At 43.8% G+C, this 53,563-nt stretch overlaps 5 protein-coding genes across 12 annotated transcripts; 4 read left to right on the top strand and 1 right to left on the bottom strand.

The window, feature by feature from the left end:
- Positions 1–1,085: 1,085 nt before the first annotated feature.
- Positions 1,086–18,265, top strand: LOC125988876 (protein-tyrosine kinase 2-beta). 3 transcript variants are annotated; one of them, XM_049754597.2, is made up of 33 exons: positions 1,086–1,270; positions 1,537–1,658; positions 2,537–2,715; positions 2,799–2,886; positions 3,056–3,135; positions 3,225–3,287; positions 3,799–3,853; positions 3,931–4,071; positions 4,516–4,587; positions 4,682–4,783; positions 6,327–6,447; positions 6,538–6,568; positions 6,830–6,855; positions 6,951–6,998; positions 7,078–7,172; positions 7,258–7,339; positions 7,420–7,520; positions 8,503–8,618; positions 8,691–8,791; positions 8,870–8,959; positions 13,198–13,402; positions 14,464–14,554; positions 14,639–14,683; positions 14,922–15,041; positions 15,141–15,173; positions 15,694–15,738; positions 16,508–16,627; positions 16,713–16,745; positions 17,259–17,283; positions 17,362–17,402; positions 17,503–17,637; positions 17,728–17,808; positions 17,934–18,265. In XM_049754597.2, the coding sequence occupies exons 1-33, from the start codon at positions 1,267–1,269 to the stop codon at positions 18,165–18,167; spliced, it is 2,925 nt and encodes a 974-aa protein (XP_049610554.1). In that variant the 5' UTR covers positions 1,086–1,266; the 3' UTR covers positions 18,168–18,265. The 3 variants fall into 3 exon arrangements, with proteins under 3 accessions (XP_049610554.1, XP_049610551.1, XP_049610553.1); XM_049754594.2 differs by having other exon boundaries at positions 1,343–1,658; XM_049754596.2 differs by lacking the exon at positions 15,694–15,738 and having other exon boundaries at positions 1,343–1,658.
- A 3,063-nt stretch (positions 18,266–21,328) lies between these two features.
- LOC125988947 (inosine-uridine preferring nucleoside hydrolase) lies at positions 21,329–24,000 on the top strand. 2 transcript variants are annotated; one of them, XM_049754843.1, is made up of 8 exons: positions 21,380–21,540; positions 22,061–22,241; positions 22,318–22,497; positions 22,569–22,680; positions 22,769–22,905; positions 22,977–23,054; positions 23,599–23,715; positions 23,780–24,000. In XM_049754843.1, exons 2-8 carry the CDS (start codon positions 22,062–22,064, stop codon positions 23,930–23,932), a joined length of 957 nt encoding a protein of 318 aa, XP_049610800.1. In that variant the 5' UTR covers positions 21,380–21,540; position 22,061; the 3' UTR covers positions 23,933–24,000. The 2 variants fall into 2 exon arrangements, with proteins under 2 accessions (XP_049610801.1, XP_049610800.1); XM_049754844.1 differs by lacking the exon at positions 23,599–23,715 and having other exon boundaries at positions 21,329–21,540.
- A 3,007-nt stretch (positions 24,001–27,007) lies between these two features.
- Positions 27,008–32,038, top strand: LOC125988800 (uncharacterized). Of its 4 annotated transcripts, XR_011085916.1 has the most exons (5): positions 27,008–27,144; positions 27,601–27,782; positions 27,863–28,042; positions 31,005–31,075; positions 31,156–31,233. XR_011085916.1 is itself a non-coding variant. In XM_068649120.1 (4 exons), exons 1-4 carry the CDS (start codon positions 27,072–27,074, stop codon positions 31,002–31,004), a joined length of 501 nt encoding a protein of 166 aa, XP_068505221.1. In that variant the 5' UTR covers positions 27,008–27,071; the 3' UTR covers positions 31,005–31,075. The 4 variants fall into 4 exon arrangements, 3 of the variants coding, with proteins under 3 accessions (XP_068505221.1, XP_068505220.1, XP_049610411.2); XM_068649120.1 differs by lacking the exon at positions 31,156–31,233 and having other exon boundaries at positions 30,939–31,075; XM_068649119.1 differs by lacking the exons at positions 31,005–31,075; positions 31,156–31,233 and adding an exon at positions 28,584–29,489.
- A 1,631-nt stretch (positions 32,039–33,669) lies between these two features.
- On the bottom strand, positions 33,670–37,752 carry unc50 (unc-50 homolog (C. elegans)). 2 transcript variants are annotated; one of them, XM_049754858.1, is made up of 6 exons: positions 37,596–37,752; positions 36,502–36,806; positions 36,332–36,422; positions 36,114–36,253; positions 35,740–35,847; positions 33,670–34,164 (listed from the first exon to the last, which is right to left on the bottom strand). In XM_049754858.1, the coding sequence occupies exons 2-6, from the start codon at positions 36,800–36,802 to the stop codon at positions 34,028–34,030; spliced, it is 777 nt and encodes a 258-aa protein (XP_049610815.1). In that variant the 5' UTR covers positions 36,803–36,806; positions 37,596–37,752; the 3' UTR covers positions 33,670–34,027. The 2 variants fall into 2 exon arrangements, with proteins under 2 accessions (XP_049610815.1, XP_049610816.1); XM_049754859.1 differs by having other exon boundaries at positions 36,332–36,452; positions 36,535–36,806.
- A 165-nt stretch (positions 37,753–37,917) lies between these two features.
- On the top strand, positions 37,918–43,728 carry ndufs1 (NADH:ubiquinone oxidoreductase core subunit S1). The gene is made up of 19 exons (XM_049754658.1): positions 37,918–38,052; positions 38,762–38,838; positions 38,923–39,014; positions 39,190–39,297; positions 39,377–39,453; positions 39,550–39,631; positions 39,707–39,837; positions 39,918–40,103; positions 40,163–40,297; positions 40,370–40,484; positions 40,653–40,798; positions 40,877–41,005; positions 41,842–41,971; positions 42,057–42,217; positions 42,278–42,432; positions 42,509–42,684; positions 42,761–42,895; positions 43,280–43,352; positions 43,441–43,728. The coding sequence occupies exons 2-19, from the start codon at positions 38,766–38,768 to the stop codon at positions 43,530–43,532; spliced, it is 2,196 nt and encodes a 731-aa protein (XP_049610615.1). The 5' UTR covers positions 37,918–38,052; positions 38,762–38,765; the 3' UTR covers positions 43,533–43,728.
- Positions 43,729–53,563: the final 9,835 nt, after the last annotated feature.

Below are 53,563 nucleotides of genomic sequence, written 5' to 3'. Positions count from 1 at the left end.
CTACTCTATCTTAACACTGATCACAGACTACAAAGACATGAGAGACATGACAATAAGAAATTAACAATTTTATGAAAGTTGAATGAATTTTTATGAGGTGTATTAAGTTTGTTTTATTGTTGTTATTGTTGTATGAATAACAAGGGTGGTATTGGTGTTTGTGACTGCAGTCAACAGGCCAGGTTGCATCATGTCAGATTTTTAATCCAAATCAAATCATTCTCCATTTTATCTTTTTTATTTCAACTTCAGACGCAACAAATTACTTTATAATCACAAAATAATGATCCATAGTCTGTTTGATTCATGATTCATAGTCTTCAGCGGGCCACTTATGATTGATTTTATGACACAATGCTTCGGGCCAGTTTAAATTTAGACGCGGGCCACATTTGGCCCGCAGGTCAGAATTTGGTCCATATATAAGGCGCACCGGACTATAAGGCGCACTGTCGGCTTTTGAGAAAATTTGAGGTTTTTAAGTGCGCCTTATAGTCCGGAAAATACGGTACTCTTCAAGATGACTGATGGCCTCTGGAAGGTGCTCTGTCACAATCTGATACTCATTTGGGTGATATGCATATTTTCTTCTCCTCAATGAATATAGTGTTTCTTCACTTCTCAATAGGCGCTGCTGTTTTAATGCTGTAATTTTACCAATAGATGGTGCTGTTGAACCGTAATAGCTACGCAATGAGGACACGCAGTCTCTTCCTACAAAAGGGCCTTCCTTACAGGCCAGGACAGTCATCTTGGGGAGACCCCGCCAGGAAGATGGCAACCAACCCCAGGGACTGAGTGAGACCCACCAGCCTCGGCAAATTAGTAAAAGCCGTAGCCCTGCAAAACGCAGTTATTTTGTCAGAAGACAGACACTACAATTCCAAGAGTGCCTACTTGGGCACTATTACTGATATTAGCTGTATTAAAGTTTATCAGTAATCTTAAAACCATGAGTTTGATGCATCTTTTTATGAAAACTAGCAGCACAAGAAGTAAATTGTGGGCAATACAGCAATTCATCAATTCTGTCAGTTGTTCGGTCAATGGCTCTTCAACTTCCTTGTTTCTCTGTAAATGTTGCTTCCTCTTTCGCTTATTGGCATGAATGTTTTTCAGGAAGAGGCTTCAAAAAGACTTGGGTAACAGTTAACACTGACAAATTAGACAGAAAATAATTCTCCTATAACGGACTGTGTGGAACGGAGCGGCCGATTTAAGTCAGTTTGGTTTCAGCTTAGAAAGATTGTGTGAGACTTGCACAAGATGGGTGAGTACAAGAGCGAAAGTAATCTACTTGCTCAACTGCATCAACTTCTTATGATTTCCTATCTCTTTGCAGCACTGGTGTCTTCATTCATGGATGTTTAACAAAACTGTGCTATTTGTGGCCAGAGCTGTCGATGTAGTGTAGCTACACGCTGTCTGCTTGAGTTCATTTGCATGCACATGAAATGTCGGGAGACACCAGCACCTTGTCTTGGAGGAGCATGTCTCCCACGGGCCAATCTAAGACCCTGGACATGTCCCCCACAGCAATTACCTGCGGGAGCAGCATCTTTCCGGTGAAGATTATCAAAGTGTGTTTCCTCAGCAACAGTTTCAACCTCGGCAAGAACTTCAAACTGGTTCGGTGCGACGAAGGAATGACAGTCAGGGTATTTTACAACTATTTATGCTAACTAACTAATACTACTGTAGTTTTGTTCTGTGTTGTGGGGTGGTGGGCACACGTCAAAAAGAAGCAAGCTAAGAGAAGAGTCACACGCAGAACCTTCTTGCTCTGTGGTACCAACACTGACCACTTTTCTGCAGCGTATTGCTAATATTGACGTTTATATACAATACTTGGCAAAAAACAAACCTACATGTGATAATAATACTGCTCAAGATAATGGAAGCAAGTACCTGCTAGCATGATAAACTAGTGGTTAGTATTTCTATCTCACTGGTTCCAGGATTCCTCCCGCAGTCCAAAAAGATGCAACTTGGCTTATTGAAACCTTTAAGCTTTCCACAGATGTTGAAACACAATGACAGTGAACCACAATATTCAATATACCATATTTTCCGCACTATAAGGCGCATCGGATTATAAGGCGCACATTCAATGAATGGCCGATTTTAAAACTTTGTCCATATATAAGATATACATTTGCCCCGCGGGCCGGACTTTGGACACGCCTGTTGTAGTGGCTCAATATTGCTCCATATATAAGGCACACCTGATTATAAGGCGCACTGTCGGCTTTTGAAAAAAATGAGGTTTTTAGGCGTGCCTTATAATGCGGAAAATACGGTACTTTAACGCCAAATGGTAAAACAACAAAAACAATAAACCTTTTTGCCACTAAGTTTATCTCACATGAACTTGAAAGAAAGAAAAGTTTTTTAGCTATATTACTAAAAATATTAAACAGCAATTTGAAAAGAGCCATCGATGCGTGTTTGCACTTGTTTTTTTTAGTTTGTTTTTAACCCTTTATTTAAAAAAGAATCAAGTGACGAGTTGAGAAAACGCCATCTTCTGTCATAGGATGTCATCAACATTGTGCTGTCTAGTGGCCGCTTGGGTCCTGGCATAATACACACCCAGTGTTACGGTCTCCTTCTCAAGCACCTCAAGTCATCTGAGATACACTGGTTGCACCCGGACCTGACCATGACTGAACTCACACAGCGTTATGAACAGCAGCACCTGGAGGCCGAGTGGAGGTTTATATGCCTTGTTGATTGTGGTGGAGCACATTTGTTTCAAATGAAACAAGGCAACGTTTCTGTGAATGTTACATTTTCAGATATGACTTAAGGATCAGATGCATTCCATCAGACTTCTTGGCAAAATTCCAAGAGGACAGAACCACCATGCTCTACTTTTACCAGCAGGTCAGTATATATATATATATATATATATATATATATATATATATATATATATATATATATATATATATATATATATATATATATATTTTTTTTTTTTTTTAAAACCTTGAACTGATTAAAAAAAATTGTACAATGCTTTTAAAGTACCTAAGCATGAGTGTGTTTAAAGGTACGCAGTGACTATATGCAGAAGTTTGCCTCTAAAGTCAGTGATGGGATGGCTCTTCAGCTTGGTTGCCTGGAGATTAGGTAGTGCATACTTCCAAGTACACACACCTCTATCAGTTTTGTTTTACATGATTAAAGAATCCCTGTCTGCACTCTTATTGTGTTGGCAGGAGATTCTGCAAAGACATGAATCCAAATGGACTGGAGAAAAAATCCAACTTTGAGCTGCTAGAGTAAGTCAGTGCCCTGTGATTTGTGTATAATCTCTGACAATCTGGACGATTAACAAACACACTTATGGATCAATTTCAGAGAGGGTCTGATATTCTGGAATTGAGACCATTTCTCTTCTAACCTCACACAAACATTTTTGCTGCCGTGCACTGTCAACTGCCTGTAACAATAAGTTTAATATTGTCTGTCCAGTCTGAATCTTGGACTCAAATGTTTAAGAATAAAAGCCATCATTTAGAGCACAGTGGGCAAATATTTGTGCTCTAGGGCCACATTTGATTTTTAAAGTGGACCGTTAGGATAATTTGGAGATAGGGATAGTTGCATATATATGTATACCACAAATATCTTGTCATATAGCGTATTCAATTAAATATATCTTTGCAAATCATTGTTTTCTGTTTTCATATTTGCCACAACATCCTACCTTCAATGTATTTAGTATTTGCAGGCCATTCGTGACCAACAAGTTTCGGGGTAATTTTTCATGATCGGACTTTTCTCCTTTAGGAAAGATGTGGGACTTGACTTGTTCTTTCCAAAAGAGCTTATCAACAGTATGAAGGTAGAGATGCATCTCTCATACATCCATAACCCTAACCCGCAACCCAATGCTAATTTGTGATTTTTGACACTTGTCAGCCAAAGCAGCTGCGTCGCATGATCCGGCAGACATTTCAAGGCTACGGCACTCTGGACCAGGAACAGTGCATGGTCAAATTCTTCAGCACGCTGGCTCAGTGTTACAGCTATACACAGGAGAGGTTTGCCTGTCAGCTGGTGGTAAGTCAATGCGGAATGGAAGTGAGAAAGTATGCAACCTTCCATGGGGTATATTGTGACATCATTTACCCACCACATTAGGTACACCTTTATCAGTTCTATCAAACATTCAGAAACATGCACAAATCAGCCTTACATATCATTATTATTGTTAATGCAATTGTGTTTGTGCACATTGCTTCACATCCTTTCTGTGTTCCCTTTGTGCTGGCAATATTTTTTTTGTGAAGGATTCTGTAATCAGATTTTGGTGTATGAAGTGTACCTTATGATGTGGCTGTTGAGCGTCACATTAAAACCTTCTATTAATTCTTTTAGCTGATGTTATGAAACAACTTAAACCACTGACCCCAGTTTTGCAAGTTCTGGTCTGTCGCTCATGATCCCGTTTATCATAGCATGTGCAAGTTAGATTGTTGTATGTGACTGTGTGCTTCCCTAAAGCATGGTTGGCATGTAACAATAGACCTGGTCATTGGATCTGAAGGTATCAGTCAGCAAACTGACAATTCAACAGTAAGTTCAATCTCTTTCAGTAAAACAATTTCCTGTTTTGTTCATCCATCTTGATAAAAAAAAAAAAAAAAAAAAACGTTTTTTTTTCCCCCAGCCTGTCCGCCTGGCCACATTCTCTCAGGTGAGCAGTATCTCATTCTCCGCAGAGAGCCATGGCCGAGCTCTGCTCACTGTGCACATAGAGGGCACCAAGCAGGTAACTTTCCTATGAAAGTCTGGATGCTAAGTAATAGTGTGATATTTGCCTAAAACAACAGTTGAGTGGTGGGAAATAATGAAATCCAAATGCTTTGTACCTTTACTTAAGTAGATTTTTCTTGTATTACACTACTGTTTGGAGTCACTTAGAAATGTCTTTATTTTAAAAAAAAATCGCTATTTTCTCAATGAAGACAACATTAAATTAATCAGGAATACACTCTATACATTGTTAATGTGGTAGATGACAAATCTAGCTGCAAACGTCTGTTTTTTCATACAATATCTACATTTCCAGCAACCATCTCTCCAGTGTTCTAATGGTCCATTGTGTTTGCTAATTGCGTTGGAAGGTTAATATAGGATTAGAAAACCCTTGTGCAATTATGTTAGTCTTCATGGGGAATACTAAATTGTCTGGGTGACCCCTAACCTTTGAACGGTAGTGTATTTATTTTTCTGACATTTTAGCTTTTCCTCCTTACTTTTGAAAACAGAAACTATGTCTGTGCTTCCTAGTCCTTTGTTAAAATAGGCTATTACTTCAACTTCTGTGGATGACATTTTAAAAACGATATAAAAGTAAAGTCAACCACTTTTGAGGTCAGGCATGAAAGAGGGTATTACCCCGCCGACGCCCAAAGGATCATATAACAGCTCCAGCATGTCAAGACATAAGTGACGAAAAGCCGTTCATGAGCTGGGCAGATGGATGGATGGCAGCGGTTGGATAGCAATGACTTTGAAACAGGGAATGTTTTAATCTGAAAACTGAAAGTATTGTGTTCCCCCCCCCCCCCATTATTTATTTATTTATTTGTTTGTTTGTTTGTTTGTTTGTTTGTTTGTTTGTTTGTTTGTTTGTTTGTAAGATAATGTCCAGATTTTTGCTTTTCTGTTCACATTTGTAAATCCATGGGAACTTATTGTTTTGATAGCATAAGTCAAGCCAAAGCTAGGCATGGCTTTTCTCTTTTCTTTATGTCTGTATGAGCAATCGAGCGCTATTAAGTTATTGAAAAAGATAAAGTCATTTGTATGCATATTTTTGTTGATGTGCCAAGTTCCTTCCTTCCACCTGTCCATCCATCCATCCATCCATCCATCCATCCATCCATCCATCCATCCATCCATCCATCCATCCATCCATCCATCCATCCATCCATCCATCCATCCATCCATCCATCCATCCATCCATCCATCCATCCATCCATCCATCCACCACTTATGGTCGCGGGGGCAGCAGTTTCAACAGAGAGTTGTGTTAAGTTATCAAATAATAATTGAGAGTAAAATTATTTTTTTACATCTTACTTTTGAACTTATGTACATTTCAGAGTTTGTACTTGTAAAATTTATTTCAGTTCTGGAGTTTGAGTTTATTTTTTAGCCTTCTTTTGTGTCTGCACCTTTTTAAAATGCTTTTCATCTTGCTTTTCATTTTTCAACACACTGTGAGCGTTGCAGGACTTGACAGGCACGCAGCCAAAGTGCTTTGGCCTCCAAGTGTTAAGCACTAAATATCCTGTTCCACCCCACAGCCTCTGTCAGTGAGTACGGAGTCAATGGCTGTAGCAGAAAACATGGCCAACCTAATTGATGGCTTTTGTCAGATCGAGTGCTCTCCCCCTCAGGGTTCGCTCATTAGCAGGCCTAGAAAAGGTACACATTTGAAATAGTGGCCAAAAATGAAGAAGTCATTCAAAAGCATGTGGCACATTTGATAAACTCATTTACCATTTATTCTTGCAGTGAGATCGAAACTGCCTGACATTCCAAAACAGTGAGTTAAACCTTTTTCAGCTGTTGTAAAATAAAGGTGCATTGTATTGAGAAAGACTGTTACTTTTACTTTTCTGGCTGATATTTTAAATTGATACAGTATATAACATCAGTTTAATTAAATTAATTACACCCTATTTTTTTTGGGTGGGGGCTCATTTTAATTACAAGCAAATGCATAAGAAAAAACACTTACTAGCTGAATTTTCAGTGGTATTTATTTGATATCTCATCCTAATAAATGCTTTTCAATCTCCTTTAGTATTGATTCGAATGGACCCAATAGAGGTTTGATACTAAACTTGAACACTTGCAATAAATGTGTATGCATACGCAGTAAACATACACAAGCACACTTTGACATTTCTGTCTTCTGTCTACAGGTTCAGACATTTATGTTGAGATTCCTGAGAATACAACAGACCCATGTGGTGAGTCAGGTTCCCCCAAATAATACCAGAAAATAAGAATGTGGGCCAATCATTAAAAAAAACATATTTGTACATTCAGAGAAGCATAGGATCTCCCGAGCTGATGTAAATGTAGGTCAGATCCTGGGTGAGGGTTTCTTTGGAGAAGTTCATGATGGTGTGTATAAAAGCAAGGTAAGTTGAGCCGTGCTGAATGACGACACTGCATAGCCTGCGTTTTGCAATCAATTCATTGCGTTTACTGTGTCTGTGTTTAAAGACAGGCGAGATGATCCAAGTAGCAATCAAAACCTGTAAGGACTGCTCAGCAGATGTGAAGGAAAAGTTTCTCAGTGAAGCTGGTTCGCTTGTTCACATTCCCAGATACATACAAACAAATAAATCACATACATAAATGCCTGAATTGTTTATTAAATTGCAGGGCTGATGAAAAATTTGGACCACCCCCACATTGTGTGCCTGATTGGAGTAATTAATATTGATCCAGTCTGGATTGTGATGGAACTCTGTCAATATGGAGAGGTGAGCATGCATGTTTAGACCTTGATGTTGGGTTTCCTCACAAATCGCATGGAAGATTTATTGATTATGGTCATGGCATGTAATGGGCACGTTATAGTATATTTCCCGATCATACCATGAGGACAAACTTGTGAATTCAAAACATTCATTGTGGAAAACATTGTAGGACAGGGCAAATATGCACAGCAACTGTTCTGTTGTGTGTATTTAGTACGAGACAGTATCAACTCCAGCTTGAGTGTGAGACTACATCAAGGAAAGGCTCTAAGGCTCTTCTTGTGTTCTTTTTGTGCTTCAGTAATGGACAGATTGACTAATGAGGATAAGTATACACTGGAATCTTTGGACACAAAGTTCAAGAAGCCAGAATGAGAAGTTTTGAACATCTGCAGTGGCTATAATAGTAGAAAAATTCTGGAAATGGAGTCGTTAGATTGAACCAAAGAGGAAGACCAAAGAGGAGCTTCATGAATGGGGTCTTGCAAATGGGTAGAGTTTGAGCAGAAGATTCGGAGGATGGGGAGGAATGGAATAAAATGATTTTCTGTGGCAAACGCTAAATAGCGTTAAGATGAAAGGGAAAGAAGAGGGTAGATGGATAATTTTCAGAATAAAGTGGACACACTGCACATGACTCTCAAAGACAGCCATGGTAATGAACCATTATCTGGTTTAAAGCAATAGTTTTCAGATTGTGTTACGTAAAACTCAGCGTAATGATCTCTAATCAATTTTTTTGTGGAAAGAAATTTGCCTAATCCAGAAACAATGTCCTGAAAAAGTATCAAAGCCTCACCTTTGAGGCTTCTCACTATTATACACTGGTGTGCATGGCTTGAATTTGAAATTGTATTTGTCCCACCTGAGTACTGGGGGATGCTCTATTCTCTATGAGGTGGGCCACCTATCTGCAGAACTCTACCCAATAAACTAAGAACAAATCTTAGTTTAATTTCATGTTTGTCTGTGTTTATGATGTCAGCTGGGGAAATACCTGAAGGAGCAGAAATATATCTTGACAACTGAAACATTAATCCTATACTGTCTGCAAATCTGCAAAGCATTGTGTTATCTTGAGGGCCTCAACATGGTGCACAGGTACGTGCAGATGACCTTTTCCCCTCTGTGTGGCCTGTTAAATTTATTGTGCATTCCACCATGCTTATGTAGAGATATAGCAGTGAGAAACATCCTTGTGGCATCTTCTGACTGTGTCAAGCTCGGTGACTTTGGTCTGTCTCGCTACATCGATGACCAAGAGTACTACAAAGGTACACACATATTCACAAGCGTAAATGTTTAGTCTGCCATTCTTCCATCGTTTGAAATTTCTCTCCTTTATTTCACAGCATCTGTTTCGCGAATGCCAATCAAGTGGATGGCGCCAGAATCCATCAATTTTCGTCGGTTCACCATTGCCAGTGATGTCTGGATGTTTGGTTAGAGACCCCCTCATGCAACTTTTATTGATAAACACAAATGTTTAAAATACATTATTTAGATATCTAATTCTGTGTTGTAGATGAAATAGTATACGTCGAACATTTGGTTTACCATTACTATGACCAAAATGATCAGTGTTGCATTATCACGACCCTAATAAGGATAAGCGATTAAGAGGATGAATGAATGAATGAATGAATGAATGAATGAATGAATGAATGAATGAATGAATGAATGAATGAATGAATGAATGAATGAATGAATGAATGAATGAATGTTGTTCTATTCTGAAATAGTATGTCACCAGCAACTCTGCACATTGCACGTTAGCAACCAAACCGAATTTTCATGCTTGCAAAATCCCCTTCCTGAGTCCATTGTAGTGGATGAGTTTGTGAGTCCCAAGCCAAAGAAGGACTCCTATTACTGGTCACTTGGGCATGGAAGAAGTTCTTCAAGGTCATGTACTAGAATGACTTGAAGAAATTCTGGTCTGTCAATCACCTAAATTCCACTGACATGCTTTCCCATGGAGAGAGCTCTGAGTTACGAGCCGTACAGATCAGCCAAAATATTTCCAGATATGATCTGTCCGGAATCGGGTTACAGAGCCATATCAGAATCTGAATAATCTTTATTGTGCATGCCAAACAGGGAATTTGACTCCGGTTGAGCTCACCCTCTGTACAACATTCAGGTAACTAACAACATTTAAGTGACGAGAGCAGAATGTTATTGCACAGTGATGACTCTGAGTCTCTATGAGTGGTGTGAGTTCATCAGAGCGACAGCCTGGGGGAAGAAGCTGTGTCTGTGTCTGCTGGTTTTGACGTACAGTGCTCCGTAACGCCATTAGTTGAACAGACTGTGTCCTGGGTGAGAAGGTTCTGCAGATGTTACTTGCACGTTTCCTGGTCCTGGACAGATACAAGTCTTGGATAGATGGGAGGTTGGTCCCAATTATCTTTTCCGCAGACCTGATTGTCCGTTGCAGTCTGTGCTTGTCATGTTTGGTAGCCGATCCAAACCAGACAGTGATGGAGTTGCAGAGGATAGACTGGATGATGGCAGTGTAGAAAGTCTTCAACAACTCCTGTGGCAGGTTGAACTTCCTGAGCTGTCTCAGAAAGTACAACCTCTGCTGGGCCTTCTTCCGGATGGAGTCTATGTGGCCGGTCCATTTTAGGTCCCGGGAGATTGTGGAGCCCAGGATCTTGAAGGTGTCTGTGGTGGGAATAGCATTACTGAGGATGGTGAAGGGTGAAAGTGGCGAAGGGTCTCTCCTGAAGTCCACTGTCATCTCCACGGTCTTGAGCGGGTTCAGCTCCAGGTGGTTTTGGCTGCACCAGTGGACTAGCTGCTCCACCTCCTGTCTATATGCAGTCTCGTCACCGTCCCGGATCAGTCCTATGAGAGTGGCGTCGTCTGCATACTTCTGGAGCTTCACAGGAGAGTTGCCTGAGGAGCAATCGATGGTGTAGAAAGAGAAGAGCAATAGGGAAAGTACACACCCCTGGGGGTTGCCAGTGCTGGTGGTCCAGGTGTCGGCCGGATGTGATGGTCCCCAGCCTCACCTGCTGTCTCCTGTTGGTCAGGAAGCTGGTGATCCACTGACAAGTGGAGGCAGGCACCGCGAGATGGGTGAGCTTCTGGTGGAGGATATTGGGAGCGATGGTGTTGAACGCCGAGCTGAAGTCCACAAACAGGATCCTGGCGTACTGTCTAGGTGTAGTGCAGTCCTATGTTGACAGCATCATCCACCGACCTGTTTGGCCAGTAGGCAAACTGCAGGGGGTCGAGCAGGGGGCTTGTGATGTCCTTCAGGTGGCTCAATACCAGCCTCTCAAAGGATTTCATGACCACAGATGTCAGGGCGACGGGTCTTAATCATTCAATCCTGTGATGGCGGGCTTCTTGGCCACCGGTACGATGGTGTAGCTTTTGAAGCACGAGGGCACCTCACGCAGGTTCAGGGAATGGTTGAAGATCCGTGTAAAGGTGGGTGCCAGCTGTTTAGCACAGACTTCCAGGCAGGAGGGGGACACGCTGTCTGGGCTTGGTGCCTTCCTGACCTTCTGTCTCCAAAACATCTGACACGCCAAAACTTGTTTGTTGTGTAGACTATACTGTATATCATGTATGACGTTGACAGTCATAATGGCCCTCCGAAGGAAACTACGATTACGATGCGGCCCGTGGCAAAAATGAGTTTGAGTTTATTTAGAGTAGCAACTTGTATGTCATACAAGTTGCTACTCTAAATAAACTATATATTAAATAACTATAACATAAATAACAATGTTTATTGAACCATCTGTGTCACTTCAAATCATTAAATCTCCTGACTCCGGAAGTCAGTGAATGGAACTCATTGTCAGTGAGGCTCTAATTATTCCACAGCCATAGTGCGCCCTCATGCGTTTTAAAGTGAAAATAACATGTGAAGTGATCAACTATACTAGTAAGTATGTAATGTGTTAATGATCAAGTAAAAATTTGTCGTTTGACATAAAATATACTTCCACACAAAATTCTAATGTCTGTAAAGTTTTTCATGCCAAACCATAAAGAACAAAAGGAACAGTACAGTAAGAGACATTACTGCTTATTTGCTCTGAGGTGTAAAAGAACTCTCAAACTTCAATGTGCCTATTTAATGCCATTGGGGCCTTCGGCTTTCCTGAGCAGTCACTGGAGTGTTTGCCACAGGATCCAGGAGCAACTGAATTGGTTCCGTTTACACAGCCGTAAAAACACGCCTGAGGAGCTTATGCATATTCGTTGTTCTTTTTAAAAGAAAGTACTTGGGAAACATGTTTGGCAACAGTTGTACCAGCTCAAGGAGCCAGGGATCAGTGTCATCAGTCCAGCAGGAAATGTGGAAATGTGATTTTGGCAACAGCGGTGCTGAACATCCCATTGTCTGAGTGGAATGTGTCCACCCTCATGCCTCTCACTGAAACTGTTACGTGTTATATCACAGCCAAATGCAGAATGAGCACAAGTCCCTTGCTTAACGCCCTTCAGCCATAGCTAGAATGGAGCTAGCTAACATGTGTTCCAGCCGGATGATAATCTTCAACCCGTGGCAGGTAGAAGTTGCAGCCATGTCCTTATGAACATTTTTCTCCAGAGACAGATGTGCTTCTAATCTCCTAATTAGATGAAAATCTGTACCGACGCTTTGAAACAATTATCATCGGGTGGAAACACGACCAATTCTTCAAACACCCAAAATGATGTACAGTATGCATTACAGCTTTTTGTTCAGCAAAAACAGATGGTACTGAAGACAAACAATACATCTTTGCAGGACCAGGAGCCGTGAAACATGCAAGCACTATGCATGGACCATCTGGACAATTTCCATAAGCATGACGTGCATCTCGGCTTCCCGAGAAAACCATCCAGGTTGCCTAGAGCAGCAAAGTTTTGATGTCACCCAAACATGGACGATTAGTTAATTTATCAAGACAGTCACAGTAATTTCATTTATTATATTTTTTTTGGTTTGCTCACGTTAATAAACTGTAGTAAGATATTTTTTTCAGAGAAAAGCCTAATGGCACTGTTGATGTACAATACAGGACCGTGGTGGCTGCTGAAGGCGGGAACCACCATTTTAGGGGCAGGAATAGAGAATGGAGCTGATCCACCTAGCAAGCCACATCATCCACTCACAATTGGGAAAATTGTGGCTCCACCAAGAATCGTGGCAGTGAAAAAGCACAAGTTGTTTTATCACCGAGTGCGAGTGCGGATGGTTGCTCGTCTCTGTGTGCCCTGCGATTGGCTGGCAACCAGTTCAGGGTGTCCCCCGCCTACTGCCCGATAATCATCATAGTGCAAAAAATATAATAAATGAAATTAAATGAGTGACCATCTTGATAAATTAACTAATCATCCATGTTTGAGTATTTACTGATGGAAGCTCTTAAGACCTGGGACAGGAAAAGAGTTAAATTCTATATTCTGTGTTACTGCTAGGAAAACGGAAATGCAATCTGAATAATTCAAAACAACGTAAACAAAAGTTTTAAAACCACGATCAGGTGAAGCATTGTTGAAACATGGGCCTCATCACATAGTGGGAAAAAAGCACTGTTTGAAATTACAGCCTTTTCCTGTCTAAAAGTCCCTGCAGTCCCTCGACACAAGTAAACTAGGATGTGTGTGTGTGTGTGCGTGTGTGTGTGTGCGTGTGTGCGTGTGTGCGTGTGTGTGTCCTGTTCAGGTGTGTGTGTGTGGGAGATCTTCTCCATGGGCCAACAACCATTCTTCTGGTTGGAAAATGGACAGGTGATCATCCAGCTGGAGTCCGGCACCCGACTTCCCAAGCCGTTGTCGTGCCCGCCCATTGTCTACTCTCTACTGACCAGCTGCTGGGCCTATGAGCCGTGCCTCCGTCCCAGCTTCAGCCAGCTCATGTGCTCCCTAAGGTACTAAGTTTCTTACTACAACTCACTGCTGGACATTATAACAAAAGCTGGAATTGCCTTTTGGCCCTCGCAGTATACAGGGTGGAATGAGAGCTGACTCACTGCATGAGACCGAAAAACAAGCTTACTCAAGCAGAACTAAATTTATGTTGTAAAAATGTGGATATAATCAGGGCCCATAGTACACATAAGTGGCACGCAGAAGCGCTGAAATATTGAGCTCCTATTCAAATTTGTCATTGCAAAGTCAAGTCAGCCAGCACAAGGGTGGCTTCAGAGGGCCAAATTCAAAATGAATGCTAAGTAAAGCTTTGATATCCATGTACAGTCCCATTTGTTGTGCTTTTATTTTATTTCATAGAGCGTGGGCTTCAACATGCATGCATGTCGAAGGTTTTTACATTCTATTGGTTGACCATGAGATTCTATACGCTGTCTCTTGAAGCTCATCCAGGATGTCAGTAGGTCAGAAAAGAAAATAAGCACTAAACAGCAACCTCAGACGTTTGAAATTGTTGAAAACTGTTTTTCCTTCAAATTATTGGAGGAGCTAGGATTTCTCCTTTGGGGGCAATTGGAGGAGGCCAATGACATTTTTACATATTCAAAAAATTCTTAAAAAAAAAACCTGATCAAGATTCAATATACGCTCCCTTCCGGACTTGGGTGAAAGTGTGGAAAACAACTTCAGGAAAATTATGAACTAGTTCAAGTTCAAGTTCAAGTTCAAGTTCAAGTTTACTTTATTGTCAAAAATCCTATGTAACAGGGTTACCACAGAAGTTTGAAATTGCGTTTGACCAGTCTCCAATGTGCAGATTAACTAAAAACATTTAAATAAGACATTGACATAAATCTCTTTCTTTCTCACACACACATACACACAACACACACACACACACAGCTACATAGTAAATATCAATTATCTGGTCTGGCACCAAGCATAATTTAGGGGCGACCAGTGCCCCAACGCCACCCCTCTAGTTCTGCCACTGTTGATATGACCTAAGGTGAATCGTACAAAAGATTTATTATCAAAACTCATTGTGCTTGGATGAAAGGGACATTCTCAAAATTGAAGAGGCAGGAACACTTCACTGCATCACTTCTAGCTCACCACTGGACTATGACCACTCTGAGCCTCCCCCAAAGGTGTTGTATCGACACGAGAAGGCACATTTACATCAATCAGTGCTTTAAACAACTAATAAATCATCTCATGTGATCTCTCATCAGCCGTCCAGAGTACGCCCCGACTGGTGCCATATCTCACATGTTCAGGTTTGCTCCACACGTGTCCATAAATTGCAGTGCATTGCTCACTCACACACACTGTTATGTGCAAACAGTATTGTGCATCGTGTTGCATTGTGTGTGTGTGTCTGTGTGTGTGTGTGTGTGTGCGGTGTGTGTGTGTGCGTGCGTTTGTGCGTGTGTGTGTGTGTGTGCATGTGTGTGTGTGTGTGTGTGTGTGTGTGTGTGTGTGTGCGTGTGTGTGTGTGTGCGTGCGTGTGTGCAGGGAACCTGGGATGTGCCATTTATGGAGAAAGAGCAAGAACAAATTGATGACACTCTACAAAGGCAAAAAAGAGTGATGGTCGCGGATAGACAGTGGCTAGAGCAGGAGGAGCAACAACTGGTGATGCACTCACACACACACACACACACACACACACGCACGCACACACATACATGTTCACACACACATATTCAAATGGATGTTATGTTTGTCTTGCAGGATCCTGCTGTGCGACAAGCCTCAAATGCAAAGGTGTAATATTTGTTTTGACTATCCATCCATCCATTTTCTATACCGCTTTGTCCCCACGGGGGTTGCGGGGCGTGCTGGAGCCTATTCCAGCGGTCATTGGGCAGTAGGCGGGGGACACCCTGAACAGGTTGCTAGCCAATTGAAGGGCACAGAGAGACAAACAACCAGCCGCACTTGCACTCACACCGAGGGGCAATTTGGAATGCTCAATTGGCCTACCATGCATGTTTTTGGAATGTGGGAGGAAACCGGAGTGCCCGGAGAAAACCCAGATGGGCACGGGGAGAACATGCAAACTCCACACAGGGAGGGTCGGAGGTGGAATCGAACCCGCAACCTCCTAACTTTGAGGCGGATGGCTCCTCCAAAATCATTTTTCTAAATAGTATCGTGCTCAACAGTTAAACCTGTTGAAATTCAAACACACCCTCTGTATTATTTTAATGAGTAAACAGTTCAAGCTGCTTTGCAAAACACACGTCAACCGCCTGATCAGATATCTCATGTGATCTCTCATCAGCCGTCCAGAGTACACCCCGACTGGTGCCATATCTCACATGTTCAGGTTTGCTCCGCACGTCTCCACAAATTGCAGTGTGTTGCTCACTCAAAGTCAAAGCCAAAGTCAAAGTCTGCTTTATTGTAAATTTCTTCACATGCCAAGACACACAAAGAGATCGAAATTACGTTCCCACTATCCCACGGTGACAAGACATAGTACACAATATACATACAAGTAAACAACACAAAAAATAAAAACAAGAAGGCACAAACAATAAATAAATAAGAGTGATGAATAAATAATAAATAAACAAATAACATAATAAATAAGAGGAGCAAAAATGGAGCAAGTGTGCATACAGCAGACAGTCAGAATATAGCGCAAAAGTACAGGACGCTACGCAGAAGGGGGGAGAGAGTTCAGGATCCTAACAGCCTGGATTATGAAGCTGTTGGTGAGTCTAGTGGTGCGGGAGCGCAGGCTCCTGTACCTCTTCCCAGAGGGCAGAAGAGCAAACAAAGAGTGAGCGGGGTGACACACATCACTCACAATCGTGGTCGCCTTGTGGGTGAGACAGAAGGTGTAAATGTCCTTCAGGGAGGGGAGTGAAGCACCAATAACACACTGTTATGCGCAAACAGTATTGTGCATCGTGTTGCATTGTATGTGTGTGTGTGTGTGTGTGCGTGCGTGCGTGCGTGTGTGTGTGTGTGTGTGTGTGCGTGCGTGCGTGCGTGTGTGTGCGTGTGTGCGTGCGTGTGTGTGTGTGTGTGTGTGTGTGTGTGCGTGCGCGCGCGTGTGTGTGTGTGTGTGTGTGTGTGTGTGTGTGCAGGGAACCTGGGATGTGCCATTTATGGAGAAAGAGCAAGAACAAATTGATGACATTCTACACAGGCAAAAAAGAGAGATGGTCGCGGATAGACAGTGGCTAGAGCAGGAGGAGCAACAACTGGTGATGCACTCACACGCACACACGCACGCACACACACACATGTTCACACACACATATTCAAATGGATGTTATGTTTGTCTTGCAGGATCCTGCTGCGCGACAAGCCTCAAATGCAAAGGTGTAATATTTGTTTTGACTATCCATCCATCCATCTTCTATACCGCTTTGTCCCCACGGGGGTCGCGAGCGTGCTGGAGTCTATTCCAGCGGTCATTGGGCAGTAGGCGGGGGACACCCTGAACAGGTTGCTAGCCAATCGCAGGGCACAGAGAGACAAACAACCAGCCGCACTTGCACTCACACCTAGGGGCAATTTGGAGTGCTCAATCGGCCTACCATGCATGTTTTTGGGATGTGGGAGAAAACCGGAGTGCTCGGAGAAAACCCACATGGGCACGTGGAGAACATGCAAACTCCACACAGGGAGGGTCGGAGGTGCAATCGAACCCGCAACCTCCTAACTGTGAGGCGCACGGCTCCTCCAAAATCGTTTTTCTAAATAGTATCGTGCTCAACAGTTAAACCTGTTGGAATTCAAGCGCACCCTCTGTATTATTTTAATGAGTAAACAGTTCAAGCTGCTTTTCAAAACACACAAGTCAAGCCTGATCAAATATTTTTTTATTTTCAGCTTCCAGTGAAAAATCCATCTGATAGTAAGTGTTCTTGCTGTTCACAAATGGTAATCGGGAGGTAGGTAGTATGTAAAATAAATAACGTGTGCTGTGTTCAAGGTTCTCCACCAACAACCCCGGCGTCTCCTGACGTCACATTGGTAAACCATAATCTCCTCTTTCAGTTGGCCCAATGATTGAATCGAATTTTTATTCTGATTGGATTATACAGTCAATTGCAACAGAAGATCTGTGTTTTAGTGTTGTCCCACAGCTGAATTGGACCGATCAGATGATCAGGTTTACTCAAGTGTCATGGCTCTAGTCAGACAAGTGGTGCAGCTGAAGAATGAGGTCAACATGCTGCCTGCCACAGAGTACCCCAACGCTGTCAGAGTAAGTGTGCACCTCCTTTGAGTCGCTTTACATTGACGTAACTTGGAAGCCCCCTTGGTATTTACCCCCTGCTCGTTCCGCACCATCCAGGCGGTTGGTGTCACTCTGCGAAGCCTCATCCAACACGTTGATGATGTCATGCCTTCCCTGGACGGCTCAGTTGCAAACGAGGTAGTGTGTCTCTTGGTTTCCCTTCTGTTCACAGTCAAACTGCTGAGAAATACATTTTTCAATGTAAAATGCCCACTTTTCTGTCTTGTCCTCATTTTTGTGCTCATTTTGTTGACCTTTCCCAGATCACAGGCACAAAGAAGCTGCTGAACAAGGATTTGGGGGAATTGATCAATAAAATGAGATTGGCCCAGCAGAACTCAGTGACAACGCTGAAACAGGAGTGCCAACGACAGATGCTGGCTGCCGCACACACGCTGGCACTGAACTCCAAGAACCTACTGGATGCAGTGGACCAGGCCCGTGCCAGGGCCAACCTGGTCAAGCAGAGACAGGATGAAAACAGATCAGGGGATTAAGGGGTGGTCCACTATTTTAGTCTCAACTATGAACGAATATGAATGAATTGTCTGAACTGAATTTTAATGTTTGATTAAAATTGGATATTGCCACAAAAGTTAGGTTTCGAAATCAATGTGCTCGCTGATTGTGACCTGAAACGGAACGGCACTCAGTTAGCCTCGAAAGCGTACTGTTGTCGGACAAAAGAAAAGGAGCAAGTCTTTGTGTTAAACGTTTGTACGGCATGCTCAGTCACCACCGTAAAACTGGCACAGAGACATGTTTGCAAAACACTTCCGTCCCTTCTCAGTCTGTCCTTTTCTTAGTAACTTTCTCCTTCCTCGTTCTTCGTCCACAAAATGAGCATCACTCTTAGTCATGCATACAGCAGAAACATTTCGTAGTAGGCAATGGAATTATTTTGCTTGTTTGTCTCCCTAGTGAAACCATACTTCAAAAGCAAAAGACTACATGTGCATTTAAACAGTTGCATCTGTGAGAGTCACTGATTATACTGTATAAGAGTCTTATGGCCTGGAGCTAGGCTTGGTACTACGACAGACTCCTAGTTTGTGAAAGGAGGTTCACACGGCGGCTGCAGAACGTACACCTATGGCCATATAAATAATGGGACTGCAATTTTCAAAGGCTGAATCTGTAGTCAGAGTCAAGCAGAATGTGTGAAATGTGAGTCAACAGAGTCAAGCAATGTGTGCTGCCAAAATAAGGTTGTATGGTAGGTGCACTTGCCAGGATGTAAACACATGACTAGAAACGCTCTCCATCCGGTTGGGATGAGAAGAGATTGCTGGCACAGCGGTTCCTGCTGCCGAGTCAGTACAAGGTTTAGATGTAGTCGCTGGGTTAGTATAGGATCCACGATTGATCACGGAGCTGGAACATAGACTTTGAGCTACCACACATACAGAACTGTCATCACCTTGATCAGCTTGGCATTGCAGGAGTTGAGGGACACCAGAAATAATTGTGGCAGATTGTGCAGTCACTGGAATGGTGAACTCAGTGGACCAGGCTTGCACCATAGGAGGTGAAAAGACAGGGGCAGATGAAGTGAGGAAAATGCAGCCGTGGGATGACACTAGAGAAACAGGTACACTGAACATTAAAAAAAAAAAGAATAAATAAATAAATAAATAAATAAATAAATAAATAAATAAATAAATAAATAAATAAATAAATAAGTGGGGGGAAGCAGCATCGCTACGTGGCTCCATTTCAAGCAACCTTGACAGCACCAAGCTAAGAAATTGTAACCCGTATTGGTTCGATGCAGAACATAACAGATAATGACCACATAAGGAACGATTCCGTATTGTACCAGACGATTGGCAACCCTACATGGAGCTCTCCTGATTGAGAAGTGGTCTTCAGCTACAAGGACCTTGGTGTCGGCCTTTCCGAGGAGCTCAAAAGTCAAAACATTTCATTTAATCAGATGCAGGGGTGCCAATTTTCCACTTTTTCCGTAGGCTGCGATGCGTGACACTGAGGGTGGGGGTGTCTTGGGGAGCTTTTACACTGTCTGGGCGTCTTGGCTCAGTAGTAGATTGTTGGCCTCTTAACTCAGGTTGTGGGGTTGATCCTCAACCCTGGTAACCATGTCGAAGTGTGAGCAAGACACTGAGCGATCCAGGGTGGACCTGAAAGTGCCTTGCATAGCAGCAACCTCCCATTGATGTATGAATGTGTGTGTATGTGGATGGGTGAATTGTGAAGCATTTTAAAGTGCTTTGGGCACCATGTGGTGTAGATAAAAGTGCTATATAAGTACAGGCCATGGCATAGTTTTACATGGCCTGTAGTTCTGTAGTGATACGAAGTCACAAATGCACACGTCCCAGGTAAGTAGCCTCCTTATAAGTTAGTCACAAGATCAATTTCATAGCCTGGCAAACTACACCCATTGAGTGGGTCCGGGGCACAAGCCTTTCATTGTAGTGGCCTCGGTTCAAAATAAATTCGTTTACTTGCTGTGTCGTAGCGTTTGTGAGCAATGTCACTCTTCTGTGTAGGAAATCCATCCAAGTTCAAAATGACGCACGGGAGAGGTGATAGTTGGTTTCATTCAGCATTAAACTCATTTTTCAATTACCAGAAACACATCATTAAATCCCCAGAAGCTGACGGCACTGGAAGCATTTATTTAAAAAGAAATATATTTTCTGATGTCTCTTCTACTCTTGTCTGATTGGTTCATTTCACTGTCCATTTGCTCAGGTTTGTCCCACCTCAGAAATGCATACTCACCATACTCAATTGCCAGGCTTCGAAGTTCAAGCAAGTCGATTCAAGCTATTACTTAGCTCGAAAAGGACTAAAATGTAATTTACTCTTATGACTAAATTTGCAGATGCGCCAGGGGACGTGTAATAAAAAACGCTCTCGGTCCCCTGAGTAGCGCAGTTTATTAAACTACAAACATGCTAAACAAGACTTGCTCTGGCATGAAAATTAAGATGTGCCTGTTTTTACCCCAACCGCAGTCTACTTTCTGTGATGATACATTGGGGGTGATGCAACTGGGTGTGTCGTAACACCCAGAGAAAGTGTGATACGGCACCAAATATGGTAGTACTACACTTGTGCGAACAGCATTATGAAGTCACACCCATTCTTGCACTAAGCGCACCTGCTTACAAAATAGGGCCAGAGAGTCCAAGTCAAAGTCAAGTACGACAAAAAGAAGATGAACAACAATCATTGTCATTAACTGGCAGGCATCGATGGTACTCAAGGGAGAACGTGTTTGCACACCTTCTACAAGCAGTCAGTGTTCAAGTGGGTTTGTAATCAAGATGCAGTATTTAAAATAGCATAATGTCCTTCTGTAATATTCCACATGGAAAATACATGCATCTAAGCATCACCACCCAAATAATCTGGAATGAACTTGATAACTCCCAAGGGGTTTAGTGTTGGGACACAGTGGTGGCTGAAGTACTGCAGCACTGCAAAAGAATGTAATCAATCCATCCATTCATTTTCTATCATATATGTCAGATTTAAGTTGCATATACTATAACCATTTATGAACAATTCAACATCCAAAAAGACTCTTGGTACACATTGTGTTTGCGTATCTTGTTTATATTCTTTGAATTTTGTTTATATTTGTTTTTATTTTCACTTTCATTCATTTTTTGTTTTGGAAGTTTTGGTCCTCCATAAAGAAGTACGACACGTTCTGAAACATTGGAGTTTTTGTAAGGAACCAAAATTAGACTCCTCCAGGAGTGGGCGGTGGCTGTTGCGTAAGAACCTCCCTCAAGTTAGATACTTAAAAAGAGGCTCTGCAGGTTTTGCCCCTCAGTGGGTCTTTCACATTAACAAGCAACAACTGCAGATCACCTTGCAACAACTTCTACCCAGGTGAGCATTCCCGTCATATGAATAAATCTTGATTTTTAGATTACATTGTGACTCTGTATTACGCACAACGGCAAAAAAGAGAGCTGGTTGCTGATAAACACTATCTACATCATTGTATAAAATTGTTTTTAGGTTGGTCTTAATAGCTCGGAGCGGGTGCATTCCAAGGTGGAAATGTCATCCAAACATGTGAGCTTTAAAAGTCAAAGGAATGCCTCCTTCAGTCAACTCTGTGGTGTGCCAAATGGATATTGGATAGACATATACAGCAAGATTTAACTTTTACAACATTTCCAGTATAGCATAATAATCTTTTTACAGCCACAGAGACAGATTTCCTCTGTTAAGGTTTCAGTTCTCTTTTTAATGACTTTCTTTGTTCCACTTATTTTTCCCCCACTGAGCTTGCACACTTAATACATGCATGCATGTTTTTTTTTCCCCAAACCTTGTCATAACTTGACAAGGTCAGATGTTCTGAAACTTAACTTTTATTAACAATAATTGTGTTTGTATGCAGGATGAAAAGGAAGATAATCCTTGATGTGGACACCGGGGTGGATGATGCTCAGGCCATCATGATGGCCTTGTCAGCGCCCGATGTGGAGATACTGGGAATCACCTGCTGCCATGGGAACACCCCCCTTGAGAGAGTCCTGAAGAACACTCTCCGGGTTCTGAAGGTGTGCAACAGGCTGGATGTAAGTATCTACATGTTTCATTCCTCATTGAACGACACACACGCATTTGAGCTTTGATCACCTATCGAATTTCAAGATCCCAGTGTACGCAGGCTGCTCACAGCCCCTCCTGTCTAACAAACAACATGCCAGCGATTACCATGGGAAGGATGGGCTGGGTGACGTGCCAGATCCAGATGCTCCAGGGTTGGAACTGGTGCAGAAGAAAAAAGGTGTCCAGGCCTTGATCAAAATGGTCAAGCAAAACCAGGGAGAGGTAAGACAGGCAAGTCTAGTTTACATGCCTGGGCGGGAGTCATAGCAGGACTTAACTACATTTTTCTGTAGGTGACCCTGGTGGCGACCGCACCTCTGACCAACCTTGCAGTCGCAGTGCAACTGGACCCTTCCCTTCCCAAGAAGCTGAAGGCTTTGCACATCATGGGAGGCAACATTGAGTGTACCAGTCTATTCTTTCCAGACATGCATTTTAATCAATCTCTTTTCCTCAGTGCTGTCTTGCATGACATGCTGTGTGATGTGTTCAGCCAGGGGTAACACCACAACATGCGGTGAGTTTAACTTTGTCGCCGACACGGAGGCTGCCTACATCGTGCTGGAACGCTACACTTGCCCCACCACCATCGCCTCCTGGGAGTTCACCTGCAGTAACAGCCTGCCATGGGTATGAAGTTAATTGTTAAATAGTTTTTTTTTTTCTTCTTTGACTTTTTTTGCCTTTTGTCTATCCCTCAGTCTTTTTGTGACCAGTGGCTTTCTGTGAAGACTGAGAAAGCCGCCTTCATGAAGAAGATTTCATCCCTTTCCATGACGGTAAGAGTCAGCCAGGGCTTCATGGTAGCATGTAACGTTTAAACTCGCAGGGGTGTCAAACTCATTTTTGTCGCGGGCATCATTGTAGCCATAGGTTCCTTCTTAGAGCCAATATGCTAGTTTTGAAATCAGAGACTAGTAAAAATTATTCAAATATTTTAAAAAGCTTGCTAGCAATATCTTTATTTTTTGAAGTGAAGACAATTTGTAGTTGATGTACAATTTGCCTTTGCGATGTGGTGGGCCGTATCTGGCCCCCGGGCCTTGAGTTTGATGCCCATGGTTCAAAGGGGCATAAAATATTACACAGACATGTAACATTATGACCCCTTTGAGGTGAAACAATTCAAGTTTACTCATCATCCGAGCCAAATTTGATTGCTGTGTTAATGCATTTTCTGAAGGCATTGATTCGATTGCAGATGGACAGTTGTCTTAAAAAGTTGCAATCGATTCGTTGCCCTGAGAATTAAATGATCTGGATGAATGAGAATGTTCACAAACATCAAAATGAAAGTCGTTATCACTCTTCATGTAATGGCAGAAAGCTCGGTCAGAGGAATACCAGAAGGAAATCACAGCAGGACAAGGGTTCAATGCTTGTGACACCTATGCCCTGGCCGCTGCTATCAATGACTCACTCATCACAGAGAGTGAGCAGGTAAATGACAGTTGTTTTTCATAACTTTGTAAAATGAAAACAAATCTACCTGGTCTCTCTTCAGGTCGCTGTGACTGTAGAGGTAGATGGGACCTGTACCCGAGGCATGATGGTGTTGGATTACATGGACCTGTTGAAGAAGAAACACAAAGTAACCATTATGAAGAAAGTTGACTTGGAGAAGTTCAAGCAGATGCTCATCAATGCACTAAAATAGGATGATTTGTAACAGCCAAGATTGGAACTTAACTCAATCAGTCAAATAATTTTTTTATTCAAAACAGATTGTTTGTTTGTTTTTTAACGTCTGTTCACATGCAATTTTTCGATCGGCTTAAGGACATTTTTCACATGTTTGTTCTTGGCTGTCCTTCTCCTGCTGTTTCCCTTTGTCTCCTCTGCTGGTTTATCTCCAGGGTCTCGCCACTTCCTGTAAATATTTTCCCTCTAGTGTTGGACTTATCAAACTCTTGCACACATCATCCACTCAACATCTTGCCAATTTTGTCATTTTGTACAGACTTATAAGGCCATGATTTTTTCTACCGGCTTATCAGGACATGAACTGTTCTACGGAATTATAAGGACATGAACTTGTGATCATGCTCTGGTTAGCAGTTTCATTAGCACTCAATCCATCAATGTTTCCTTGCTGTGTTTGTCTGTTTTCCATGCAAAACCTTTATTCCATCCATCCATCCATCCATCCATCCATCCATCCATCCATCCATCCATCCATCCATCCATCCATCCATCCATCCATCCATCCATCCATCCATCCATCCATCCATCCATCCATCCATCCATCCATCCATCCATCCATCCATCCATCCATCCATCCATCCATCCATTTTCTGTATCGCTTGTCCCCACGAGGGTCACGGCTGTGCTGGAGCCTATCTCAACTGTCATTGGGCAGTAGGCGGAACAGGTTGCCAGCCCATCGCAGGGCATACAGAGACGAACACCCATTCACACTTGCTCTCACACCTATGGGCAATTTGGAGTGCTCAATCGTTTGTTTTTGGGATGTGGGAGGAAACCGGAAGACCCAGAGAAAACCCACGCAGGCACGGGGAGAACACGCAGGTGGAAATGAACCCACACCATGCTTCCAACCACAGCTTTCATTGTTAGGCAAAACATCTTCCATTTTCAAATGAGCCAAGGCTAACGTCAAGTGTCAGGCAACATACGGGATAGGTTATTTACAACCTTTGTGACTTCTTCAGTGGAGAGGTTGTCCAGGTGAAGGTTGGGTTCTACTTGAAGCAGGCAGTCTATGGCTCCGTCATTGAGTGCAGCTGGGCGGTCAAGGACGCTGTTGAAATGTTCAGCTCGTCTCTCCAGTATCTGCTTCATCTCAATCAGCAGCTCAGTCCCATCTGCATTGAGGAGGGGCGAGGATCCAGAGGACTGAGGTTCATACAGCTCCATGCTTGCAGAAATTTTAGTGCATCAACTCTATAATAATTTTTTTACAGTACCTTCTGCAATGTGCTCAAGTACTAGTCATTGCTATTTGTGCATCATATGAACTTTTTTCAACATAACTATCAGATGTCCTACTGTGTGAGTCTACCAACAAACATTTTCGTTTGTACAGCAAAGGCAGGTTTTTTAGTAAACCAAGCATCTTAATTCTGAAAAATAGCCACTAAAATAATACTTGTGAGAAATTAGATCACCAATGGGCTTCAGGTCATATGTGAGAATATAATGACTATAATTAACTGTGAAAAGCTTAAAATAGCATGATTCAGCTCTTTAAAAGTGATTCTTTGGCTTTAGAATTTCATCCAGCCTCATTTCCGTCGTTAACAAAATTCTGTGTGGGTGTGGTTGGTATGTGAGCAAAACAGATGTGTGCTCATTCTTGGCTTGCCTTGTGTTTTTTCGCACTTGAGCTGGGCAGCATTTTTTACAGCCCCGTTTCGTTCAGTGGTAATGTCAGTTGTGGATGAAAAGAGAGGAGCTTTGGCATGGAACGCGGGTGTGTCCTGAGAACTGCGAGTCGGCGCTTGGAATTGAAGTGTCTCTAATGGGACAGGAGACCTGAGACTGAACTTTCTCAGTGTTTCTATTCATCAATAGACGCCACAGCTGATTGTTTCCTTTTCAATTTTAGCTTGTTACAGACCTTTGTGATGTCATGCACACTGTGATCATGACACCTCTGATCCATTGTTGAAAGGACACTGCTCTTTCATCATAACCACTTCAACTATCGAAATTGTATCAACTATTTCGGCAGACTATGCCGAAATAGTCGAATAATGTTTAATGCATAAATAAATGGCTTTAATTTTATGTGTTCTTTTCCATTGATATTTTTTATTTTGATACAGTACTTGTGAAAGATATTTAAATAAAGATATATTGAATTTTACTGTATTGGCTGCACACAAACAGCTGTGGAATGAGTGCCTGAGGAAAAGATCTCCTGTCATGCAAAGACAAAAATATGTGGCAGGTATGTATCGTGAAAGCGTCTTGTAACCATACAAGTCAAGCCCTGCAGAGGTGCTCCCATCAAACATGTCAGCATGTGTATTCCATTTTTCAAAGCATTTGCCTAATTAGAAGCACTGGGGTCTATCTGAGCTGACTCTGGGCAAGAAAGAGCGAGGTACACTAACCAACATTGCCACAGAGGATAATTTCTAATATCCTCTCAAATCCTCGGTTGATGCTCTGGAAGTGCAATAACTGATTGGCTCCAGATTGTGAATATTTTAGTTCAGTGAAAATGGTGAATGCAAGCCAGGCCTTGCATGCTGATGTGGCAGTCTGGCAGAGGCAATGGGCCTTTACTGAAAAGTCCCAAATCCAGCTGCTTGCTGCCTTCTCTGGTCAGAGGCAGCATAATAGCCACATGAGAACTCAGAAGAATCAAAGCTTTATGGCTTTGCAGCAAAACAGGGTGCCTCGCAGAACCACATGTTTAACAGATATGACATTACTCACTTTTTTTCTAACACCAGCAGAGCATCCAAAGAGAACATAGTGTTCAACTTAGAGTATATTGTTTTCGAACAAACAACATCCAGATAGGGGAGAAAACGGTGTGGTTTTGAGGAATGACAAACTGTACATGTGCTCAGTTACCTCTTCATTCCTATGCATCAGTGTTTTTATGGTGTGTTTATTCATATGACTTCAAAAGTTACATCCTAGCAATTCTGATGGGAAGACAAAAGGTAGAGTCTCAATTTATGTAACTTAAACTGTTTCAGGCATCATTTGTTGGGCCAAACATGTCTCGAATAACCAGCAGACATTGTTTACTAGTGGATGTTATGTAACCTCCCATTTTTCCACATGCTAACTCCACCCCATACTATATAAAAAGCAGCATGAAGCACAGGCAAGTGTTACTTCACTTCCTGACTGAAAGGTTGCATTATATTGAGAAACCTTGTCTGGCAGGTAAGTTGATTTTTCTAGAGCTCTTTCTAAAACCTATGGAGTGACTTCTTATCATTTTCTTTCTTGACTAATCACATTAGTCTAAATTATATTTTATTGAAATTCATTTGAAAAAAAAATCTGGTAAACTTGTTTTTCTTTTAAACTTATTGTGATTGAGCCGCATTGTGGTTGCTTCATAGTCTGCAGGACTCGTGAGGTTTTGAGATAAAAACTTGCACTAGGCTGTTTCCCGCCAACGCTTATAGATCTAAAGCAATTGTGAGATGGTGTAAAATTTCTGCCTGAAGATAAAGCAGAACTCTTGCTTTGGTAATCAACTAAACACAAATGGGACACAGAGAAGCCATAGCATAGATAAGCATCTCACCTGCATTAAAGCTCACTTAATTGGTGGATTTTTTTGACCTCACGGCCTCAGGTTGTTGCCACGTCTCCTCCCTCTACTGCCTCCAGATACGATGAAGAGGCTGATCCTTGATGTGGACACAGGGGTGGATGATGCTCAGGCCATCATGATGGCCCTGGCAGCCCCCCATGTGGAGATATTGGGGATCACCTGCACTCACGGCAACACTCCCCTACAGAACGCCCTGAAGAATACCCTTCGTGTCTTGAAAATGTGCAACAGGCTGGATGTGAGCATTTACTGTACTTGCATAAAAGCTAAATGGTTGCCTCTTTTTGGGGTCAAACTTTGGAACGTCATGCATCACAGATAAAGGTGTACCCCGGCTTTGACGAGCCCCTACTGGGCAACAAAATACATGCAGGAGACTTTCATGGGAAAGATGGGCTGGGTGATGCCCCTGATCCAGATGCTCCTGGCCTAGAACTGGTGCAGAAGACAAATGCCGTGGAGGCCATAATTTCCATTTCCAACCAAAATCCCGGGCAGGTGAGTAGATGAGAAATCACAAGGAATTCCCTCTGCGTCAGTGTTACATTTGCATGATGATGATGTTGATAAAGCTGTTGCTGATGATGATGATTATTATTACTATTTTAATTGTTTGACACTGTTCTGGATGGATGGATGGATGGATGGATGGATGGATGGATGGATGGATGGATGGATGGATGGATGGATGGATGGATGGATGGATGGATGGATGGATGGATGGATCGATCGATCGATCGATCGATGCTGAAGGCCCACGTGTGTTGCTGAAGTTCTAAAAATGAGGATGACCCAAAAGAAAAAGTCACTCAATTGCATACAAAACCATTTAAAAAGAATTATAGCTGACAGGGAGCTAGAGTCATTGTTAGTAATGTGCTTCAAAGTTGAGATATTCTTGTTTGAAATCTCAGCCCGGGTCTTCCAGTATGGAGTTAAATGTTCCCTCAATGCTTGTGTTTATTGTCGTATATTATAGTATATTATATTATATCCATCTATCAATTTTTTATACCACTTGTCCCCACGGGTGTCGCAGGCGTATGGAGCCTATCCCAGCGGTCACTGGGCAGTCGGCGGGGGAAACCCTGAACCGGTTGCCAGACGATCGCAGGGCACACAGAGACGAACATCCACACTCGCACTCACACCTAGGGTCAATTTGGAACACTCAATTGGCCTACCAAGCATGTTTTTGGGAAGTGGGAGGAAACCGGAGTGCCCGGAAAAACCCCATGCGGGCATGGGGAAAACATGCAAGCTCCACACAGGGAGGGTCGGAGGTAGAATCGAACCAGTAACCTCCTAACTGTGACGTGCTAACCAGTGCTCCACCGAGCCAGCGCTGCCCTATTATATTATGTTTAATTAAAATAGATTTTTAATTATTATTATTATCATTATTATTGTTATTATCATTATTATTAGGGTATTAGGGAACTTAGTTTAGTTTATTAGGGAAAGTACCGTATTTTTCGGACTATAAATCGCAGTTTATTTCATAGATTGGTCGGGGGTGCGACTTATATGTGAAATTATTAACACATTATAACTTGATCATTAACACATTATACTTACTTACTATAGTATAATTGATCACTTCACATCTTGTTTTCACTTTAAATCGCATGAAGGCGCACTAGGCTTGTAGAATAATTGGAACCGCCACTGACAATGAGAACGCAGCGTCAGCAGCAGCATTGCTTACGCAGAAGACGAAGATTTCAATGGATTTAATGATTTGGAGTGACACAGATGGTTTGATAAACGTGTTATTTATGTTATAGTTATTTGAATAACTGTGAATATGTTACGTTAGGCACGTTCTCAGTTCCTCGTTTGTGTTTATGTAATGTTAGCATACCGTATCGTTTAAGCCTGTTGTTGCCTATTCATGTCTGTTCTTGGTGTTGGATTTTGTCAAATAAAGTCACCCCCAATGCGACTTGTACTCCGGTGCGACTTATATACCGTATTTGCCGGTGTACAGGTCGACTCGGTGTATAAGTCGACCCCCTAAAATTCGACGGAAATTTACGATTTTATGATATATCCTTTGTATAAGTCGAGCTCAATTGTTGCATTATATTAAACTTCAAAATTCAATATGCGAAATTTATTGACGAAATGTGTTCAAATTCCGGGAGGCCGTGCGCATGCGGCTGTTTATAAGCACCGCGCAGGAGATCGCGGCCGGCGAGCTCGCGCACGCCGCCCGGCACCAACGGGAGGCCGGAAATAGCTCCAAGCCGAGCGGATCGGCACTTTATAAGCACCGCGCAGGAGATCGCGGCCGGCGAGCTCGCGCACGCCGCCCGGCACCAACGGGAGGTCGGAAATAGCTCCAAGCCGAGCGGATCGGCATTTTATAAGCACCGCGGAGGAGATCGCGGCCGGCGAGCTCGCGCACGCCGCCCGGCACCAACAGGAGGTCGGAAATAGCTCCAAGCCGAGCGGATCGGCACTTTATAAGCACCGCACAGGAGATCGCGGCCGGCGAGCTCGCGCACGCCGCCCGGCACCAACGGGAGGTCGGAAATAGCTCCAAACCGAGCGGATCGGCACTTTATAAGCACCGCGCAGGAGATCACGGCCGGCGAGCTCGCGCACGCCGCCCGGCACCAACGGGAGGTCGGAAATAGCTCCAAGCCGAGCGGATCGGCGCTTTATAAGCACCGCGCAGGAGATCGCGGCCGGCGAGCTCGCGCACGCCGCCCGGCACCAACGGGAGGTCGGAAATAGCTCCAAGCCGAGCGGATCGGCGCTTTATAAGCACCGCGAAGGAGATCGCGGCGCCTCATTGGACTTCCAGCGGGCCGCGCACTCGCGCACGCCGCACGGTTCAAATTTTCTAAGTGCAACGCACAATGAGATGCATGAGAAACGGCCTTGGTTACCATCACATTTGAAGCGATGAATACGAAGTTAAATTTTATGACTCGGTGTATAAGTCGAGGTCGATTTTTTTCGGTCGATTTTGGATCGAAAAAGGTCGACCAATACACCGGCAAATACGGTATGTTTTTTCTTCTTTATTATGCATTTTATGGCTGGTGCGATTTGTATTGTATTCGGGAGCGACTTATAGTCTGAAAAAATACGCTACTCTATAATGAAAGATGAGTAAAACTAATCCTCTAAATTATTCACTTACTTTCTTCTTACTTTGTCGATACTGTACATGCCCTACAATTAACTGGCAATCAGATCAGCCAGGTTGCCTCACATCCATAGTCAGCTGGAATAGGATTCAGCTCACCCGTGACCCTAACGACGCCTAACGAATTAAACAATGCAACATAGAATGTAAGAGGCCTTTTTGAACCGTTTGCAATTTACATTGCCCATCTAGATGTTTCGCATAATGAACTCCTGTGTTTTGTGGCGCATGCAGCAAGAGGAAACACGACTGTGTGTGGAGAATTTAACTTTCTGGCTGACCCCGAGGCTGTCTTTATAGTTCTAGAACGCTACACATGTCCCACCACCATCGCCTCCTGGGAGTTCAGCTGCAGGAACAGCCTGCCATGGGTGAGGAACATATGTCACTTCTGATTTTTGTATGACTGCTCCATTGTCCAGTCATATCTCACTATATTTGTGTTCTCCAGTCCTTTTGTGATTCCTGGCTAGCCCAAAACACTCCAAAGGCTCGTTTTATGGAGACTATCTATGCTCACACCCGCAAGGTAAAGAGGATTTTATGGAGCGATCATTGACTCTCCTGTGTAAAGCAGGTTTAAGCTTGCGAACTAAGGACATTGAAAAGACCTCTACAGATCTCTACTTTTCCATGTTATTCCGTTGGCCCTGCAGATGGTTCAGACAGACCGATATCAAAAGGAACTGGTGTCAGGATCTGGATTCAACACGTGCGACACCTACGCTGTGGCAGTAGCCATCAGTGACAACTTGGTGACAGAAAGCGAGGAGGTAAGTTGTTCTTTTCCATTCTTACAGAAGGTGGAGTAGGGCTCCACGGGGAAGATGAGGTGAACATACTACATCTGTGGTGTTGCAGGTGCCTGTTACCGTGGAGTTGGAGGGAAAAAACACCAGAGGCATGATGGTCCTGGACTACCTTGATGTGCTGCACAAGGAGCATAAGGTCACCATCCTCAAGAAAATTGACGTTGAAGTGTTCAAGCAACTGCTGATGAATGCACTGAAGTAGCAGAAGCGAAGGCATCATTTTAGAAGTGCTTTCTGGTTGTTATGTTTGCGTAATCCAGTTACTAGTTCTTTGGAGCGATGGGAAAATGGTCAACAGTGGTGAGCCACCTCTGCAAACTAAGTTTGCTAAAGATGATGTATATTAACATATAACTAAGTTTAAAGTAAAAATTTCCATGTTAAACTTTAAATGAGCCAAGGTCTGGCATTACGGTTTCTTGCCGACTCATAGGCCCCTTGTAGCTGTCAATGGCTCCTTCAATGGCCCACTGTCAGTGGACGTGAGAAAGACTGAAATAAAAATCCTGGCATGACCATCAACACTTGCCTGCTTTTTAATTATTTTTCATAAACAAGCATTCAATCACTGCATAGAGAGCCGTTGATAAGGACTGTCGTGTGCCTACACTGTGACTCGATTCCCGTATATGGAGGTGTGTGTGTACGTGTGTGTGTGTGTATGTGTGTGCGTAAAAAAAAAGGGAAGTCAGCAGTAAACATTGCTACGTTTTTTTCTCGTTCTGGTTTAGGTAGGCAGCTCGGTGGTGCACTGGGTAGCACGTCCGCCTCACAGTTAGGAGGGTGTGGGTTTGATTCCACCTCCGGCCCTCCCTGTGTGGAGTTTGCATGTTCTCCTCGGGCCTGCGTGGGTTTTCTCCGGGCACTCCGGTTTCCTCCCACATCCCAAACACATGCTTGGTAGGCCGATTGAGCGCTCCAAATTGTCCCTGGGTGTGAGTGCGAGTGCAAATGGTTGTTTGTCTCTGTGTGTCCTGCGATTGGCTGGCAACCGGTTCAGGGTGTCCCCTGCCTACTGCCCGTTGGCGGCTGGGATAAGCTCCGGCACACCCGTGACCCCCGTGGGGACTAAGTGGTTCAGAAGATGGATGGTTTAGGTAGCCAAACTGTCAAAGAAAATTTTCAAATTGTATCACATCTCCACATCTGCCAATTATGAAATGTTGAAATGGAGGTTTAGTACCATTTCTCTCAAGTCTGGCTGTTCTATGCAAACACAATTTGTTCCAAGAGGCTTTTTGTAAGATGAATTGTTCATAGATAGTTAAAATATTGTGTTGAAATATGTGAGGGAATATTTGACTTAGATTTCTACGTATGGGGTGTTCCCTCCGCCGTCTATCGGAAAACAAGATGCTTTAAGCAGCCACACTCGGCTGGCCACACTGTAGTATATTTTCATTCCACTCTTGTTCCATTTGTCAGCCTGTGTTGTGAACCAAGTCAGGCGACGGCCATGTTCATGCGTCTTGCCTTCAGTAATGTGGACTTACTGACGCCAGAAGGTAGAGAGAGGTACAGGTGTTTGCAACCAGGAAAGAAAAGGGGGCCTGCAGGACGGACTAGCAAGTCATATATCAAGCAACAGCCGTCATGCAGACCTCTGGGGAAAGAAGCGCTGGGTATAAAGCATGGAGACTAGAAGACTCGGCGCATACACTCGACATTTTTTCTGGGCGTGAGACACTTCACTCAGACATCAGTTGACTAAATTCTGACAGTGCGACATGCATGGCAGACAGCAGAGAATGCAGTTGGCAGCAGCCAGGGAGCTCCTTCACTTTCGTGGGCAGCTGGGCCACGTGTAGCGGTGACCAGATGGTTACACAGGTTAGTTTGGTCAACATTTTTTCATCAGTTTCTGCTGTGATGGATTGTCCACCAAGTGACTATTCATGCACCTCGGCAAAATGTGTTCCATGTGAAAAATCCAATGACGTTTCAATTTCCCCAAAATCGTGTGAAGGGTGACAGATACAGAAAATTGTGTAACTGTGTTTGTTCTTCCCTCAACAGCACCCCTGTGAAGTAGCAGGGACTGATGAACATGAATTGTAATTTATCTGTTATGAAGATACATGAGATTTGTCAGGCTGACAAATGGAATGTTAGGAAGATACATGAGAAGAAGAATTCGTACCAATTCAAACGGGTTAATGAAGTCCAGAAAACATTTTATTGAAAAAGCATTGGGATGTGCACTGTTTCATGTTTTCATTTGAAGGTAGTGTTTTTCTCTCACTCCAATAAAAACAAAAGCACAGCAAATGTTTTCACGATTCTTTGTGTGTATATATTACAACCTCACAGAATTCTATTTACAAATCATACAAAATGAACTAGAAGCTGAAGCTCTTCTCCTCCTTTGTTCCTGCAATGTCACTGCTAACAGAGGCATTCAAACTCAAACAGAAAACAAAGCGTCATTTCAGAGTCAGAATCAGTCCTGCCAAGTGATATGCTGTCACTTTGACGTGTGCAAATCGGTGTCCAGCTTCCATCGCACCCCGCTTACTGGACTCTGTACTTGTAAAACCAGCAGAGACCTTGAGTAAAGTTCCAGCCAAGTGAGATGGAGAGGATGTAAAGGAGTGCCAGCGGGGCAAAGGGGTACAGCAGCACCACAGTATTCTTCAGGAATGGCAGAGCTGTTTGGACACATTACACAAATAGCAGTAGCACTGACAGACAGACGTCATGGAATTTAGAACTCTAATGTTTAGACGTCTACAACAGACGTTAAAAGAAAGTCCATGGCGTGATATTGCTCACAACTTCAACTTCTGTTGCACTTGACAGTCACAAGGCTTCCATCACTTCCAATATAGAATTTTAATCTGGGGCCATATTGATAAAGACTCTTAGTGCAAATTCGAAGAAAATTGCCCTAGAAGTAAAATGTAGATCCTAGTAAAGACAAAAGCGTGTGATTTGTTAAAAGCAGGCAAGAGGACTTTTAAGCCACTAAGGAGTTCCCTTGGCAGAGGATAAAATGGCTGAGGCAGGAGATATTCTCCCCCAAAAACGGGATGACAGTGCCTTAATGAAATGCGCTTTATCGCAGTATTTGAGGGAATGGATATAATCGCTAGGATAATTAATTATTCATTCATTTTTCTCTTATTCAAGCTATCGACAATTGGTGGTCTGCGGCCCTCTAGCGGTCAGTGGCGGTGTTGCAGATGGTCCACGAAATTGGAAATGCAAAATAATTGTAATATATTTTTTAAATAAAATAGATTCATCATTTCAACTTATTTCCCAGCTAATTTTGTGAATAATTTACCCGATGTCAAATGTAGCTGAGATTCCCAAAATAGACATTCAGATGCAAATAGATAGCCTGAATAGGTCTATCCTTCTTCAGTGTAAAATAAATAATATTCCGCCAAAGCAGTGGTCCCCGAGTTGCTTCTTGGTTATAATGGTGGACAAAAACCAGTTCAAATCAGTATCCACACTCCATACTAGTTAGCTCATTTGACAACTGCCAAGTGAAAACCAATTGAGGAAGATGAACCAATAATCTTTCAATCCATTATCTGTACCGCTTGTCCCCACGGGGGTCGCGGGCGTGCTGGAGCCTATCCCAGCCGTCATCGGGCAGTAGGCGGGGACACCCTGAACTTGTTGCCAGCCAACCAAAAAGACGAGCAACCATTCGCACTCACATCTACGGGCAATTTGGAGTGCTCCATCGGCCTACCGTGCATGTCTTTGGAATGTGGGAGGAAACCGGAGTACCTGGAGGAAACCCACGCAAGCACGGGGAGAACATGCAAACTCCATACAGGGAAGGCCGGAGGAGGAATCAAACCAGCAACCTCCGAACTGTGAGGTGGGTGTGCTAACCAGTGTTGCTCTAGAACCAATCATACCTTCTGAAATGATTTATTCCTAGCAACAGGGGTTAACCACACCTCACTAAGATAGGAGCTTCTGTCCATTCCTTGCAGAGAGTTGCCTAAGAATCTTCTTAAAACACTAAAACTAACGCTAAAGCTAAGCTGAAACTCTTGCTAGGAATTTTTAGGTTAGATTCTCTGAATCTTTAGGAATACTGGCCCGTGGTGTTGTATATTTCCAATGCCACAATTCAAAACACGCGTTTGTTCCTCTTCACGTGTATTAGCAAGTCATACATACGGCTGTTTTAGAGAAAAAAAAAACACTAGCACCACAATCATTTTCTGAGTGTATTTAAAAAATTAAAGAGGTCTCACCATTGTACCCCAGGAAGGTGATGTAGAGATAATAACTGATGGCAATCAGCCACAAAGTGTTCCCCACAAAGTATCCGACGAACCAGTCAGATTTAATCATCATCAAATCTGAAACACACAACGCCACAAATAATTTTTAAGCTCCTTTCGCACTGCTGGGTTTTTATGTTGACCCGGGCCCCTGGAGTCTCAAACATGGGTTTTAAATTGGGCAGTGCTTTAAATTGGCCTGCCAAATCAGTGCTGTTGTTTGGTCAGGGTGTGTAGTTGTATTAATTCCAATTATTTTTATGGATCATTTAGAATAAAATTATAGTTCTTTTGTGACGACAATAAGTACATTTCACCAAGGATCATTTCATTGATTCACTTACGGTTGATGAAAAAGAGCTGCAGGAAGTGCAGAATGACAAGGAGCGGGTAGAAAGCATTGAGGTGGACGTCAAACGCGTAACCCCACTCGACATCAAACTCACGGCTTGGGTGTTTCAGCAAGTATTTGTTGCTTATCACCCTGAAAAGAGAACCAATTTGTTTTACTTGTCAGCAATCGTTTTTTTACCATAGTAGTTATTGCATCGGCATAGCTCACCACATGAGGGTTGATATGAGGAGACCCACTCCTATGCAATCAATGAAGACAACCCACAGCAGAAGCTTCAATGTCTCAAGAATGCCCATGTCTAGCACCAAACCAAAGCCTAATGTTGAAACTGTATATACATATAAAAGGATATCAAAGATGAATCATTCCATCTTTACATTGAAACATCATCATGATGACACCAAACTTGCCGCATAACCAGATGCTGAGCAGCACCAGGAAAGCTGGGTCATCCCGGGCCCATTGGTCCTTGGTCTGTTTCCGGTAGTGGAAGTTGCGGTAGACTCTCTGCGGTGATGTGAACAAATAGAGCATCTGCCACGCGGCAAATTCAAAGTCCATCTGCCTGAAGTGGAGCAGTCTTCGCAGGTACTTGTAGCGCTTGGCACCCGCTGTGTGACGTGCAGCATCCCTCGAACCAAGGGAACCATTGCTGTGTTGACTGATGGTTGGCAACATGGACCTAAATATGGCAGAAACACCTTCTTGGAGTATGGAGGTGAAGGAATGGGGTCGAAATACAAAAAGTCCTGCCTAGCTACAAAAACAGATGTGCTCTAACCTCATTGAATAAAGTACATAAGCAGACAAGTATATTCACATATTAAATCAATAAAAAACATTTTAAGCATATAATTATACCTACACACCAAATCAATAAAGAAGACATAACTAGACATTTTTGATAAGTGGTGTAATGAGGAAGGTTTTTATAAACTTGATGATCTGATAGATATTTCTGAGCACTTTGAAATAACAAATGTCTTTTGATATATGGCCTAAATAGCTTAATGACCCTTAAGGAACTGTGTAATGCATGCCTGATGTTTTTCTCTAAATCATGGACACGGCCAGAGTCTTCTTGACCGTTCAGTACTTGATTGTATCTTATGTTTTGACTAATGCTAGACGCCAGTTTTTGATAACATCAAAAAGACTTTTTAAAAAGTGCGTTTCCACTTTAATGTACATTTACTGTAGCACAATCTCTCACAATAGTCTCTTAAATTCAACAAATGTGTTCACTAAATTATTCACTGACTAAGCGAAAGAGGAGCTACGAATGAATGCTAATTTGCAACATCACCATGTACAATGTTTTCCAGAAATAAAATCATGCTAATATGTTGTTGCTAACAGACACATTTAGCTTCTTGCTAACTATACCAACATTCATCAAGGTTCTAATGATGCCAACAGAAGCTGATTGGACTTAAGTAAAAATATGTTCATATCCACTGCATGGATTTACCTTTTTGTTTATGTCCTTTCCTCAAAAAAGGCAAGTTTTTGTTGGTCGTTCGTGTAGCTGTTTATACTTCAAGTGTCGCGAAACTGAACACGTAGAAGTTTCCGGTAATAATAGCGAGAGGCATTATGGGTAATGTAGTTGATGGCTGATGACTAAACACCAGGGTACGAGACCGATAAATTTAAGGACCAATATACACAAGTTAACTTGAAATATTAAAATAATCTGTCCGTATAATGGTTAGATATAATTATCCGTTACCACTTTCAACATATTATGGTTATGTAACGTTTTCTCGATTCGTCCACTAGATGGCAAAGTTACTTTTAATGTGAATTTCACATTTTATCTTGAACGGAAGTTGAAGGGCTTGCCACTTCCGCTAAATACTTCGTTCCTTGTGGATTGCAAGAATATAATCACCGCTGTTCTGGTCCAGAAGGCCAAATAGCGACAGGTAATCTCATATATTTGTAAATATTGGAATCTTGGTTGTAACAGAAGTAGAAAATGACGTGATATGTTGCGCATTCCCCGGAGAAGCCCAGATAACACTAGTATGTCCTTGAATAGTCCGTTTAGCTAATGCCATTCTCCTTCCAGCAAGGAGTCATTTGGCTGCTTCGTGTCACCTATTAGCTTCCAAAGAATGGCAAGTTTTACATAATTCAATATTAGCAACTACCTGAATCACATATTCTTTTATTCCCCAGATGTCTCTCTGAAAGGTTGTTGTACGTCTTGTCAGTAACGCTAGCTTTTGTTGCGATTGTTGGCAGTAAACGTAGTGAATTAATAGAAACACAACTTTTCGTGAGATCATCCGAGATGAAATTATCCCAAGTTCATTTAATTTGTCCAGAAATGATTACTTATTTACGCTACATTTATTGATCTATGCCAGCTCCTTAAGAGTGACAGGAAAACAACGATGCTCTTCCATGAGATGGCAGATGGTAAACTCAACGTGTGCGTTCACGTGTGCTGTGACATATTTGGAATGTCTTGTCTCCATAAATGATAACGTGATCTATCTATCTATCTATCTATCTATCTATCTATCTATCTATCTATCTATCTATCTATCTATCTATCTATCTATACATATATACATATATATACACACACACACACACACACATATTGTTGTTTTGTTATTCATGAAGGATCATGTTGCGTCTGCCAAATGTTGGCCGAGCTTTGGCCGGAGCCACCAAGGGCAGCTTGGCTCCATCCTATACCAGTAAGTTGTTTCTTTTTATGTGTGAGTTGGTCTGTGTTACATTCGCATGTAAATGGTATTGACGTAAACATGTATTTGTTTTAGTGCGGGTTAACGTGCGTGCTGCTAGCAACATGGTGGAGGTGTTTGTTGACGGGAAGCCAGTGGAGGTGGAGTCTGGTACTACTGTTCTACAGGTAAAATCAACTTATTTGCCTATTCACAATAATTGAATAAAAATATGATAATGCATCAATATTCATAATATTTGAATTGAAATCAAACTAAGTAAACTAAGTTAAACTAGGTACATTTGGACAACTACAGCATGTGTGTTCATATTTTTATTTTCTTGTTACTGTTCCTGATCAGGCCTGTGAAAAGGCAGGAATCCAGATCCCACGGTTCTGCTACCATGAGCGCCTCTCAGTGGCCGGAAATTGCCGCATGTGTCTAGTCGAGATTGAGAAAGCTCCAAAGGTATGATAGTCCACTTCATCTTTCAGAAATCAGGCTCTTGACAACAGTATGGCTGCTGTGAATTGGTTTCTGCTTCTAGCCAGTGGCAGCCTGTGCTATGCCTGTCATGAAGGGATGGAATATCCTCACAAACTCAGAAAAGACTCGCAAAGCCAGGTGCAAACCTTGATGCTTGTCAAAAATCAGTCCAACTGTAGCTTCTGTCTTCAAGGTGTTGGTAACATTTCAAACACATTTCTTTTGTGTTACCAGAGAGGGAGTGATGGAATTTCTCTTAGCCAACCACCCATTGGACTGCCCAATTTGTGATCAGGGAGGAGAGTGCGACTTGCAGGTAGTTATTGTCTAGAAAACAAGAAGAGAAGAAATCATATTTACTACTCAGCATTTTGGACCGCTGTGCTTTCAGGATCAGTCCATGCAGTTTGGCTCCGACCGCAGTCGTTTCACAGAGCAGAAACGAGCAGTGGAAGACAAAAACATTGGACCGCTCATCAAAACGATCATGACTCGTTGCATCCAGTGCACACGCTGCGTCCGGTAACAGAGATATATGAAATTATATGATGATATCCAAGTATCAACTCCAAACAAATACATTCAATCTTGTTTTCTTGCAGATTTTCCAGCGAAATTGCTGGAGTTGAAGACTTGGGAACAACCGGAAGAGGAAACAACTTGCAAATCGGGACTTATGTGGAGAAGATGTTCATGTCTGAGTTGTCTGGAAATGTTATTGATATTTGCCCCGTTGGCGCTCTCACTTCCAAGCCGTATGCCTTCACCACACGGCCTTGGGAAACCAGGTAGATGAAATTACAGATCCAAAAGAAGGCTTGCATTTGAAATGTTTACCACATTGCAGGAAAACGGAGTCAATTGATGTGTTGGATGCCGTGGGCAGTAACATTGTAGTGAGCACAAGAGGGGGTGAAGTGATGAGGGTGCTGCCCAGGCTGCATGAAGACATTAATGAAGAATGGATCTCTGACAAGACCAGGTAAAATCCCTGCTGCATCAAGCTTATAGCATATTTGTATCACAAAAAAAAAGAGCTTGTTGGGTGTTGTAGGTTTGCTTACGATGGTCTGAAGAGGCAGCGGTTGACGCAGCCGATGGTAAAAGATGAATCGGGTCAACTGACCCCAGTCAGTTGGGAGGATGCACTGACTCGTGTGGCTGGAGCTGTAAGTATGATTGCTTGCTGAGCACCCTTAGAAGAGACATTTGAAAAGGACTGAGATGCCTTAGTATTAGGGCATGGGAGCGACTTCACAGGTTGCAGTCAAAACGGCGGGCAGCTTAGAACGTTGCGATTAACAGACATGAAATCCACCCTGTGTTTGTGTGTTTAGCTGCAAGGTGTGCAGGGCAGCGAAGTGGCAGCAATCGCAGGAGGCTTGGCAGATGCTGAAGCTCTCGTCTCCCTTAAAGACCTCCTCAACAGATTGAACTCAGAAAGCCTCTGCACTGAGGAGGTCTTCCCCATGGCTGGAGCTGGGTATGTAGAAGAAGAAAAAAGGCTACTAGCCTACCATGCGTCTCCATCTATTTCCCTCTGTTCTAACTCCCTCTTCAGCACCGATTTGCGGTCCAACTACTTGTTGAACTCGCGCATTGCCGGCATTGAGGACTGTGACCTGCTTCTACTGGTTGGGACTAATCCACGTTACGAAGCTCCGTTGTTCAACGCCAGAATTCGCAAGAGGTAAAACAGCATTACCTGCATGTTCATTTAACCTGCACCGTTCAATTCAATTGTTGGGTGTTCAATTCGATTGTGGGTAGTGGTTGCTAGTTGCATATTCATAATATTACACATTACGTTTTAGTGATTATTTCATGTTTAGTGTCTTTGTACTCTACAACTGTATTCAGGACCATAACTGTAGTAACATCTCTCAAATCAATCAATCAAAGCATTACAGTTGCACAAATTATAATTCACACTTCAGAGAATAAATCAAAAATAGATTAATCAGACTATTTACTTGCCACTGACATTTCGACAGTGCACAACAGTCCTAAAGCTTCTATGATGAATATAGTTCTCTTGAGCGCACAGTCAAGAAGAGTCACTTTGCAACGCATTTCAACAGTGCACAACAGTCTTAAAGCTTCTATGATGACTAAAGTTCTCTTGAGCAAACAGGCAAGAAGAGTCACTTTGCATTACTGCCCTCCTGTCCCGCTACTACTGGTGTGAATCCATTAAAGCTAGCGATAGGATTTACCAAAGCTAGCCACATCAAACTAACCTCAGTATATGCTGTCAAGTCAACCGTCTCCGGGTCGCTTTTTTTAACCCCCTTGCGTCATCATAATATCTTGCTTCTGTTGAGTTTTTTTCTGCACCGTTGGGGCCATTTTCGACAGCCGTGATAAGGACAGTTACCGAGATATGAAGTTGGGTAGTGGCTTGACATGAACCATCCCTCTTTTATTTGGAGCCTTGCAACGATGAGGAACTGTTGATGAATCAAGCACTTTTTAAATGAAAGTTAACATGTCTCTGCCATGCCTTATTGTCTCTACCTGATTCAGCTGGCTTCATAATGAGCTGCGTGTTGCCCTGGTTGGTCACAATATTGACCTGAGTTACACCTATGACCATCTTGGAGAAGAGACATCTGTGCTGAAAGAACTGGCTGATGGAACACATGCATTCTGCCAGGTAACATCTGCCCTAACTTGACATTGGAGTTGCAAACATCACCAACCTGTATACTTTCCTCACTGGCTGTTTTCTCCGCGCGCAGGTCCTCGCAGCTGCAAAGCGTCCGGTCGTCATAGTTGGAAGTAGCGCTCTACAGAGAGAAGACGGTGCTGCTATTTTGAGTTCAGTCTCCTCAATCGCTCAGAATGCCAGAAGCAGTAGCGGAGTGGAGGAAGGGTGGAAAGTGCTCAATGTCCTGCACAGGTATGAAAGGCAGCTATGGTGAATTGGTTGTCAAGTTTCAGTTTCTCTGGGTTTGAGCAGAGTGGCCAGTCAAGTAGCAGCTCTGGACTTGGGCTACAAGGCCGGTGTGGATGCCATCAGGACAAACCCACCCAAAGTCTTGTTCTTGCTGGGAGCTGATAGTGGGTGTATCACCCGAGCTGATCTTCCTAAGGACAGCCTCATCATCTACCAGGGTAAATGCACACTCACAGTACCTGTGTCCCTAAGTGATGCCAGAGTATATTTGAGTTCCTTTTTCAATTCCTGCAGGTCATCATGGTGATCTTGGCGCAACTATGGCGGATATAATCCTCCCCGGTGCTGCGTACACAGAGAAAAATGCCACATATGTCAATACGGAGGGGAGGAGCCAACACACCCGTGTAGCTGTGACAGCGCCAGGAATGGCCCGAGAAGACTGGAAGATTATCAGAGCTGTGGCAGAGGTGAGCAAAAGATTGCACCAGACGCCATACAACAAAACGTTGACAGCCACGAAGAGACACGCCTTTGTGCCTGCAGCTGGCAGGTGTGACGCTCCCCTACGACTCGTTGGACGAGGTCCGATCCAGACTTGCTGAGGTGTCTCCAAACCTGGTGCGATATGATGACGTGGAAGAGGCAAACTATTTTAAGCAAGCAAATGAACTTGTCAAGGTAAAATTACATTTTATTCTGTTTCACAGTTTTCTTAGCTTTGTTTTTCTGAGCCACAGTAGTCAGTGCGACAATGACAGCCAGTTGCATTTCACCAATTGCAATTTAACTTCATCCGTTTTTGTGGATGATGGTAGATTTTTTTTGCATTATATCAATCAGTGTAATTTGGAAGTTTTCAACTCTTACAATCACATTGGCACCTTCTGTCAGTTCCCGGTTCTCTATTAACCAGTACGTAGCCTACTCACTGACAATTGGACAAACCAACCCAAATGCAAAGCTCTATGAATATTTTTCACATTGATTAATAGTATAGTTTATTCTTGCTGTTCGAAAATGTACACACATTCACTTGGACGCCATCATTCCTTTCTCCACCAGGGGATAAAACAAGACCTAATTGCGGCGCCTCTGATTCCGCCTCAGCTTTCAGTAAAGGACTTCTACATGACGGGTATGAGCAATACTCACAGTTGGAAAGGCCTAAGAAGACTCCAGCTGCCTAAGTCAATATATTTTCTTCTGTTTCCTTTCTTGTTCAGATGCCATCAGCAGAGCCTCGCAGACAATGGCCAAGTGTGTGAAAGCCAGCACAGAGGGCGCCACCGCTGTCGATGAGCCCTCTATTTGTTAAACAGCAATTCGCGTCCATAGACTTTTAGGTCTACTGAAACAATCCACACTTCTCTAAACACAGTTATGCAGCAAATAAATTTAAATATGTCATAGTTGTTGTTGTAGCCACCTCAATTACTTTAACTCCTGAAGAACAAGCTTTGTTGGGGTGAGGCTTTAATGTACAAAATGAATAAAATATTATCCAAATGCTTCATGAGGAGTGTATTTACCGTATTTTCCGGACTATAAGTCGCTCCGGAGTATAAGTTGCACCAGCCATAAAATGCCCCAAAAAGTGAAAAAAAACATATATAAGTCGCTCCGGAGTATAAGTCGCATTTTGGGGGCAATTTATTCGACAAACTCGCACACCAAAACAGTCATGAACGAACAACAACAGGCTAAACGATAGCAAGAACAGGCTAAACGATAGGTATGCTAACGTGACAAACACAAACAAAGAGCTGAGAACGGGCCTGACGTAACATATAGAGTGATTAAGGACAACTATTACATGAATAACATGTTTATAAAACCATCAGTGTCACGCCAATTCATTAAATAGCAACAACAGGCTAAACGATAGGTATGCTAACGTGACAAACTCAAACAAAGAGCTGAGAACGGGCCTGACGTAACATATAGAGTGATTAAGGACAACTATTACATGAATAACATGTTTATAAAACCATCGGTGTCACTCCAATTCATTAAATAGCAACAACAGGCTAAACGATAGGTATGCTAACGTGACAAACACAAACAAAGAGCTGAGAACGGGCCTGACGTAACATATAGAGTGATTAAGGACAACTATTACATGAATAACATGTTTATAAAACCATCGGTGTCACTCCAATTCATTAAATCCATCGATCGTTCTTTGTCAACAATGGGTGCGCACGGCTGAGGGCGCTTGCGCTTCAAAATATTCCACAGGCTCATATAACGATAGATAAACTATATTTTAAATAACTATAATACAAGCCAATAATATTATCAAACCATCCGTGCACTTTCATTCCATTAAATCCATCGATCAAATTCCTCGTCCTTTGTCAACATCGCCACGCGTGCGCCCTGACGTCAGCCTCGTCTTTATTCCACAGATCTACTATATAACTATATTGTAGCGTTAACAAAGTACAAGGATAGACGTAGGTTTGGTAAACGGCTCTTTATTAAACAAAACAAACTTCCAAGCGTGTGGCGGCGTGGACTTCCAGACAGACCGGGCGTGCGTAATGGCCATGTCCGAGCCCCGCGTACCGTTCGCGGATAGCCACTCGGCCGAGCGTCGGCCCCCGACTCAGTAGAGACCGGGCGTGCGTAAAAGCCATAATAGTTTTTCAAACCTTCTATGTCACTCCAAATCCTTAATTCCTTCAAACTCTTTGTCCTCCGTGTCACTTAGAAATGATCACCGCTAATGATGCCGGTAGTCCTTGTGTGGGCACGTTTGTATGTAAACAACCGGCGCGCCGCGCTACTGACGTCACTTGAAATAGTAATCCATTGGTACATCACGGTTCTCCAAACTTTCTTTCTGCTGCTCGATTACTGTTTTCAGCTGCATATTTTACAACTTGAAGTTTGTAACCTGCAAAATATGAGTTTCTTTTTGGTGCCATTTTTCTTAAGCCCACCCAGTTGATGAGTCACGGCCAACGGTAAAATTTAGAGCGCCCTCATCCAGTTTCGTTTGAAAATATAATTTTTTTTGGTTGTTTTATCAAAGTCAAAGTCTGCTTTATCGTCGATATATTTTTTTATATACTAAGACACACAAAGAGATTGAAATTACATTTCCACTATCCCTCGGTGAGATAGTACACATATGCATACAAGCAACACAAAAAAAAACAAGAAGGCACTAACAATGAATAAATAAGAGTATTGAATAAATGATAAATAAACAAATAATAATAAATAATAATAATAAATATAAGAGGAGCAAAAATGGAGCAAGTGGACATACAAGAGACAGTGGACTTGGATATGGTGCTTTAAAGTGTTAATTGCTTTATTTGATGTTTTCTCCATTTTTTATGTTTTGAATATGTTCAAGATAAAGAAATAAAAGCATGTGAAGTGATCAACTATACTAAATAACATGGGAAGTGGTCAACTATACTTGTAAGTGATGTCTTAATGATCAAGTAAAAATTTGTGAAAAAAAACATATATAAGTCGCTCCTGAGTATAAGTCGCCCCCCCACCCAAACTATGAAAAAAACCGCGACTTATAGTCCGGAAATTACGGTAATGGAAATTTTATTATACAATATGTAAGAATTTACATTTAAAGAATTGACATGTATGCTCACCATGTCGACACGTTAGTTAACTTAGTAGTACTGCTTGCAATAATTGCTTTTCATTTCTCATTCACTGAGAAGGTCTGGGGAGGTTCGTGTAACCTCAGGTGGAGCTGTGGCAGGAAACCCCCCACTGCAGAGGAGAGGTCAATTTCACGCAGAAGACAAGGCAACTTCTTTGTTGGCAGTTCAGCCAAAGGACAACAAACCGTACTGTGTCACTGAGTGCTGACACCTGATGGACCTTAAAAATGCTACAGGCATGCTGTATACAGGTTGCTATTTGGCAACCTCAACTGTCACCGATTTGATGACCTATAGTATATACATTAATTCATCCATCCATCCATCTTCTTCCGCTTATCCAGGGTCGGGTCGCGGGGGCAGCAGCTTTAGGAGGGACTCCCAGACTTCCCTCTCCCCAGCCACTTCATCCAGCTCATCCCGGGGGATCCCAAGGCGTTCCCAGGCCAGCTGAGAGACATAGTCTCTCCAGCGCGTCCTGGGTCGTCCCCGGGGTCTCCTACCGGTGGGACATGCCCGGAACACCTCCCCAGGGAGGCGTCCAGGAGGCATCCTGATAAGATGCCCGAGCCACCTCATCTGGCTCCTCTCAACGTGGAGGAGTAGCGACTCTACTCCGAGTCTCTCCCGGATGACCGAGCTCCTCACCCTATCTCTAAGGGAGAGCCCGGACATCCTGCGGAGAAAACTCATTTCGGCCGCTTGTATCCGGGATCTCGTTCTTTTGGTCACGACCCATAGCTCGTGACCATAGGTGAGGATAGGAGCGTAAATCGACCGGTAAATTGAGAGCTTTGCCTTTTGGCTCAGCTCTCTCTTCACCACAACGGACCGGTACAGGGTCCGCATTACTGCCGACGCTGCACCGATCCGCCTGTCGATGTCGCGCTCCATCCTCCCCTCACTCGTGAACAAGACTCCAAGATACTTGAACTCCTCCACTTGGGGCAGGATCTCATCCCCGATCCGGAGAGGGCATTCCACCCTTTTCTGATCAAGGACCATGGACTCGGATTTGGAGGTGCTGACCCTCATCCCGACCGCTTCACACTCGGCTGCGAACCGTTCCAGCGAGAGCTGGAGATCACGGCCTGAAGAAGCCAACAGCACCACGTCATCTGCAAAAAGCAGAGACGCGATGCTGAGGTCCCCAAACCGGACCCCCTCAACGCCTCGGCTGCACCTAGAAATTCTGTCCATAAAAATTATGAACAGAATCGGTGACAAAGGGCAGCCTTGGCGGAGTCCAACCCTCACTGGGAACGAATCCGACTTACTGCCGGAAATGCGGACCAGACTCTGGCATCGGTGATACAGGGACCGAACTGCCCTTATCAGTTGGCTCGGCACCCCGTACTCCCGAAGCACCCTCCACAGAACCTCCCGAGGGACACGGTCGAACGCCTTCTCCAAGTCCACAAAACACATGTGGACTGGTTGGGCGAACTCCCATGCACCCTCGAGGATCCTGCCGAGGGTGTAGAGCTGGTCCACTGTTCCACGGCCAGGACGAAAGCCACACTGTTCCTCCTGAATCCGAGGTTCGACCTCCCGACGGACCCTCCTCTCCAGCACCCCTGAATAGACCTTACCAGGGAGGCTGAGGAGTGTGATTCCCCTGTAATTGGAACACACCCTCCGGTCCCCCTTCTTAAAGAGGGGAACCAACACCCCAGTCTGCCAATCCAGAGGCACTGTCCCCGATGTCCACGCAACGTTGTAGAGGCGTGTCAGCCATGACAGCCCCACAACATCCAGAGCCTTTAAGAACTCCGGGCGGATCTCATCCACCCCCGGGGCCTTGCCACCGAGGAGTTTTTTAACTACCTCAGTGACTTCGACCCCAGAGATTGGAGAATCCGCCTCAGAGTCTCCAGGCCCTGCTTCCTCAATGGAAGGCGTGTAGGTGGAATTGAGGAGGTCTTCGAAGTATTCTCCCCACCGACTCACGACGTCCCGAGTCGAGGTCAGCAGCACGCCATCCCTACTGTAAACAGTGTTGACGTTGCACTGCTTCCCCCTCCTGAGACGCCGGATGGTGGACCAGAATTTCCTCGAAGCCGTCCGAAAGTCATTCTCCATGGCCTCACCAAACTCCTCCCACGCCCGGGTTTTTGCCTCAGCAACCGCCGAAGCCGCGTTCCGCTTGGCCATCCGGTACCTGTCAGCTGCCTCCGGAGTCCCGCAGGCCAAAACGGCCCGATAGGACTCCTTCTTCAGCTTGACGGCATCCCTTACCGCCGGTGTCCACCAGCGGGTTCGGGGATTGCCGCCACGACAGGCACCAACGACCTTACGGCCACAGCTCCGGTCGGCCGCCTCAACAATGGAGGCGCGGAACATGGTCCATTCAGACTCAATGTCCCCCACCTCCCCCGGGACGTGGGAAAAGCTCTGCCGGAGGTGGGAGTTGAAACTCTTCCTGACAGGAGACTCTGCCAGACGTTCCCAGCAGACCCTCACAGAGCGTTTGGGTCTGCCAGGTCGGACCGGCATCTTCCCCCACCATCGGAGCCAACCCACCACCAGGTGGTGATCAGTTGACAGCTCCGCCCCTCTCTTCACCCGAGTGTCCAAAACATGCGGCCGCAAATCCGATGACACGACTACAAAGTCGATCATCAAACTGCGGCCTAGGGTGTCCTGGTGCCAAGTGCACACATGGACGCCCTTATGCTTGAACATGGTGTTCATTATTGAAAATCCATGTCGAGCACAAAAGTCCAACAATAGAACACCGCTCGGGTTCAGATCGGGGGGGCCGTTCCTCCCAATCACGCCCTTCCAGGTCTCACTGTCATTGCCCACGTGAGCATTGAAGTCACCCAGTAGAACGATGGAGTCCCCAGAAGGAGCGCTCTCCAGCACTTCCTCCAGGGACTCCAAGAAGGGTGGGTACTCTGAGCTGCCGTTTGGTGCATAGACACAAACAACAGTCAGGACCCGTCCCCCCACCCGAAGGCGGAGGGAGGCTACCCTCTCGTTCACCGGGGTGAACCCCAATGTGCAGGCGCCCAGCCGGGGGGCAATAAGTATACCCACACCTGCTCGACGTCTCTCACCGTGGGCAACTCCATAGTGGAAGAGAGTCCAGCCCCTCTCGAGAGGGCTTGTACCGGAACCCAAACTGTGCGTCGAGGCTAGTCCGATTATATCTAGTCGGAATTTTTCTGCCTCGCACACCAGCTCGGGCTCCTTTCCAGCCAGAGAGGTGACATTCCATGTCCCAAGAGCCAGCTTCTGCAGCCGGGGATCAGACCGCCAAGGTCCCTGCCTTTGGCTGCCGCCCAGCACACATTGCACCCGACCCCTTCGGCCCCTCCCACAGGTGGTGAGCCCATGGGAAGGGGGACCCACGTTTTCTTTTCGGGCTATGCCCGGCCGGGCCCCATGGGTGAAGGGCCGGCCACCAGACGCTCGCCTTCGAGCCCCGCCTCCAGGCCTGGCTCCAGAGGGAGGCCCCGGTGACCCGCGTCCGGGCGAGGGAAAACGAAGTCCATTTATTTCAATCGTCATAAGGGGCTTCTGTGAGCCGTGCTTTGTCTGGCCCCTCACCTAGGACCCGTTTGCCATGGGTGATCCTACCAGGGGCATGAAGCCCCCGAAAACATGGCTCCTAGGATCATAAGGGCACGCAAACCCCTCCACCGCGATAAGGTGACGACTCACGGAGGGGTATACATTAATTAATTTAAGTAATTATATTTTAAATTGTATTCTTTCATATATTCATTTAAATTTAAAATAAATTTTATTTTTTAGTTACAGTCAATAAATAATGTGCAGGACCAACCTCAAACACAATTATTAACGTGGCGGCCAACAACATAGAACACATAAACATACACAAACCGCAAAGACCACCTGTTTTGGTGAAATGTCTTGTATAAAGTCTGGGTCAGAGAAATGTGTTCTTTGTCACTCTGCATCGCTACTTTTGCACATAGGGACGGGCACTCCGGTTTCCTCCCACATCCCAAAAACATGCTTGGTAGGCCGATTGATCACTCCAAATTGTCCCTAGGTGTGAGTGCGAGTGCGAATGGTTGTTTGTCTCTGTGTGCCCTGCAATTGGCTGGCAACCGGTTCAGGGTGTCCCCCGCCTACTGCCCGATGACAGCTGGGATAGGCTCCAGCACGCCCGCGACCCCCGTGGGGACTAAGCGGTTCAGAAAATGGATGGATGGATAATATATATATAAATAATATATAATATATATATATATGTATATATATATATATATATATATATATATATATATATATATATATATATATATATATATATATATATATATATATGGCGGCTCGGTGGCGCACTGGGTAGCACGTCCGCCTCACAGTTAGGAGGGTGCGGGTTCGATTCCACCTCCAGCCCTCCCTGTGTGGAGTTTGCATGTTCTCCCCGGGCCCGCGTGGGTTTTCTCCGGGCACTCCGGTTTCTTCCCACATTCCAAAAACATGCTTGTTAGGCCGATTGAAGACTCCAAATTGTCCCTAGGTGTGAGTGTGAGTGCGATTGGTTGTCTGTCTCTGTGTGCCCTGCGATTGGCTGGCAACCAGTTCAGGGTGTCCCCCGCCTACTGCCCGATGACGGCTGGGATAGGCTCCAGCCCGCGACCCCCGTGGGGACTAAGCGGTTCAGAAAATGGATGGATGGATATATATATATATATATATATATATATATATATATAATACAGTGGGGGGAAATAAGTATTTGACCCCTTGCTGATTTTGCAGGTTTGCTCACTTACAAAGAATGCAACGATCTACTATTTTAATCATATGTACATTCTAACAGTGAGAGACAGAATCCCCCAAAAAATTCCAGAAATTCACATCATATGAATTTATAAAAATTGATAACCGTCTGATGAGGAAAAACAAGTATTTGAACCCCTGGACAAACAGCATGTTAATATTTTGTAGAAAAGCCATTATTGGCCAGCACAGATGTCAAACGGTTTTTATAGTTGGTGACAAGCTTTGTGCACATTTCGGCAGGGATGTTGGCCCACTCCTCCCTGCAGACAGCCTCCAAATCATTCAGGTTCCGAGGTTGTCGCCCGGCAACTCGAATTTTAAGCTCCCTCCAAAGGGAGGAGTGGGCCAACATCCCTAGAACAGACATGAACGAGCAACAACAGGCTAAACGATAGGTATGCTAACGTGACATTAACACAAACGAAGAGGTGAGAACGGGCCTGACGTAACATTCAGAGTTATTCAAAAAACTATTACATAAATAACACGTTTATAAAACCATCTGTGTCACTGCAATTCATTAAATCCATCGATCGTCCTTTGTCAACAATGGGTGCGCGCCGCTAACGGCGCTTGCACTTCAAAATATTCCACAGGCCCATATAACAATATATAGTAAATTATATCTCAAATAACTATTATATAAGCAATAATATTATCAAACCATCTGTGTCACTCTAAATCATTAAATCCGTTGATCAAATTCCTCGTTCTTTGTCAACAACGGCGCGCGTTTGCCCTGACGTCTGCCTCGTCGTTATTCCACAGATCTAGTATATAACTATATTGTAGCGTTAACAAAATACAAGGAAAGACGTGGGTTTGGTAAACGGCTCTTTATTTGACAAAACAAGAGTTCAACGAGCCAACAACTACTGAACTATAATGATAAAAACATATACAAGTTGCTACAAGTTGGTGCTGTGGTGGAGAGGGTGAGCTGCACCAAGTTCCTGGGGGTGCACATCAGTGAGGACCTCTCCTGGTCCGCAAACACCTCGTCACTGGCAAAGAAAGCTCAGCGCCGCCTGTACTTCCTGCGGAAGCTCAGGCGTGCATGTGCTCCTCAGGCAGTCCTGTCCACATTCTACCGTGGCACCATTGAGAGCGTCCTCACCAGTTGCATCGCTGTCTGGGGTGGTAACTGCACTGAACAGAACTTGAAGGCCCTGCAGCGCATAGTGAATACGGCTGGTAAGATTATTGGTGCTTCGCTCCCCTCCCTGAAGGACATTTACACCTCCCATCTCGCCCGCAAGGCAACCACGATTGCGAGTGATGTGAGTCACCCAGCTCACTCTTTGTTTGACCTTCTGCCCTCTGGGAAGAGGTACAGGAGCCTGCGCTCCCGCACCACCAGACTCGCCAACAGCTTCTTTCTCCAGGCTGTTAGGGCCCTGAACTCGCTACCCCCTTCTGCGTAGCGTGTGGCACTGTTGCGCTATTTTCGGGAATGTCTGCTGTACGCGCACTTGCTCCTTTTTTTTTTTTTTTTTTTTTTTTCTGCTCATCTTATTTATTTATTTATTGTTGTGTTATTTATTCATTATTTATTCAGCACGCTTTTGTTATACTTGTTTACTTGTTTGTCTGTTGTGAGCCATGTCTTGTCACCGTGGGATAGGGGGGAACGAAATTTCGGTTTATTTGTGTGTCTTTGGCATGTGGAGAAATTGACAATAAAGCTGACTTTGACTTTGACTTTGACTTTGACACGAAATAAAATATATCAAATAACTATAACATAAATAGTTAACTGCCACACGGCCCCAAGCACCGGCGTGGACTTCCAGGCGTGTGGCGGCGTGGACTTCCAATCCCGGAGGTGGCACTTCCAGCCACGGAGGTGGAAGAGAGCTCCATAGAATAGCACCGGATGTGCGTAAAAGCCATGTCCGAGCCCCATCCACCGTCCCCGGACAGCCACCCGGCCGAGCACTGGCCCCCAACTTCCATCCACGGAGGTGAAAGAGAGCTGCGTAGAGTAGGACCGGGCGTGCGTAAAAGCCATGTCCGAGCCTCATCCACCGTCCCCGGACAGCCACTCGGCCGAGCGCCGGCCCCAGACTTCCATCCACGGAGGTTAAAGAGAGCTCCGTAGAGTAGGACCGGGTGTGCGTAAAAGCCATAATAGTTTTTCAAACCTTCTGTGTCACTCCAAATCATTAAATCCTTCAAACTCTTCGTCCTCCGTGTCACTTAGAAACAAAGCCGCTAATGATGCTGGTAGTACGTGGGGCCCTTCGTCATCTTCGTCATCCCGTGATCAATCTTTGTCCTTTTTGTAAACAACCGCCGCGCCGCGCCGTGTCGCTCTGCTGACGTCACTTGAAGTTCAAATTACAGTAATCCCTTGGTACATTGAGGTTCGTTTATCGCGGTTTCACTTTTTTTTTTTTGAAATTTTTTGAAAAAATTCACATAAGTCGCCCCCCACCCAAACTATGAAAAAAACCGCGACTTATAGTCCGAAAGTTACGGTACTTTTTTGTATCGCTTACGCAATAGACGAGTCTGTGTGTTGATTTCTGCATTCACCCATCGAGCACCTCGGCACTTCACAAAGGGATAAGATTTTATTCGTCAATGGTCATTTACATAAAAAGAGTGGATTCTTCTGCCTTCAAATACAATGGAAAACATCTTCATCATGCTTTCAGAACAGCTGTAACAGTTCAATTGACTGATTCCCCACACACATTTATAAACTTTACAAAGCAATTATTACACCTGGCAATAAGTGGGGACTCATCATGTCTGTTATGTGAAATAGAATTAAGTGGTTAAGTATAAAACATGCAGACGTATACAGTTTTGCAGCCGTCTATAAATGGTTTGTGTTTAATGCCCAGTGAAAAGTTTATATGGCCGCAGCCAAATTGGGAAGCTGCTTTTTGTGCACTTGTCCTCGGCCCAGCTGGCTCATATCTCTGAGAGT

Source organism: Syngnathus scovelli, chromosome 2 (assembly GCF_024217435.2).
Source record: "Syngnathus scovelli strain Florida chromosome 2, RoL_Ssco_1.2, whole genome shotgun sequence".
Lineage (NCBI taxonomy): Eukaryota > Metazoa > Chordata > Actinopteri > Syngnathiformes > Syngnathidae > Syngnathus > Syngnathus scovelli.
Note: the sequence above shows the minus strand (reverse complement) of the source record. Positions and strands in the feature narration are given on the sequence as shown.

Coding starts and splice junctions, on each gene's coding strand:
- LOC125988876 (XM_049754594.2), top strand. CDS start 1,455: ATGTCGGGAGACACCAGCACCTTGTCTTGGAGGAGCATGTCTCCCACG. Junction 1,659..2,536: donor ACGAAGGAATGACAGTCAGG/GTATTTTACAAC, acceptor CTTCTGTCATAG/GATGTCATCAACATTGTGCT. Junction 6,569..6,829: donor CTGCCTGACATTCCAAAACA/GTGAGTTAAACC, acceptor AATCTCCTTTAG/TATTGATTCGAATGGACCCA.
- LOC125988947 (XM_049754843.1), top strand. CDS start 22,062: ATGAAAAGGAAGATAATCCTTGATGTGGACACCGGGGTGGATGATGCT. Junction 22,498..22,568: donor TCAAGCAAAACCAGGGAGAG/GTAAGACAGGCA, acceptor ATTTTTCTGTAG/GTGACCCTGGTGGCGACCGC. Junction 22,906..22,976: donor GCAGTAACAGCCTGCCATGG/GTATGAAGTTAA, acceptor TCTATCCCTCAG/TCTTTTTGTGACCAGTGGCT.
- LOC125988800 (XM_068649119.1), top strand. CDS start 27,072: ATGAAGCACAGGCAAGTGTTACTTCACTTCCTGACTGAAAGGTTGCAT. Junction 27,145..27,600: donor TGAGAAACCTTGTCTGGCAG/GTAAGTTGATTT, acceptor TACTGCCTCCAG/ATACGATGAAGAGGCTGATC. Junction 28,043..28,583: donor CCAACCAAAATCCCGGGCAG/GTGAGTAGATGA, acceptor CGGGTGTCGCAG/GCGTATGGAGCCTATCCCAG.
- unc50 (XM_049754858.1), bottom strand. CDS start 36,802: ATGTTGCCAACCATCAGTCAACACAGCAATGGTTCCCTTGGTTCGAGG. Junction 36,423..36,501: donor CATCATGATGATGTTTCAAT/GTAAAGATGGAA, acceptor GTTTGGTGCTAG/ACATGGGCATTCTTGAGACA. Junction 36,254..36,331: donor CTCATATCAACCCTCATGTG/GTGAGCTATGCC, acceptor TTCTCTTTTCAG/GGTGATAAGCAACAAATACT.
- ndufs1 (XM_049754658.1), top strand. CDS start 38,766: ATGTTGCGTCTGCCAAATGTTGGCCGAGCTTTGGCCGGAGCCACCAAG. Junction 39,015..39,189: donor CTGGTACTACTGTTCTACAG/GTAAAATCAACT, acceptor GTTCCTGATCAG/GCCTGTGAAAAGGCAGGAAT. Junction 42,896..43,279: donor AAGCAAATGAACTTGTCAAG/GTAAAATTACAT, acceptor TTTCTCCACCAG/GGGATAAAACAAGACCTAAT.